The sequence below is a fragment of the Neopelma chrysocephalum genome, unplaced genomic scaffold (genome assembly GCF_003984885.1).
Source record: "Neopelma chrysocephalum unplaced genomic scaffold, ASM398488v2 Primary Assembly neopelma1_182, whole genome shotgun sequence".
NCBI classification, from domain to species: Eukaryota; Metazoa; Chordata; class Aves; order Passeriformes; family Pipridae; genus Neopelma; species Neopelma chrysocephalum.
Genome location: NW_020897844.1, coordinates 976,150 through 1,041,720, shown reverse-complemented (window position 1 = coordinate 1,041,720; position 65,571 = coordinate 976,150). Strand labels below are relative to the sequence as shown.

At 45.6% G+C, this 65,571-nt stretch overlaps 1 protein-coding gene and 1 long non-coding RNA gene across 9 annotated transcripts in view; both read right to left on the bottom strand.

Moving 5' to 3' along the window:
* The window catches only part of TANC2 (tetratricopeptide repeat, ankyrin repeat and coiled-coil containing 2), a 235,990-nt gene extending 221,006 nt beyond the window's left edge, over positions 1-14,984 (bottom strand). For 5 of the 6 annotated variants that reach the window (XM_027702319.1, XM_027702321.1, XM_027702323.1 and 2 more), the window contains exon 1: positions 14,870-14,984. The gene's annotated coding sequence lies outside the window, so the exon portion shown is untranslated. Of the gene's footprint in view, positions 1-14,076; positions 14,247-14,869 lie in introns of those variants that run through there. The other variant, XM_027702320.1, reaches the window with a different exon arrangement.
* A 4,634-nt stretch (positions 14,985-19,618) lies between these two features.
* Positions 19,619-27,149, bottom strand: LOC113976786. 3 transcript variants are annotated; one of them, XR_003537166.1, is made up of 5 exons: positions 26,996-27,149; positions 24,354-24,447; positions 22,332-22,373; positions 20,103-20,320; positions 19,619-19,810 (listed from the first exon to the last, which is right to left on the bottom strand). It is a non-coding gene; the product is annotated as an uncharacterized LOC113976786 (long non-coding RNA). The 3 variants fall into 3 exon arrangements; XR_003537167.1 differs by lacking the exons at positions 19,619-19,810; positions 20,103-20,320 and adding exons at positions 21,593-21,852; positions 21,911-22,045; XR_003537165.1 differs by lacking the exon at positions 19,619-19,810 and having other exon boundaries at positions 20,035-20,320.
* Positions 27,150-65,571: the final 38,422 nt, after the last annotated feature.

Here is a 65,571-nt window from a genome sequence, read left to right as displayed (position 1 = left end):
CCAACACACAAGTACAGATTTCACCCAACACACAAGTACAGATTTCATCCAACACACAACTACAGATTTCACCCAACACACAACTCCTTTCCTTCCAGCTCAGCTCAGTCCCAGCAGCACAGTAACACACCCACTGCCCCCCACACACACAGTGCCGACACAAATTCTGGGGAAAATAACCCCAAATAATATTTAAAATTCCCGTCCTCGCGTTTCTTTGCACGTTAAAATAATTATCTTGAACGTTTTTAATCCGAGCTGCCGTGGAAAGGTGACGTGGATGCACTCAAGGAGAAGAAGCAGCTGCACATTCATCCATCATTGGACAAGTCACCCCCAGTGCAGGGATCTGTTCTGTTCAGAACGTGTTGACTGGCATTTGGAGCACAGGTATAAGTGTGTCAAAATCCTGTTTGACTTTTAAATCACTCAACCAAGTCAGTCTTAATCCTCAGATAAGCTTTTGTTCTCTCTAACCTCCCCACTAGGAGACCGGGAGCCTTTATCACACAAGCTTTTCAAAACACATTATTATTAAAGTTCCCCACTTTTCAGTTACTCTTCCCACCAGCCTATCTGCATACTTATTTACATGCAATTATCTATTCAGGAAGCACATTTACAAATTCAGAAACATCTTGTTGCTGTTCTCCCTCTCAATTTCATCGTCGCTAATTGACTTCTCCGGCAATAATTTATTTTCTCATCTTCCTTCACCCTCAGGATGCACGAGACACTTCTGAGAAACACAAACCCTGGTATTTAGGGACCTGCAACTCACAGCAAGGGAGAAGAAAATATGTGTTGACCCCTCTCATATAGATGCAGGGTCATCGTGACAAACATTTCATGATGGAAGGGGATCCAGGGATGCTGGAAAAAGGGGGAGATCACCATCCTAAAAAAAGGATTTTTCAGCTTACTGAGAGACACAGAGAAGAAGTCAGAGCTCCCAGAAAACAGACCCCTCTGGAAAGGTGACGTGGTTTGAAGTTGGTTTCTTGCCAAGTCTCCAAACCTCACCACATGACTTCCCCACCCCCAAAACCAAGGGAGAAGAGAAAAAAAACCCAAGAGAACCGAAACGAGAGAGAGGCAGCTAAAGCAATATATATAAATATATTTACACTTATATTACATTTATTTGTGTAATAATTGTAACATAATTCCCTTCCCCCCATATTGAGTCTTGTGTTGTGTCTGGAAAACCCCTCTCACACTGGAGTGAGTTGTGGGAGGGGGGCTTGGACTTGGAAATCGGATTTTTGGGAGTCTCAAACCACCACAAAAGGGGATGCCAATTTTTTCTGGGAGAGCTCCCAGGGCGAAGGACAAGCAGCACAGGTTTGCTCAGCCCAAAGATCTTTTGAGGGTGACACCACAAATACCAAACCCACCACTCGGGGCCTCCCAGTCCTGCCCACCAGCCCAGACTGGTGCTCCTCTGGAAGAAAAAAATCACTTCTCATACACTTACTTAATTGTCACATCTATTTAATTATCTGGAGACTGGGTAGAAACGTTTTTCCCCGGCTGCTTTTGCCTCGTTTTAATGATTTAAAAGGTCACAGGAAGCTTTTTGCACGGTGATAGAAGAGAAGAGTGGGGAGGAGTGTCTGTGTGTGATCATTTACTGAAATCCTTCCCACTGCTAACGAGCAGAAGGATGAAAATCCCCCAAGCACGGAGAGCTGGGAGACTTCATGGGAAAGGTTTGATTTTAGGAGACCCCAGCACGTGTAAGGAGGGAAATGAGTGGTGTTTGTGCAGCAGGTCCCACCCAAGGCTCTGCTGCACCAGCGGCACCTGAGGGAGCAGAGATCAATTCCTGGCCCTGCTCCTCCAATTCAACAGAGATAAAACAACGGCAGGATGAGAAGGGGGAGGGAGGAGGAAGAGGAAGAGCACAAATAAAGGAAGGAAAACCAACCTGACGTTCCTCTAATGAGTATTATGCAAAAAGCAAAGCTCCCCATCTGATAACTACACCGGGAAACACAACCTTGGGAGGGAAACAACACACGCTCCAAAAAAACATCAGGTTCTCTCTCGAGCTTTCTCACAATATTTCCACACTATTTCACATTTTTGCCCATAGGATTTCTACGTGTTATTTAGCAAAACCCTTTTATTTGGGAAATAAAACCCATTTCCCAAAGGAAAACTCGGAATTCACAGAGGGATACAAATAACACAACGTGAAACCTGGAGAAGGCTCTCCTTTATCTAAAAAGCAGCCAGCTGTAAATATTGCAGCTTTCCATCAAATTAGGCACAGCAAACATGTGAGCGAAGTGATTAATATTTAAAGTGGTTTCTTATTTGGAAGAAGATAACGAAATTCAATTTTATGAAGTATTTGTACTTTCAATAATCATTTCCTATTGGTGTTTCATCAAAAAAAGAAAAATAAAATAAAATCAGATCAACTCCCATTATTCAAGCACTTCAGACACAACAACTCGACACCAGGACTGGAAACTCAGGCTTTTCCAAGAGGGAGCAAGGACACACAGTGCTTTCTGCTGGGCTCTTTTTTAGTTATATTTAATGAGGTGTTACAGAGCATCTTAAAAATACAAAAAAAAAAAGCCTCCTACATAACAATTATGTAGTTCCTTTGAATTATCCAAAATAATTCCAGGCTGACACTGAACTTTCCTTCCTACACAGGCCCTCCAGAACACTTGAAAACGATGCTATTTGCCTTCATGTACACAGACTAAATCAAACAAAGAGCTATTTCTGCCCCAGCACCACCAAGCTGTGTCCAAGATTATTTTATACATAATATTATACATGTTACTAGGGGCTTAAGTTTTTGAACTCTTCCGAGGTTGGTTTAGTCACATCTATGATCCACTGAAGTGATGGAGCCACACTGAGTTAGAAAAGGTTCCAGAATTTATTCTGTTTGTTGTTGTTCATGAAATGGGGGATGTTATTTTTGATTACTTTAGTCAATGCTTAATTAGTGCTAAGTTATAGCATTTTTATTTATGAAAGCACCCAAATAAACTGGTGCAAACCAGCTCCATTAGTAAGAAAAAAAGACAATGGAGACAAGTGAACAAATTTCAGCTCAGTTTTCCACGTTCTGGTGGTGGCACAGAATAAAAACAAATGAAACCATTTGGAAGTTCAGCCCAGGTTTGGGAAATCCCACAACCAAAACCAGCCTTGACAGTCAGGAAACAAGTGATTTTTTTACAGCCATGGCTTTGTTAGCTACAATTTCAAGGAGATTTGGGGTTTGTTTCCTATAGAGAACTGAACAGTCTCTACATAGGACCATGGATGTGGAACCAAAATGAATGTTTTCTCTGAGAAAGATGTCTGGGAGGTAAAAAAAAGTGAGAATCTTTATACAACACATTATGCATTGCACCTATAAAGTTCTAAAATAGGACAACATATCAAAAATAGTACTTGATCTAAATTAATTGCAAAAATCACATGCTCTTCCTGATGATGAATTATAAAGGATAGAGGACACTTATCATCAAAATGAAAATATATGCAGTTTTTTGAGGCATTCTGCTCTGTTCCAACTAACAGCCACTATTTCTGCTCCTAAACCACGGTGCCAGAGGCTCAAGTGGAGTCTGTTCTCCCCCAAACCAACCTGCTCCATCTCACCCTTAATCACATCCTGCAGTTCACACCACAACCGCTCACACGGCATCACTTCTTACACGGAACATTAATATTTATTCAAATTTTCTTGCGAAACTTATCTAGAAATCAGGCAGTCAACAACTTGTCACGCTTTATGCTGGTTTTTTTTTTCTTCCTGACTATCCACAAAGAGCCTGAGCTCGGAATATGGAATAGCAGGCCTGCTGCCAGCAGACTTCCTGCGCTCCCAGCTCGGAGCATATGGATAAGCTCTTAATACAATACAGAAAAGACGCTTCTTGAATGCGAGCAGGCAGCACTGGCTTCACACACAAGTTCAGCACAAGTGTCTAGACTGTGAGCAAACTGCCCCCAGATATAAATCCAGGGATTTGCAGCACAGCCGGGCGACAAGGAGAGGTTTAAGCCGCCCGAATTCCACGAGTGCAGATTCCAGGCAGCGCTGGCGGGCATGGGATGCAGGAACACAGGTGGCACATGTGACATGTGAGAAGGGTAAAGCCCTACATACTGTACCCGGAGCTAAATGGGTGATCAACACCACCACAAGATTACTCTGCACACTTTATTACTCTTGAACCGAGGAAAACCAGCCCAGGGCACACACGTGGAAAACATGGTACTGAAAGACTCATCCCTTGGAAGGTTTGGACAGTTGCTGAGCTTCCTGCTAAAGATGAACAGCTAAATAAGCTTATGTCATATGATCTAATCTGCCTTTAAAGATGGTTTTATCCAAGGAGAGGTTTTTCTTATGATTTTTTTATGTTGATTTGCAGCACTGCTTGTGCTGGGGTCAAAAAAACCTTGACTACACAAAAAGACACGAGTTGTGCTTTCACCCCACGACACCTAAAAACACCAGTTGAGGTGATAGCCAGCCTGATCTGCTTTTCCAACTGCAAAACTGCCTGGCTGTGAGCACAAAAGCACTGCAGGAGTTTGAAGTTAATCATAATTGCTTTCTTAATGCAGAATTTTAATTGTTACCAAGAAACATTAGGGAACACGCAGGACAAACAGTTACATCAGATACCTCAAAATTATATCATGGATTTGGTTTACCCAAGTGCTTAAATTTCTCACGAAAACTATCTGACTTAGGTGACTATTCCAAAACAGTGCCTTCATACCTGTCTGACTTAAACTGTATTTCTAAACAGAAATAGTTTGGTAAACAGATTAAACCACCACATTCAGGCACTTATTTAATAATATTTGTTAACTCACTTTAAAAATTTGCACATGTTCCCATCAATTCCAACACTGATCTCCGTTCCCAAAGATCCCAACTCCAGCAGCACAACATGGAAAACTGGCTCAGTAAAAGGACTGTGGATGCATTCAGGAGGCTTGGACAGAGTCTGTATTGACCAGATTTGGTCCAGTGGCTTCTGGACATTTACAAGAGGCAGAAGCAGTGAAAGAAAAAAAAAAAAAAGTCCACGAAGAACTCTGAGTCTGAAGCAAAGCTCAGATATTTTATGAGGATTCCTGCAGCTACAGCTGTGCTGGGGGTGGGAAGATCCTGGCAAAGGCCCCGTGCAAAGACAATGTACACGAGAGCAGCTACATCATCTACCCAGACAACCTGATAAAGGCCAACAAAAGCCTTCTTTGAAAACTTATCTGTGTCTGGGCAGGAATTTTCTCCACACTGATACATAGTGTTGTCTGCAGCAAGAACCCGGGTCTGACCAAAGTCACAAATTCACAATTCCCCTCTTGGTCTCCCCTGCTCTGTGTGCATGCAAAGAACGCTTTTTAATTGTCATTTCAGATGTTTCACAGCACTTTGTGTCGCTCCTGTTTTTCTGCATTTGTTCTGCTGCCTGTTTTTATTCAGAATAAACTCTGAGATATCAGCTTGTTCATATTCTAAGCTTCCCATTTTTCAAGATCCGTTCGAATCCAGTCCTTCCTTCCCATCCCTGCAACCCCTCGGAAGCCGATGCCATCCACAGGTTTCACCAGCACACTCAATTCCTCCATCCAGGTTACTAAGCAACCTGTTAAGCAGCTCTGCATCCACTGAACAGCACTTCTGAACGTTCCACAGCCAACTCCTCACACAAAAATACCACGGGCCACCACGGCAAAAGGGAACAGGGAATTTTTCACCTCATTACAACGTTTTTCTCCTCGTTTTACAGCAGCAGCTTGTTCAAGCCTGGTTAGCAGTGCCAAAGATGTAGAACTGAGATCTTTCAGTTCCCATTGGGCAAAGCCTAAACCAAATCAACAGAGCACTCCATTATACAGCCTTTTAAAATCATTCCTCAGTTCCATGGACTAACTGAGTCGAGGTTTACGTAATCCCAAAAAAAGTCACCTTTTTTTAGAGCCCGGGAGCTGGTCTAGCAGCATCACAGCCCATACTCCCCTGACTTACTCCCCTCACACTTTCTCTCAAATGCCAGCGACCAAAACCCTCAGCAGAGCCCCCCCATGACTGAAAATACTTCTCAAGTTGGCAAAAATAAACCTTTGCATCTCCTTTGCCTTTGGAAACGTAACACTGATTTAGAACGACACCATTTGGCCTGTGATCACAACTTGTAACTGGCAAGAACTCCCACTGTTATTACTTTTTGGGATAACTGCTACCCACATAGTGCCAGATGGTCCCTTCCACCTCTGCTGAGGAGGTGGAGCAGCTCTGCCTGCTGTCAGCATTGCAGCTTCTTGGGATTTTAAATCAAGATATAGATGATATTACCGGTCTGAAGAGAAAGAGGGGAGAGGCACACGTAGCTCCATGACAGCTTAAAGCCTTCAAAGAACAATATTCCCTTTTTCCACGGTGCCTGTTACACTAAATCCTCACTCCTGAAGGCAAAGCACCAAGGGATGGCTTGGTAGGAACCAAAGGTTGCTGGAAATGGAAAGCTGTTCTCAAAGATTTCGATCAAACACGAATGTTCTGACTGTGAAGCTGAGTTTATCACACGAAAAACTGCGTGGAGCAGCAGGAGACTGAGTCAGGGTCCTCTAATCAAATCTTACACTGAAAATGAAATAGGAAAATTACGTGAATAAGAGGGAAAAAAATCCCCGTTAAACAAGCAAACTGGAGATTTGTCCCTTCATAAAATATTAATTATCTATTAAACTATTAAACTAGGATTACTCAGAACTGCAAAAGCTGCTAGGAAAGATAAACAGCATTAGACCCCAACTTAAGTAACTACAGAAAATAAGAGATTAAGCAACACACAGCTACACTTACAGAAGACCTGCCCGAACCCAGATCATTCTGCTAATGCCCTTAAAAATAAAATCACGTGAAGAACACCATGGGCTGCACACTGGGGTAAGACAACAAAACAAAACCTGCAGGCAAGCATTGATTTGGATCATTCAGATCACAACATCCACGTGCATTTGCACCCCTCCCCAGGCTCAGTTTAACAACTCTCATAAAAGTCACACACACACACTTTTGGCTCTCTTCTTCAAGCATCACAGATTTCTATAATCTATCCTCACACTATTTTACTTCGGTTTTTCTTCTCTCAGAACCCCTCCATGTTCTATCCCATGAAATCTCTGAAGGACGGAAAGTTGTTTATCTGTTTGCCCACTTAATCTGCCCTTTGCTGGAGACTTTCCCGGGCAGCACTTGCAGGAGCAGCCTCGTTAAGCCCATCCCAATTATCTGCTCAGCCACCCACCCCCCTCCTGCTCCCAGACCTGCACCAGGCACTGAGCAGAGCCACGGAACCAGGAATGTGGGAACTCCCAAGGAGCCTGGAGAAGCAGGAGTGGCACAGGGGGCTTAGGCCTGAAAGGACATCACTTTTTAGAGCAATTCCAAGTCCCACTCTGGCATCCCCCAGTCCTGGTGAACTCCCAGCTGCTGTTTCTCAGCATTAAAAACGTGGAACTCGTTTCTACAAAAGCACTTTGTACCTTTATCTTCTTGTTCCTGAGCCTCTTCACATCGTTATCTGGAACATTAAGGGCACCCTACTATCAAAAAGAGTTTCTAGACAGAGAATAATCCCACGGGAGAGAATGGGAGATAAGGCAAAAAGGGAAAATCAACTCTGATTAAAGATGTAAATAGAGGGACCACAGGAATACACACACTTCATTGTTCAGGACACTCTGGCTGCATATTTCTTATATTTCCTCGTTAAAAATGCCAAATTTATGAGAACCAACCCCAGAAGAGCAAATGGCAGCAGCCCATTTTTACTGATGGAAAAAAGGCATCACCAGAATCTGCTGCCCCAGCCTGGTGGGACCAAAACTGGGAACTCCAGTGAACTGCTCAGCTCCACCAGGGAGTCACTGCAGGGCAGGAACACCAGGAATAACCAGAGGAAAATGGGATTATTCTTTCCACCTTCCACCCAGACATCTGGTTCAGCACAGCTGAGAGACCAGGAGCTTCCAGAGGGAATCACCAGCCGGGTGATGCCACAGACAGGTAAAACTTCCTCAAAGAGCAACAAAAGCTAAGCCTTGTTTTGTTTTGTGTTGCTTCCCTAAAATAATAAACAAAATACACCAGTTTCCCTTTAACAACTGCAGAAAGATTCTAAATCCTCCAACATCTGTACTTCTACACACAGGAACAGGACCCAACTCACACTTCAGTGCCTTCTCCCAGTTTTCCTTGTATTTTTTCTTTACTTCATTGGAAATAACGTTTCATAAACTGAGACAGAAGCAGCCACTGGCATCAGAGCAATCAATACAACATTGATATTATTACTAATATTTAAGCCCACTGTTAAAAACACTGACCACAGGATTCAGCTCAATCAGCTCCACACTCCACAATTCAAGGGTGGAAAATTCACCTGCACTGATGGAAATTCAGATTATCAACAAGGTGACTGGCAGGGCCAAGATCATAATTGTTTCCAGCTTAAGGATATTAAAGCACTTCCAAGAGCATCAGTTAAAGCTTTGAGGCACCACCACCATAAATATTCAAACTCTCATTCTGAAAGATATTTTACGTCATCTTTAATTTTGGCATTTTTCATATGCACTGCTGGTTTCTCTGTTCATCAAGTTGCTCCTCCAAACTATGTAGGAAACACAAATTTTTAAGACAGACAGCTGAAAAAAGAACACATAAAACAGGAGGGAAACATTCCCACCCAGATCCGAGCCTCGCTCATTAAGGCATCTCAAAAATACAAATTGCAGTAGAGGTTTTTCCTCCTGACTGCTTTATAAAAGCATTTTGCTTAATAACCTGAATACAGAAAAATAGCAGCAATCTACCATAATATTATTGTACCTGCCCTGGAAATCATAGAGGCATGAAGGGAAAAAGGAAATAAACACCCAAAATATTTAAAAGCACATCAGTAACAAGGAGCTCCCCTACCATAAAACACAAATTAACCATCTCTTTTCTTATCCTTCCTAATTAATAACAAATTCCCAGTGTGACTTGTATTGCAAATAAGGATTCACCTACCCAAAATACTTCTTTCATTAATGAGATCATTAAAAATCTCAAATTTGAGATCACTACAATGCAACCATAATTAGCAATTAAAGCTGATGTAAGTAAAAATAAGACAATTAAATATTCACCAATAAAGTGAAGAACCTGGCAAAAAACAACACATTTACCCTATTCACTGTTACTTGGGAATTTTACCTCAACTCAAGCTATTGTGTATTTTAATCTTAAAAACATTCCCTATGGAATAGGGTGAAAGATGCAGCTCAACTACTGACTTTCAGTAGTGATATGATACAAGCTTCAGGGTTTAAGTATCATAGACTGAAAATCTATAATTTCACACTCAGCAAAGTGTCACTGAGCTCTGAAAACCAAGTGAGTTGTTCCAATGGCAAAAAAAACAACAAACCAGAACATATGGAAAACCGGATGTAAAGACAAATAACTCCTGGTGATGACCAGATCTCTGCTGTCTCCCGTGCAACTGACTCTACAAGAAATTGTTATATATTGACAGATTATAAAAAACTGCAGGAAAGAGCAGCAAGAAAGCTGGTCTCCATCCTTCCAGGCTCTGGGAAGGCCGGGATAAGGGCAGCCACACATTTGGTATTTGCACACCCTCCCAGCTCAGCGAGGAACAAATACAGCTTTGAGCCCGCCCGGCTTTGATCGGCACAACAGGGTCACAAACGCTCATCAGATGACTCCTCAGGAACTTCTGTGCAACGGGGCTCCGTGAATGGCACTGCTTGTGGTGCAAGAAAGGGTCATTCATCCACCCCGGGACCTCCACTCGGGACACACCACTCCGTCCTTCCTCATTAAGGACAAACTAACGAGCAACAAGTTGCTCCAAGACTCCGAAATGACGAGTACGAAAGATCTCTAACAACAAACCCCTCCCCAGCCAAACAGCCAAGCTGACAGCCAGCCCAGCCCTCGCCCTGCAGAGCTCCCAGTCTGCTCGGGAAGATGCTCCTTCAGTCACCAATATGTTCTTTTCATAAAGGACAAATAAATAACAAATACTGGGTGAGAGCTGAAATGTCAACACGCGTGATTCATCACTGCCTTCATCAGTGATGCCAGTTCAGGAGAGAACACCACTCTCCCAGATTACTTCCCTGCCATTAGCTCACCCAGCATCGTTCCTGAGAAGCACCAGGGCCCCGGATCCGGCGTGTGGAGACCTGTCTGTGCAGGAATAGTAACGTGAACTCACCGGGATCCGGCGTGTTCCTCAAGAATCTACATGTGCCTCTGTCAAATCAGCTCTTAAGGATTTCTACCTCAGGTTAAACTTGATATAACTCTGAATAACTCTCACCTTTGCAAAGCAGCGGGATCGGTGGAAGACGAAGGGGGGAAAAAAAACACTCAAATTTTAAATTAAAAAAAAAAAAAGCAACGTTTTTAGTAAATGAGCCCTTCACTCCGAGCAGGAAAAAGCTTATAAAATATTATAAAAATGACTGAGGAAGCAAAACTTAAGAGCAAGGTCTGCTTAATGCAGAACGCACACAAACCCAACCATTACACACATTTTATAAAAGCCATGAATAAGTAATGATTCCTTTGAAATCAAACAATGACGCAATGTGGCACAAACCCAAACTTGAGTCAAATAAGCACAAGGTACTTTTTATGTTTTATCATTACTAATTAATGTTCTCTTCCAGAGGTTTTTTTTCGAGATGGAGCTTCTCACGCCACAGCATAAATTCTGTTATTTGACAAATTTTGGAAAGATATGGAATAAGTGCTACCCAGGAAGAAATCCAGAGTGCTCAGGAAACTCAGATTATTCCAATATTTCTCCTCCTGAGGAGGTGAAACTCCACTGCCCCATTGCCACAGCACCCAGAACATAAAGAGTTTTTATTCTCAACCCAGTAAAGTAACTCCTGCTCTCCATCAGAATCCCACAGCCAATTCCATGCTAAATTCCTCTCCAGTGTTTCCAGTATCCTCATCATTAAACTAGATCCTTTCCTCCCAGACTGCTGAAGTAGAACCTCAAGGAACTCTCTCACATGGGACAATTCCAAGGCTGGGCTCTAAATTCTCAATTCCTCCCTTCCTGATCTAAGTACACAAAACCAGCGACTATCTCCTCTAATCAATGTAGAGTTTGTATTTAAATTAATTACTTTTTAAATGAATATAAACCAAACTATTACGTTTTAGCCCCAATACAATAACAGGGCTGGAATCATTCTAAGTGACACAACTAGAATTTGATTTTTCAGAGCTCATAAAACCCAGTAGGAAAATAAACCAGGGATGAATGATCCAGTTCACTGGATCAAATATTTGCAGGTGCAGTGAGCTCCAAATGCTAATTTACCTCCAGTGAGCACATTCTCCACCTTCAAGTTCAAAAAACGTGTCGTTCTGGGCTGGTTTGGACTGGGATGGAGTTAAGTTTCCTCACAGTAGCTCATATGGGGCCTTGTTTTGAATGAAGACATCAAGCACAAGAGTCAACCAAGCAGCAGGCTCAGCTCTGCTCCCACTGATGGTGTGGAAACCTCCCACAGCCCTCACTGGTAATGTCACCATGTCCTGTGTCACCACAGAGCTTCTGCACGTCCTACGGATGCTGAAAGAATTCCTACAGGTTGGCACATATTTATCACATTGGAAACAAAGAGCAAGACACCCCGAAATTACTGATGGGGCTGATCACAAGGGTTATAATCAGTGATGTAACAAAGGCTGGAAGACTGTATTTGTGTAGGACTAAACATAAATAAACCACGTCCACCGTGAGGTGCCATCCTAAGGCTTTGTGCAACACTCCAGACACGAGTTCCCAGCTGGCATCAACCACTCAGAGCTCAGGGCTGCCATGAAGGACAGACCAGCCGCTATTTCCCACCCCTGCATCCTCCTCCTGCCACCCTCACGTCCCCCAGGTCAAGTTCAGTTTATTGATCCGGCGAGAAATGAACTCCACAAAATAAAGAGTGGTCGTTCACCCAGCAGCTGCTCAAGGGTTTGACACAGGACCAGAGAGAGGAGCCCCAACACCGTGGGTGGGAGGACAGGGAGGAGAGGTCACTGATTCAGCACCAGTCCTTGCCATCAGCTCTGCCTCAGCAAGAAACGACCCTCAGAGCCATTTGCTCGCCCGGAATCATCTTGCCGCGTCTGCTCGAAAGGAAATTCGTCCTCAGAAGTCGAAAAGAATCAATGTGTATACGTGAAAAAGACAAGAAAGCGGGATTTTGTTTTTGTAAAAAAAACCTGAAAGCAAATTATTTTTTTAATGCAGCACCCATGTGGGGTTACAGGTGTTACCAGCCTCTCAGCTGATCACAAGCTCAACCACCTCTAGAAAAGGTAAACTGAGATAGAACACAAGAGCCATAATCCTTCTCTTTTTTTAATGAGAAAAACCATGCACAAAGCTGGGAGAGTCACAGGTTTCTTTTTTAATATACCAAGGGGTTGTTTTTAGAGTTTTCTGGCTGCCTTCTTATTGTTTTCCTTTTGCTACGTAATAAAAAGATATGATATGCTATCACAAATTTTAACAAGCATCCTGAAATTAAACAAAATATAAGATTATAAACTAACGAAGATATACTATAAATAACTTCATACATCCCAAAGCAGGCCTTGCATTAAATTGTTCTTCTGGAAACTTATATATAAACCCAAACCTGAAGAGCTCACACACTACATAATGCTGTGTGTGATCCACACTTGGGCCTTACATAGTTTGCATTTGTGGCCATTAATATTGATAAAGGAGAATTTGCAAGCAGGAAGTTAGGGATGCTTGTCTGTAATGTATTAAAAAATTCATCTTTTAAAAATTCCCTGCACATACCAGGCACACTCATGGATTTCTCAACATCAACACATATATCACTGGTTTCCAAAGGTTTAATTGAAGGTAAATGTAGAATATGTGACCTGAAATGTTAAGAGGTAACTTAGTACCTTAGAAGACATATTTTTGGTCAGAATACGTATTTCAGTTAAAAACAACCCAGAAGCTCACACAGGATCATGGGAAAACCAATGGAAAAGACAGAGAGAAGAGACCAAGACAGGAATTGGCACAATGCAATCAATACTGATAAGGAGTTTATTTTCTAAAATGATATTACTCAGCCAATTACACTGAATATGTAACCAGTAATTCACACTGTAATTACCAGTCTACACTGCAGGCCAGTCTGCTCCAAGATTCTACGACCACAGCCAAGATCCAAACAGGACATGACCCTGCCACTCCTCTCCACTCCAAGGAAATCAGGGCAAATTTGGAGTACACAGAGACTTTTGCATTTATGATGCCCTCAGCACGAGTTACCACAAAAAAGAAGCCCAACTCTAAGTAGTTTATTTTCTTAGAAGACCCAGAGTCATAATGGCCACAGACCTCAAACTGTTTAAAATCTTCACTACTGCGTTTTTGTTCCACCTGATAGTTCCTTTGCAAAGCCAAAAAATGAGATTTTGACTACGGCAAGTTGCAATATATTGTATTTTCTCGATTCGACTGCAGGGCCATCACGCATTTCCTAGATAAACATTCCTCCACACCAACTACCCATGATCTAAGGTGTCTCTCCCCACCCATAAAAAGCCTCATGTGACCGCAGCCAGCAAATCCTCTTCAATACATTCTCACCGAAAGCCACCTATTACACCAGCTCCTTTTTCCTTTCCGATTCGCACCTCAGCAGTGGATGTTTCCAGGTTTGCTATTCACGTTTTGAGGACTAGATAAGAAAACCAGACAACACCCACCCTTGAGCCCTTGGCAGGAACCATTCCCGGCTCAGCCCGAGCTGTGCTGCAGGCAGGGTCTCCTGGCCATGTTGTTCTTCTCCATGGCACGTTCGCCGTATTCCTTCTCCTCCTCCCAATCCCAACACGAATTTGCCTTCGCTCCCGTGCCGTGGCTCCGCCGCACTCCCCAGCAGCGCTAATTAACCTTCATGATTTATTTAATTCCCTTTTTCCTCGCGCTATTTTTTCACCTGTGTAAAAACTCACGCCGACGCATCACCCCCTGAACCAGCTCGCCAACATCGCCCCCTGAACTTCCCGACACAAACAGGGGGACGAGGAGCTGCCTTTTCCTCGCGGAACGCCCCATCCGAGCTCCGTCTGCCTCATCATAATCATCATCTCGCATGGCTTTTTTGCATCTTAGCCCCCAACAGCCAACCCACGCGTGTAACAGAGAGGGATGCGGTGTGTCATTAGACTCCACACACGCCTTACTCACCCCTCGGGGGGGGGGAGGCTCGGGGGAGGGGGCCGAGCCCTCCCCGTGCCCGCAGAGCGGGGGGCGAGCGCGGGGTGTGTTCGCGCTCACGTGTGCGGTACCTGCGGCACCTCCCGGTAAACACGGGGCGAGGGCCGGCGGGGATGAGCCCGGCGGTTCCGCAGGGCGGGATGAACCCCCGGCCCCGCTCACCTCCGCGCCGCTCTCCCCTCCTAAACAAAACGGGCGGCTTCCCATTCAAAAGAGACGGAATTTGGGGGGGGGGGTGAGACTCGCAACCGACCGCGCCTTTCCCGGCGCTCGCCGCATCCCGAGCGGTGTCAGCGAGGCACCTCCAGCCCCGGGGGGGACCCCCCACCCCGCCCCAGCCCTTCCTCCGCCCGCGGGGGGGTCTCGCCGCGAACCCCCCCCGGCCCCCCGCGACACCGACACATCGCCGGGCGTCGCCCGCTCGCCGTGAATGTGTCCCCCCCGCAGCCCGCACCCACGGGGGGACACCCGCACGCTCCCGCTCACCCCCCCGGTGCCCCGCCGGTCCTTACCTGACGCGGGGGGGGGAAGCTCCCGGCGGCCCCTCACCGAGCGCGGCTGCTCGTCCGTCCCTCCCTCCCTCCCTGCTCTCCTCGCTCCTCTCACCGCATCGCCGGGAGCCGCCGCCGCCGGGGCGAGCGCGCGCCCGAAGGGGAGGGGACGGGCAGGAGAAGGGAAGGGAGGGGAGGGGAGGGGAGGGGGGCGGCCGGGCTCGCCCCTCCCCGGCGGCGCCGCCGCGGCGGCTCCTTCACCGCCCGCCCGCCGCAGCGCCCCCTCCGTCCGTCCGTCCCTCCGTCTGTCCGTCCCTCCGTCCGTGCCCGCCGCGGCCTCCCCGGGGAGCGCCCGCCGGCCACTCCCCCCCCCCTTCCCCGCAGCCCCGCTCCGCTTCCCTCGCTCGGTCGCTCCGAGCGCGCCGCCGCCTCTTCCGCGGGAGCGCGCGCGGAGGGCGGGGCGGGCGGGGAAGTGGGGGGGTGGAAGCGGCGCGCGCGCCCCCGCGGCTCCCTGCGCGCTCCCGCGGCTCCCAGCCCCCTCCCACCGCGGGCGCGCAGAGGGGGGGGCGTGGCCCAGCGCGTATTCATGAGGTGGGCGTGGTTATGCAAAGCGCGCGCGCGCCCCGCCCGGGCACGACCTGCGCGGGCTGGGGGGAGGAAAGGGCGGGCGCTCCCGGAGCCGCCCGTTCCCTTCCCATCCTTTCCTATCGCTTCCCATCCCATCCCTTCCCTCCCGTACCTGGCGCGGCCGCCGCGGTCACACCCGCGATCGGCCCCGGGCGGCAGCGGGGGAGCAGCGCCCGCACCCGGCGAGCGCGAGAAACTTGGGCGGGCCCCGGCGGGGATGGAGCGGGAGCGCGGCGGTGGCGGGCGGGGAGAGGCTGGACGGGCCCCAGTGAGAGGCTGGACGGGCCCCGGGGAGAGGCTGGACGGGCCCCGGCCGTGTGCGCTCGCAGCCCAGGAAGCCGATGGTAGCCTGGACTCGTCCCCAGCAGGGCCAGGGAGGTGGTTCTGCCCCGCTCAGGTGAGACCCCCCTGCAGAGCTGCCTCCAGCTCTGGGGTCCCCAGCACGGGAGGGACATGGAGCTGTTGGAGCGAGTCCAGAGGAGGCACCAAGATGGTCAGAGGGCTGGAGCAGCTCTGCTGGGAGGAAAGGATGCGAGAGTTGGGATTGTTCAGCTTGGAGGAGCTTCAGGGTGACCTAATTGTGGCCTTTCAGTATCTGAAAGGAGCCGACAAGAAAGATGGAGAGAGACTATTTACAGGGATCTGGAGTGGCATGACAAGGAGGAATGGCTTCACACTGACAAAGGGAAGGGTTAGAGGGAAAAAATTCTTCCCTGTGAAGGTGGGGCACTGGCACAGGTTGCCCAGGGAATTTGTGGCTGCCCCATCCCTGGAAGCATTCAAGGCCAGGCTGGACGGGGCTTGGAGCAACCTGGGCTAGTGGAAGGTGTCCCTGCCCATGGCAGAGGGGTTGAAACAAGATGATCTTCAAGGTCGCCTTCCAACCCAAACCATCCTGGGATTCTGTGAGCTGTGGGAAGGGTGCCCTGCAAAGGAGGAAGCAGGAGACACTTCCCGGGGGCAGCTCTGTGGGCCCTCAGGTGGCTCCGGGCTCTGTCAGCGCCTCTGGCAGGGCTGAGACACCTGAGCTGCTTCTGAGGGCTGAACCTGCCCCTGCGGGGACCTCTAGGCCAGGGCTGCCAAAGGGATGTTGGGGCACGGACACATCCCGAGGGGATGGAACGGGATGGCCCCGGTGCCCTTGTGCTGCTCCAGGCACCTCTGCTGTGACAACACCCCTCACTGCCTTCCGCTGCTTCTGCTTTAAAAAGGACACTTCTGGGAATAATACCTGGAAACCAAAACGTTTTACTCCTCCTCCCCTGTGAGAGATCAGACACAGCTGAAGACCCGGACAAAAGGAACACGCAGGAAATGCTGTATTACGTGTTAAAGCTAATATAAACATTTACTTAAATTACCTCAATAGCATAAGGTACACATTGAAACCAACAATCCAATCAGCATCTTGGCATTGCTTAATTGGCCCCATGAATGCTGACAGAAATTTGGTTCTCTCTTCAAACTAGAAATCAACGTTATTTTTGCTCAGCAAAGTATACGTGGTAAACAGAAATTTGTTTATTTATCTGGGCATTTCCCTTTAAGAAAACTAATATTTATGTCTTAGTCAAGAAAATAATCTTTTTAGTCCAGTACAAAATGTTCCCTTTAATTAAATTAAAGTATCTCCACTCCCATGGGATGGATGCCTCGTTAAACCTCCTGGGTGCAGATTGCTTGCCTCCATCTCACCCTGGAATGGTAAAGAGCTTTACATCACATCTGCCCACAGTGCCAAATTAATCACCAAATAAATTAAGCAACAGGGTAATCTTCAGTTGTGAGTCAAGAAAATGACTTGTACAAGAAATAAACTGCAACAGAGAGAAACCTACCTGGGAAGTGTTAACAAAAACAGCAGCACTGGGTTTGGGGGGGGTTGTGTATTTGTAGGAGAGTTGATGAACAAGATGCCAGGTTTCTGGAATTGATCTTGGATCAGAATGAGTGCAGATATATCCCCCCCATCATCTGTCAGTGCAGTCACTGGGTTTTGTCTTCCCAGGAGAGCAGCACCTCAGCAAACAGTGCAACCAGCACTGGAACAACAAATTACAGGGGGGAAATCTTCCAGGAATATTTCCCTCTTAATGTGTACCCTCCTGCCTCTCTCATTACTTCCAGCACAAATGCTTTCTGGAATTGCTTATCTTCTGCTGCCCTTTAGTCTTTTTAAACCACATGGACTGAGGGGATCTCATAGCCAGAATAATTCCCATTTTTCCTCCAGCAACTTATTAGCATAGCAAATCACTGACTGTTACAGCTCCAAGGAGGAATAATAGTTCCACCTACAAGAAAAATATTCTCAGAACTGATGTCAACTGCTTATATCTGTATCCATATCATTCCTAGGAAAACAGATTTCAAGGCACAGGTTAGTGAAAGGGAAGGAGGATCTGGTGCTTCCAGTACAGAGCTGAGAATCCCAGAATCATTGAGGTTGGAAAACACCTCCCAGAGCTTTCAAGCCCAACCTCTGCCCGATCCCCACCTTGTCCCCCAGCCCAGAGCACCGAGTGCCACGTCCAGTTGTTCCCTGGACACCTCCAGGGATGGGGACTCCACCACCTCCCTGGCCCATCCCAATGCCCGACAACCCTTTTTGTGAAGAAATTCCTCCTGATGTCCAACCTAAAAGAAGTCAAAGGGAATGAGATAATGGCAAAAGACCAGCTTCCACATGAGACGAGTGAAGCCAGAGTGTCAACCAAGTTATTGGTGTCCAACCTAAACCTTGTGTTGGTCACAGGTGAGAACTCCAGTGGAACCGTGCAGGGCCCATTTCCCACCCTGCCCTGTCTGGCTGTGGCCAAAAAGTGCACGAGTAGGGGTATAAAAAGGTTGCCCAAGTGTCCCCTGATAGTGTTTGGAGCTTTAGGACTTCCTGAGGCACATGGGACTCCCAGGTATGGATGCTTCCCACGCTGGCTCCATGTACCAGTGTAAGATGGTCAAGTCGCCCCTTGGGTTTCAAATCCTGAGGGCAGAGGACTGAGGAGAAATCATCCGTGTTCTCCACTGCTGACAGACACCCCTGGGCTTAGCAGGGAGCCAGACCCTGCTGGAACACAGGGAGTTTGCTCTGGGACACATGGAATGCTGAGCCCCTGGATCCAGCTGTTTGCACTTCCTTTGGAATACAGCAGCAGCCTGCCCACAGTGCTCTGAGCTGGAGTCAGTCCATGCCTGGGCACAGGCACAGCTACAGGTATTTCAGGAATATCAGCACCAATCACCTACAGCATTTAAAGCCTTTGAAGATTCACTGAGGTCTGAAGGTGTGAGGAGGGAATTTCGGGATCACCATTCCAACTTCGGACCAGAAATCCAATTCAAGTTCCTTTTCGGTCACATCCCACACCTTGTTAGATCTTCCCGTTACAACCCCTCCTTCAAACAGCTCTTTGGTGAACCTGGGAGCCAAAAACTTCCCATAAAACCTCAATCAGCTCTTTGTGTTTGTACTGCAAACTGCCACGGGGTTTGCACAACAGCAAAGGCAAAATTTGGCTGTAATAAACAAGATGTTGTCTTTTAAACAGCCAGAATCCCTCCAGGAAGCTATAAAAACACTCGGTCTCTTTAAATCATCTGTACCACCAGATCATCTCCCAGATCAGCTCTATTAAAGTGTGACCGTATAAAAAATAAATACTGCTTAGAATATTTGTTAGCTAAGAAATATTTGCCTGTGGAGAAAATATTCCAAGTGTAATCCCGTAAATGTGAGATACTAATTTTCTTCACACTTCAGCAGTCTGAGGGAACACAGGGCCTGCCATCCCCTCAGTAACTAATGAAAGGCAAGTTATTTGTGTAGCCTGGGGACTTACAAATAGATTGGATTTTTTTTTTTAAGAAGAAAAGGGAGATTTCTGTTTCTCTGGCTGTTTCATTTTAATTTTTGCAACTTTTGGCAAGAGCACCTTGAGCTGGGGATGACTGACTGTAGTTTGTCTAAAGCTAAATAAATGTGTGCTTTATGACCCTTCTCCAACCACCAGCATTGCATTTTAATGCCAGCATTACCCTTCATCTCAGCAACATCTGAAATTGGGGCTTGCTAACAGCTCCAGAGAAGGAAAAAGAGTGATGGGATGAGTATAAATAGCTTTATTTTCCTGTATACACCTGTCTTGGAGGGACCAGGCACCATGAAAGGAACTGCTTTTTGGGAAACTCAGAATTTATACCCAGGTTCTGGTTCTTTCAGTAGTAGGAGATGACAGAGACAAAACTTTTCGTGCTTGCAGAGCTGTGTCTCCTCAGAAATCCGTAGAACCAAACCCAAAACTCCCTGTGACCCTGAGAACGTGCGTGTTGAGGGCTCTGTAGAAACAGAGAGGCCACAGCACACTCAAACCCACCCCAAACAGTCCTCCCTGCACAGGAAACAGCTCCCAGCCATTCCCACTTCCCCCCACAGCAGGTGGGAGTGGAGGAAAAAGCCACAGTCTCAGACAGAGTTAAAAAGCTTTTGGCCAAGAGATGAACCATGAGCCAAGGTGTGTCAGAGCAGGACATTAGTGACCTCCTGGAGGGTTTAATTCTGTGGGATCAGAGGCCTCAGTGGAAGGACTTGTCCCATGTCCTCAAGAAATTTTCAGCAAAAACAAACGACCTTGTGAAATTGTTTTACACGGGGTGTTGGAGGTTGGTTTGGTAGCAGAAGGTGCTTTGCAGAAGGATGGTCACAACTCCTCTCTAGCCAGTGTTTCCTCCTGCTCTAAGACTTTTCAAACACTGCCTGATGCTTTCTCATGTTCCCTTTTCCAAAACAGGCAGTGGAGAGTCCTTAATCCACTGACCCAACACACACAAATCACTGCACAGTCGTGGCTGTTTAAAAGAAAACACCAGTTCTTACAAGAACATCATTGTATGTCAAACTCCAGTTGCAGTTTTGAAAGAGAGGACATTTATGCAGATCATAGCTTAGCAACAACACCAGTCTCACCACATGCTACCCTCTTTGAAGTTTAAAGCCTTTCCCTCTTGTCCTACAAGGGCATGGAGGGATAGGACAAGGGGAAATGGCTTCAAAATGAAAGGGGGTGGATTTGGATTAGATATTGGGAAGAAATCCTTCCCTGGGAGGGTGGGGAGGCCCTGGCCCAGGTTGCCCAGAGAAGCTGTGGCTGCCCCTGGATCCCTGGAAGTGTCCAAGGCCAGGTTGGACGGGGCTTGGAGCAACCTGGGCTAGTGGAAGGTGTCCCTGCCCATGGCAGGGGGTGGGACTGGATGAGCTTTATGTCCCTTCCAACCCAAACCATTCTATGATTTTCCTCTTGAGAGGCAATGCAGGAGCTTTTATGGCTGCATGTAACCCAGGTAACACTCTGACTGAAATACTGCACCTCTGGCACAGTGGGGTAACCCCATCAGAGGGTGAACAGCCCTCAGTTGTGAACATCTTTGTAATTAGACCTTCTGCTCTGCTCCTGTCACAGAATTAACATGCTCTTTGTAGAAAAAAAAAGACCAGAATTCATATATTCACTAGACCAGCTTGCGGTATTTCCCCTTTCAGTTGTGCCAGGACCAACTTAGCTCAGTCTGTCCGAGTTCAGCAATCACTGGGAAGCTGCAAACAGCCACCACACCAGCGGTCACTGGGGTAGGAAAAGCTTTACACCATGTTCTGCAGCTCTGGCACAGCTATTTATAGCCTCTGTGCAGTGGCTACTGTAAGGATTTGGGATTACATGTGATGTTTATAGTCCTGGATCAAGATAAAGATACACTGGGAGCAGCTGGAAACTGCATTTCCAGTTTGTCTGCGTCCAGTAATTAAAATTCCAGCACATTATCCTTTGTAATTTATGTTCCGGGGTTCTGGAAGGATACTATATATGGACTGTGCTTTGCTGTGATGGTCTCGAGGCACAGGCAGGACAAGCCTCACTGGCAGGACAACTGTTATAGCTGGAAAAATTAGAAAAGCTTTGCTGGTTGTTAGTTGTTGGGGGTTTTTTAACTTTTGCTGCTTCTGCAGAGTTCAGACAAATTTGCACCCAAAAAACTCCCCTCACTGCTCTTATTACTCCAATTACTGCTACTAATAAATCCTGTCCAGGCTGAAGCACCAGAAATAAAGATGTTTCTGTCATTTATTGTCAATCCCACCTCTCCTCTTGTTCCCCAAGAGAAGGAACATCTTTAGCCCAAAGACAACCACCTTCAGGTTGGTATAAGGTCAAGAGGAGAGAGGAGAAACTGTCGTGTTCTCTGTGGCTGCAGTGAGCAGGACAAGGGCTTAAACTGAATAGGGATGATTCCAATTGGAAATCAGGACTGATTTTCTAATTGCAGGAATAGTTAAGCATTGGAATAGCCTGTGTGTGATGACAGATGCCACCATCCATGGAGACCTGCAAGGACAGGGAGCATTTGGGTCAGAAGGGACTTTAAAGATCACTGGAAAATTACTCTAAACATTTCTCCCAGATAATCGTGAATATCTCATTAAAACATTTAACTCATAAAGCTGAGGGAAATCATGGATGTTCTTTTGCACATGCATTGGTTGGGCACTGAAACTCTTTGCAGCAGACAAAGAGGTACCTGTAAGGGAGAAAAGACATGAGGGAACAGCTGGAGCTGTGCCAGGGCAGGGTCAGGTTGGATCTCAGGGAAAGGTTCTTCCCCGAGAGGGTGGTTGGCACTGACCAGGCTCCCCAGGGCAGTGGGCACAGCCCCAAGGCTGCCAGAGCTCCAGGAGGGTTTGGATGATCCTCTCAGGAACAGGATGGGATTGTTGGGATGTCCTGTGCAGGGCCAGGAGTTGGGCTGGATGATCCTTGTGGATCCCTCCCAGCTCAGGATATTCTATGAAGATAAGATCACTCACCTCCACAACCAGACTCAGGAAATCCTCAGAAAAACACCAGTTCTAAAGCAATAATAAATAACGTAAAAGGCAACAAAATAAGTGAGGCTGCTTAGAGTAAACCCGCCAGAAGTTTGAGAAGTTGATTTAATGGGCTGTATTTTAAAGGGCACAGTTTAATCATAGTCATTTTTATGAAGGGAAAAAGCTTTGGTTCACTCCATTTGTTTCTGTCAAATCCACTGTACCTCTCCGTGGTGATGGAATAAATGGTATTTAGTGAAGCTGCTAAAGCAGCCCCGTGTATTGAATTAACCCCACACCGTGCTCAGGAACACGTCAGATCCTGCTCCAGCAGAGCACGTCCCTGAGCCACCTGAACAGCAAATCACTATAGATTTGGGTTTATTTCTTGCCTGCTCCAAAATCCAAAGTGCTCCATAAGAGCACTGGGCTGAGCAGTTGTGTTGTTACCTGAACAGCAGCGCTGATGAGGGGGAAAAGGCACAGCAGAGTGAGGTGACAGCACTGAAATGCTTCCTGCCTCTCTCTGGGTTTTAGTTTATGACACTGAACCTGCTGGACTGGGTCAGGGTTCTCCCCCCATCCTCAGGGAGGGAAAAGACACGACCTTTGGTGCTTGGTTTAGACAGAGCTGATGATCTCAGTGAACATCCAGGTCCACAGAGTTCTGAGATCCCTCAGCTCCCACAGACACGAGTGACAGTGACAGAAACCACCACCTTCTGCAGAATCTCAGCAGGAAAAGGGGAAGTACCCCCTGTCCAAAATCAGCTCCAAGTCAAACCACCATAAAACGGGAAGGGGATATCTCCATCCAGAGTTCAGACACAACAGCTCCTGAATTGGAAGTGGGAATATTTTAAAAGCATTATCCCTGTCTCCAGGAGGATCTTCCAGCTCTGATGTGCTATCCCAAGAGGGCATCACTATCATGAACCACAGCAAAGCTCCAAACCCTTTTTTCATGACATTCCTAAACTGTTTGCTCCACCCTGATTCATTTTAGGAAGCTGATAAGACAGCTGTGAAAATACACCATGGAAAGCACTCTCACATTACAAACCTGCTGGCAGAATTTGCACTATTTTTTTCCCTCCCAAGGGAATAAAGATCGTTGTTTATCCCACTTTTCAGGAGGGCTATGAACCAAAATGTAACCTTCTCCTAATTCCCACCACTGGCATTGCTCAGTAGGTGTGGACTGATAGAACATTTTGGCTCGTGAATCGGCGAAGCAGCTGCCTCTGAAACATGTGTGGGCTACACTGAAGAGTTTTTCTTATTATGAAAGGGGTGTGGGTCCTTCCTTTCATGAAAAGGCTCATCATTGTCACTGTTCTCTTCAGCATCTACTGTCACCACCACTGCACTTGTCATCTGACAGTTCCCTGTCACCAGGAGGTAGCTCTGGGTCTGCAGAGCTCGGGGTCTCACCCCACTGCAGCACTGGGAACACTTAAAGCCAGGGTTTTTTCCGGAATTGTGTATCCTAAAGGCAGGAAAACAACCAAGCTGCAGTTTGCTGGGCCTGTTAACACTGTTCTGTTTGTGCACCTTCCCCACAGCTCTGGTGCTGCACTGAAACACCCTCCCCATGCTCCTGGTGCTGCTGGCAGTGCCATCGTGCTGGGGGTGCCCGGGGTTCAGTGACAGATCCCTCTGCTGCAGACATTGGCACCCTGGGATGTGGCACAGGAATCCCAGAACCTCCTGAGTTGGAAGGGACCCACAAGGATCATCCAGTCCAACCCCTGGCCCTGCACAGGCCACCCCAACAATCCCACCCTGTTCCTGAGAGTGTTGTCCAAACGCTCCCTGAGCCCTGGCAGCCTTGGGGCTGTGCCCACTGCCCTGGGAATCTGAATCTTCAGGACAAGCGACACCATGGACATCCTGGAGCTGAATTTACAATGTGGAAAATGATGCTTTGATGCTAAAGCTCCTTTTGAAGCGTTTCTTCACTTCCACCCATCCCAGCTGGCTGTGAGCACTCACTATCCCAACCCTTGCCCCTCTCACCTCTATTCCTGCCCGGATACTTCACAGCAGCCCACGCTCCCGAGTCATTCCTTCCTCTTGGTGCAGATGTGATGCCTGCAGCCTGGCCCTGCAGCTGGGAAACAACGTTTGGAAACGGACTTACAACTTAACCAGGAACCCTGGAGAGCTACAGATTGTTTCTGCTGCCACCAGACTCCCTGCGTGCTTCTGGCAAAGGATCCAGGAATATCTCCCACTTATCTGCACTGAAACGCATCCTGGGATGGGCAGGATGGGAAGGGCTCTCTGTCACAGCACTAAGGCCCTTCCACTACTATTTTAGCCAGAAGCAGAGTGAGAGAAATGTTTGCCTGAAGTACATGTATCCCTCAGGATGCCAAAAAATATGGAATGTTGCTTTCTGAATCACAGAATCACAGAACATCCTGAATTGGAAGGGATCCACAAGGATCATCCAGTCCAACTCCTGGCCCTGCACAGGACACCCCAACAATCCCACCCTGTGCCTGAGAGCATTGTCCAAACGCTCCCTGAGCTCCCATCAAGGTCTGATCCCTGTGTCATCTTGCAGGGATCCTGAAAATTTGGGGAAGAGATGCACTAGGGGTGCTCCGCTGCTTTATCCCTAGGAAGGATTTCCATGTGTAAGTCTCTCTGGGAATGCTGCTGCTTTCCTCAGCGTCCCATCCCAGCTGCTTCTGAAGTCCACAGAGAGCTGTGAGGGAGTGGAAGCAGTGACAGTATGGCTCGTGCCTCTCAGGAGCCTTTCTGGAGGTTCCTTCCTTCCAAAGGAGTGATGTGCCAGACCAAACCACCCAGTACACAACCAGTGACTGCCTGGCACTCCAGAAGGAGTTGAAGCCTGAAGAATTCAGGCCACCCTTGGAGCCCTTCAGCTCATGCCTGGAGCTTTCTCATGCCGTTTTTCCATCATGAATATCTGTTGTGTAACAGCAGATGCTTTGCAGTTAATTTTTTTTTTTTTAAGGTAAGTCATATTTGAACGGAATCAAAAATAAGCAGGAGCTAAAATATCTGCAGTGCTGGGGCTGTGCCAAACACCCACAGATTCTGTACCCTGTACTCAAGCCTTGTCAAGTAGCTCAGCACATCTTTATTCTAATCATTTACTTTCATTTCATGCCTAACAGAGAATTGTCCTGATTACTCAAGCAAAGCACAGCAAGAAAAGCAGAGAAAACATTTGGTCAGCTTTGGGTTCCTGATGCTGCTGGTGGAGCTTGAGCTTCCACAGCCCCTTAGAGTGAAAGATTTTGGGGTGTGTGCAATGATCACGCAGCTCCTGACACTTCTTCCACTAAATCTTTTCACTCAGTGATCAGATAAGTCCAAGAAGAGAGGCAGCAAGAGCTGCTGAAGGTTACAGAATGACTTGAGCAGCTGAGAAAGGCCAGGGGGTTGTAACTCTTTGGGCAATGGAATTCCAGACAGGGCTTTGAGTCTTCAACCATTTACTGTCCCCACCCTGACCATGGACATCCTGGGGGGGACAGCTCTGCATCCCTGCACAGACTGTTTGGTTATGTGATAAAATCAGAGATTCATGGAATTTCTAAGGTTGGAAAAGACCTTTAAGCTCATCAAGTCCAACCATCAATTCAGCATCACCACCATACCATGTGCTCAAGTGCCACATTCACTTGTTTTTGAACACTTCCAGGGATGGTGGCTCCACCACTGCCCTGGGCAGTCCATTCAAATGTTTTACAACCCCTTCCATGAAAATATTTTCTCTAGTAACTAATCTAAACCTCCCCTGGCACAGCTTGATGCTGTTTCCTCTTGTTGTGTCAAAGGCAAAGGCGCTCAGCCTGCATTATGAATCTGAGCTTTATAGAACACTCATCTCACACACCCAGAGGAGCACAGAGGGAGATGGGCAGGCAGAGTCCCAGGGACCTAGTGAGGGGAACAGTGCCCCCAGCCCTGTCCTGCTCCCTGGCCACACCTGGAAAAGGAGCTGCAGCATCCTCGGCTGTTGGGTGAGGGGATTTGGAGACCCCACCACCAGCATCAGGTCCCTGCAGCCTTCTGCTCATGTTCCCAGGGGACCAGCATCACCATGGGAACATTCCTGAAGTCGTTAGAAAGAGTTCAAAAATCACTGTGCTAATGAGAATGGGCACAGAGTGTGAGGAGACTCTGTCTAATGAAATCAGGTCTTCAGGAAACTTAATCATTAACAGAAGCCTGCGTGTTGTGAAGAGCTGAAGGGACTACTTCATTCCTGTCATCCAAACTGAGGGATCCACCAGTACTCCCTGGGCCATTTTCAGCATGTAAAAACCAAACTGAACCAAAAACCCACATGGCTCCAGCACAATGCTGTGACCAAGGATGGTCACTGCACCTACAACGAGGGTTGCTAAAAGGGATGTTGAGAAGGCATTAAAAGTAAGTCCTCTGGCAGAACCAGGGGAAAAAAAAGATGGCAAAATAAAAAAAAAGGTGGCAAAACCCTCCTAAAAGCCCCCAAGCAATGACAACAGCACCCTCCAGCTCTCAGCACAGCCATAGCCCTGCTGTTGTAGCAGCAGGACCTGGTGCAGCTGAATCTCTTTATGCCCCTTGGAGCTTCCTAATAATCTCTCTGCTGCAGCAAACCACTCTAAACTAGTGAAAATATCAAAATGCAATACATTCCTCCACTGCCTTTAATGCACTGTGGCATCAGTTCTTGTGCCCAAAGCAGCAGCTGAAGGGGAGAGACTGAACTCGGGTTTGCTCCTCTCCTGACCAAGGGCACACAGAAAATGCTGCCCTGGAGGAGGCTCTGCAAGTGGAGCTGCTCTTTGTATCCGCTCCAGTTTGGAATTCAGAATGTTTCTATCCTCAGTCACCATGGCAGAAGGTCATAATACTTTTTCCAGCTCTCCTTCTGGAGCAAGGATCCCACTCAGCAGCAACAGCCCCTCGCAGGGAACACCAGTCAACTTCTTGCTGGGGTTCATAGCTTTTTTAAATTTGTGCTGTTGGATAATTCTTTCTGTTTAAAATTTTAGGAGCAAGTTGAAGGAGACAGACATTGATCTTTTTACAAGAAAGACTTTTAAGAAAGAATTAACCAGCTAGTGGAGGCAGTACATCCCCAAGGATGGCAGCAGCAGAGAGCAGAGGAGCCAACATTTTCAGAAGTGTTCTGTATTTACCTCTTCTCCTGATGTCAACACAGTGGGCAGAGTTTTTTCCCCAGGGCTAAGAATGAGTCTTGAGAATGCAGGTAGGAGACCAGGGGGGTCCAGAGCTCTGTAAGGATGAGCTAACACACACACACACTCCACAGGTTTATAAAAACTGACTGCATGCACAAAGTATATAAACAGTTTGCCTTGATTTTCAAGCCCATATGGCACCTGGACACTTCTCCCAGAGGTGTAGAAACACTCATGCAAGGGCATTCTGGGCTCTCAGATTTAGCAGGAAGCTTTCAAGTAGAGCCTGAATACTAAGAGTCACTGTAAAGGGCATGAGGAACAATAGCACAGAGGCAGCAAAGTTGGGCAAAGCATGAAACACAGTAAAAGTGAGTTTTAAGGACACAGAGATGGAAACAATCCAAGGGAACAATTCTTTCTCTACCAAGTAACCTCCTTGTATGCAAAATGAAAAGAATACATCTTTTCTTTGCCACTTGCAGAACAAAGACACTTGCCTTGACCAGGTAATGTGGGAAGAGAGAATAATCATAATTTTTTTCATCTGGAGCTCAAACAGACCAGAAACACCCCAAGAGGTTTGTCCCAGTCAGAGTCAGGAGAAAGGCAGTAAAACAACTAACCCAGCCTGTTTTTCCTATAGATTCACTTTCCTCACTCCCCAGGCTACAGAATCCTGGAATGGTTTGGGTTGTAATGCTCACTTTTACAAGGGATGGGGATCATTCCCATTCCTGCTCAGTGATATCCAGCATCCAGGTCTCTGGGAGAGGAAAGGAGAGCTGTCCTGGTTGTCCCCACGAGCACCCATAATTAGGATGCCCAGGGAATGCTGACTGCACCAAAACAAAGAACTCCAGGATAACGTGCCCGGCTCAAAGGTGGAGTTTGGAACCAAGGGAAAGGCGAGAGCAAGGCAAAGTCAAACAGGAAATTTATAAACTCCTGGTGTCAGGGAAATCCTGAGGATTCCTGTGCTGCTGAGGACAGGCCCGGCCACCAACAAAGGTCACCCTGAGCTGGTCAAGGTGAGCCCTTATATCCAAAGAGCTGGAATTAGAACCCCACTGTAACACTAATGCCCTGCTGTGGGCAGTGCCTGAAGCTCCTCTCTCCCACCTCTTGGGCTGTCCTACCCCCAGCAGCCACTTCCACATGTTCTAATATCCAGTTAATGATTGACTCGTTAAGTGTTCCTGAGGCCACGTTGTTAATAAACCCTCAAAGGAGTGCGACCTGGGAGGCAAAAGTAACCTTGGAGTCCAACTTTTGGAGCAATAACTTCAGGGGTTGTGTCCTGAAAAAGGTTTGGGTGCAGTAGATGAAAGGTTAAATCAAAGGTGAGAACAATTAACTTGGGGGGGAAAAAAATCACCGAATGAAATCGTTCAAGAGCTTAAAGGTAAGGTGGTCCTGAAAGGAAGAAGCCTGAAATAGTGCTTAAGAATTCAGATTTGAGCAGGAACTAGAATATTCCTGCAGGGAATAGGCTGTGATTTCAGTGTGTTCTGGTAGAATGTTGTGTCTGCTGCACATGGGTAATAAATAGAGGCTCCCGGTAGCTTGGTGGGATGATTTGATCAAGGCTGGATTTATTAGAATAGGAAAAGTATGCAAATGTAAAGAACACCTCAGATTCTGAGAAATTCAGTGATTTGCTGAGGCAGCAGGACAATTGTCCTTTGCTGGAGAACACCAGGGAGACCCTGGCAGGAGGCACAGGGAGCCCAGGTTGGGTTAGTGGGAGAGAGGAGCTTTTCCAAGGGGCACACAGGGCCAGTTTTTGCTGGAGTTTGAAATATTTTTTTCAATTATTACTCTTTTTGAGCATAGGACGATCATTCTCACACCTTGGGGAATATCTGACCTGGTGGCTGGCTCCCAGAGTTTCTGGGGAGCCACAGAGCAGAGTAAAACAGCTGGGCCCAAACCAACACAGAAAAGAACCGACCCAGGAAATTCAGGATTTAAAAACTTTTTTTTTTTTGTACAGCAAAAAGTTACACTTCAAAGTTTTTTAATGTCATCTTCCAAAACCCATTCCTGATGCAGGCCTTGAGCACTCCAGTTATCATCCCTTACCTTATTCCTGCCTGGAAATGGCTTTTGGGGCCCTCCAGAGTGTCCGATTCAGTCAGGGGGAGTGGTTTTTGAACGACTTCCAGGAGAGCCATTAAAGTTCCTTCTTGGCTGCCTCCAAAACCTGCTGCAAGTTTCAGCTCTTGAGACCTGTATGTGTGAACAGAAGAGGAGCCAGTTAAAGAGGAAAACATTCCTCAGATGTGCTTTGCAGCACAACAGCAGCAAAGCACTGAGGACACAGAAATCGTTAATTCTCGGCATCCATTTGATGTGCAGCCATGGAAATAATATTTAAGACACTCAAGAAGCTTTAGGAAAAAAAATGAAGAAAAAAAATAGCACCGGGAAAACCGTTTCCAAACTGCAATATTTGAGAATGATCTCATATAAAATAAAAAAAAAAAGATTAAGTGCAGCAAAACGTGTAACTGGAAATAAGAGAAAGAGTGAAATGCCTTAAGAGGTAGCAGTTGAGGAATATAAGAACAGGTTTTGCCAAGAATTATTCACATACATCTGCACAACCCCCATCCATCTATTTTTACTTTTTTTGTGGGCCAATAAAGAGCTGTGTATTGTCAGTCCTAAAAATAAGACTGTAAGCTTTAAAAACCATTTGTATCATGGTACAGAAAACAATGATTTTGTTCAAACTACCCTTTTCTCAGCCATGTTAGACTGAGGGCACAGTGTAAACCTTTTTTTTCCTCACCTTCATGAGGAACAAGAAAAAACACAGCAGTTAAAGGGTTGGATGGTCATAATCAAAGGCCACCTTCACCCAAGCTTCCTGGATTTGCATCCTAAAACTCTTCTCTTAGTTAGTGCAGGGATCTTAGTTCTACCCTGCACTACACAGGTGCTTCAAGAGGTCACCCTGGGTGCTTCCATGGTCCCCATTGGCCTCAAAATCTCCAGGTGGAATCCTGGCTCTGTTCAAATAAATGGCAAAACTCCCTTGCCTTCAAAGCCACTTCCCACTGCAAATCCCAGAGTCACCTGAAGAAATGTCCATCTGCTTAATTGTTTGCCCTCATTGTTGGTTTCTGCCAGTGTTACCTTCTCTGAATACCTAATGGGGGATTTGCTCTAGTTAATTAGTTAATTAGCTTTCAGAGCCTCTCCTGGAGATCAGGTAGGGGTACCTGAATGGTTCCATCCTACAGACAGGCTTAATAATGGCTTAGGAAAATAAATGTTCATTTCTTTCCTGACAAGCTTCAAAAATGAGGGATATTTCTCCAAAGTAAGTTCTCAAACACACATTTACAACTGGCCAGAGGTGATTTTCCCTGGGGGAGGGACAGGTCTTACCTGACAAAGGCAGCCCCACGTGGCCGTGTGGGCCGTGTTTGAACTGTCCTGCATCCCCACTGCCTCTTTGATATTCCCTTTCAATACAGGACAAATCCATAACCTGACAGATGTTGATAGTACACTCCCAAACCTCCCTATTTACAGGCTGGAGTGTTCCTGGTGTTGACAGAGCCCTTCTCCAGTGGCTGCCACCAGCCCAGTCGTTTATTCAGCCGACACTGTTCAAACACAGGTTGTTTATTCAGTTGCCATTGACATTTCCTACAGTTTGTTTAATCCACAGCAGGGACCCTGACAGGTGAGAGGGGGCACATTAACCCCTGGGAGAGCTCCCCCAGCCCTTCCCACTTGCTTCTAACACAAGGGATAATTTTAGCAGCATTCCCTTTTATTTTCCTCTCCGCTCAGACCACAGATTCCAAACCTTCTGGGGACGCCTGGAGAGCTCACTTGCCATTAACAGCTGCAGAGCTGCTCCAGCCTTGGGGAACAGCACAGGGAAGACATGGAGCTGCTGGAGAGAGTCCAGAGGAGGCACCAAGATGGTCAGAGGGATGGAGCAGGAAAGGCTGAGAGAGTTGGGATTGTTCAGCCTGGGGAAGAGAAGCTTTGGGGTGACCTGATTGTGGCCTTCCAGGAGCTGAAGAAGAAAGACTGTTTACAATGAGTGACAGCAAAAGGGTTCAAACTGACAGAGTAGGTTTAGATTAGTAATTGGGAAGGAATTCTTCCCTGTGAGGGTGGGGAGGCCCTGGCACAGGTTGCCCAGAGAAACTGTGGCTGCCCCTGCATCCCTAAAAGTGTCTAAGGCCAGGTTGGACAGGGCTTGGAGCAACCTGGGCTAGTGGAAGGTGTCCCTGCCCGTGGCAGGGGGTGGCACTGGATGGGCTTTAAGGTCCATTCCAACACAAACCATCCTGATTCCATGATACCATAAGCCATACATTGACCTCATCATCAGCAACAAGAATAAAAACCCTGGATTCTGGCTCCGAGTGCTGAGCACTGTCGGGACGGTGCTGAGGGCAGGAGCTGCCAGTCCCAGGGACATTTTGCCTTTAAGCCAACAGTTCCATTCACATGCAGTAAAGATTCTCCCCTTTTCCCTCGCTTCCCACTGGCTTTCCAGATGCTGCTTTGCTGCGTGTTCACCACGGGTCTGTTCAGTGCTGTAAAAAAGCCAAAGGTTTTCCCATCACCCCTGAGCCACGTCTGCCACGGCAGCACTGGGAACGTCCCCGCTCCACGCTGGGCTGTGACAGCCCAGGGTAAACACACCACTGCAGGCACACAGGTTACAGGAATAATGAACAGGGAACAGCTGGAGACACGAGTCCAGTGCAGCATTCCCTCTGCTTCACACAGAGAGTTATTCCTGCACGGGAAAATTCCTGCAGCAGGAACATGGATGTGGCTGGTGCACACTTGGCCCTGTGTCAACAACAACCTGACAGGTGATGGAAACGAAAACAAGACCCCTGGCAAAGACAGCTCAGGCCTAAATGATGAGTGAAATCAAACAGGAGGCTCAAACCCCTCATTTCCTAAGCTTAAACCGTGCAATCCTGACACCATTTTCACAGGTTTAATGTCATTTTCTGCAGTCTTTTGATTTGTTCTTTAGAGGAATAAACGACAAACTCTCCCCCCCTGCTCCATCCCCAATAGGAGAATTTGAAGGTGTCAGAAAATCTTGACAAAATATTATTATTATTATTATTATTATTATTATTAAGAAAATAAGATTTAGATTAATTTCAAATTTTTTAGAGAAGAATCCAATTAGTTTATTTTTATTTAATTTCAACTGTACTTGGAAAAACATTGCTTCCAAACACGTCTTCAGGCTTTTGCAGAGCAAGCTTTCCCTGCTGACATACACACACTTCCCTACTATTTTCCAAATATTTCCCGTTGGAAGACAGTACAAATATGTGGGAAAGGCTGTCAAGTTTTGGAACGCTTTCCAAATGAAAAATAACTTTCGGTTTTGAAAGCAACACCAGGTGTTAAATGTTTGATGTGTTCATTTTTAAAGTGACAGCGTGACCCGGGGGGTGTTTTTAGGCTATTTTGGTACAAAATGTCAGGTTCCTGCTCTGAAGAAGCTCCAGGGCTCTTCAAGACCAACAACCACGTTTCTAGAAAGGGAAAAGAGGAGATTGTTTGAAAGAGGGAATGTCAATACCTTCCACTCCCAGCTGGACCATGGAGTTGGAGAACCCCAGTCTCAGCAACACGGATATGGGGTGTGTTGCTCCGGGGGAGGCTCAGGTTGGACAGCAGGAGGAATTTCTTCCTGGAAAGGGTGGTCAGGCATTGGAAACCCAGGCAGGAATTGGGTCAGGCATCCCCAAACCCAGGGAGGTTTGGAGTCCCCATTCCTGGAGGTGTCCAAGGCAGGCCTGGCCGTGGCACTCAGTGCTCTGGGCTGGGGGACAAGGTGGGGATGGGGCACAGGGTGGGCTCGATGATCCTGGAGGTCTTTTCCAACCTCAGTGATTCTGTGATTATCTTAAAGCTCTGTGCTAAAAGACATAATCATTTTAGAGTAGCTGATGCTTTTTTCCCCTTTATCAAGCATCCAGTGCAGATCTGTGTGATTACATGATGAATTATGCAGTAATAATATGACCCTGCCATAAAAATGGAAACACAGTGGGCAGTCTGTAAACTCCAAGTTTTCCTAAAAAACAACCTGTAAATATCTGCAGGGGAAGCAGCATCCTTGGAAAACAATGAGTCATAGAGCTTTTTTTTTTATTTTCCCTGACATCCTGAGCACAACAAGGAGCTAACATGGGGAGTAGCTGCTAGCATGTTTGTCTTACACCGACTGCTTCATGTCTGAGAAGAAAAGGAATCCTTTAACAAATGGCAGATAAATATTTGTCCTGCTTCTTTTCTCTTTTTTTTTATTTTTCCCTTGGATGAAACACTCTCATTTCCAGTCACTTATTCTCTGTGTGTGTGTCCTGGCTTTTGATATTGTGTTTCTCTTGCTCAAGAATCACCAGACCAACGTTTTGCCATGAAGAGAATCTCATATAACCTGGAATGTGCTTGGATGATCACAGGGGGAGGGACCAGCACATAGAGAGGGCACAGATTGTAAATATAATTTAGTCAAAGGTGGTGTGAGCAGGAGGGATTCTCCCAGTAACCCAGACTGGGGACCACAGTGACCTACAGGTGGATCCTTTTCATGGCATCATATACAGAATAAATTAGGGGCAGGTTTTCCACAGCAATTATCACCTGGCACAGCTGTGACTCTCCTGAACAAATACTCCAAAGTAAACTCTTGGATTCCTGATTCACCAGATGTGTGGTGTATTTTCTGAAATCAGATTCTGGCTCTGCAGTGGGAATGGAGGGACAGGAATGACAAGGAAGCAGCACTGCAGGTGTGCACAGACAAACACGAGGCCTCATCCCACACTGAGCACTGTGGGAGCAATATAGGATGTACAATGAGCATTAACTCATTGGATAAAGAAGGAAAATTCTACAATAAATAAAGGACAACCTGCTTTATACAGGCAGGACACCTTTCCACACCCTCATTTCAGCTTTGTGTCTTCATAGAATATCCTGAGCTGGAAGGGACCCCCAAGGATCATCAAGTGCAGCTCCTGGCTCTGCCCAGGACACCCCAACAATCCCACCCTGTGCCTGAGCAAAAAGGGGCTCAAGGCAGGGAATTGAGTATTAAAAGCTTCATTTGGGGAAGGAGCTGAAGGCAGCTCAAGAGTTTAAAACACAAGAGCTGTAACAGGTGAGTTTAGTGCCCTCACATCCTCCAGCACACAGGGAAGGGACAGCCTGGGGGACATATGCCAGCACAGCTCTTCAGGTGCTGATCTTAATCTTTCTCTTCTCTTTCCTACCTGGGGCTGATATTCCTTTCCTAGATAGAATCACAGATTGATTCAGGTTGGAAAAAATCTTTAAGATCATCCAGTCCAACCATCAACCCAGCACCACCACCATGTTCACCACTAAACCACATCCTCAAGTGCCACAGCCACACATTTTTTTAACACTTCCACTGTAAATGATATGTGATATTTAGGCCTGAAATGCTGTACATGTGCAGCTATAATTTTCTCACAAATGTATGGATGATCTATTTCTAATACTACAGCAATTTTTATATATATATATATATAATATATATATAATAAATAATATACTAAAGCATATTCATACCTCATCACATTGGTGTTGAATCTCTAGCCTCACTGTCATCAAATATTTGAAATACAAGTAATAAATTGAATGCAGACTTTAATTCATAGAATCCCAAAATGGGTTTGGGTTGGAAGGGACATTAAAGCCCACCCAGTGCCACCCCCTGCCATGGGCAGGGACACCTTCCACCAGCCCAGGTTGCTCCAAGCCCCATCCAACCTGGCCTTGGACACCTCCAGGGCTGGGGCACAGCTTTTCTGGGCACGAATTCATTGCCACTCTACCCTTTATAATCTACAGATAAACTATTCAGGCAGAATCCCTCCAGAAGTATAAAGCAGAGCAGATTTTAAATTGGATTGACAGCGCTGGTCATTCACAGGCAGCCAGAATCCACTCATGGACACACAGACTGTGGATAAATGGGAAATTGTTACCTTGAGAGCTGTCAGTCCCTCACCAACATTTACTGCAGAAGATTAAAAGAACCAGTTAGAGCTGACAACAGGATTGAAGCTGCACGAGGACAGAGGTTTGGAACCTGCTCTGCCTCAGTGAGGCTGCAACACCTGATTAAAATAATACTGGTCAGTTACTGGGAGGGTAATAAAAATCTGTTCTCTCCAAACAACAAAGATCAGCTCCACAATCTGTTTGCCAAGTAGGTGGGATACGAAATGACTTCCCCCTGACAATGAGCATTCTGGGGGGACAGAAAGGGCGCAGCACAACAGAACAGGAAATTTGAAATAAGGGCACATGGGGCATTTTGAAGTGTCACCATTTGTTGGCGCTGACGTATGTGACTAATCACAATCCCTTTAGGGTTGATGTGAAGTTTGTCATTTTTGCAAGGATTGAGTAATGTTAAATATCACTGTGGGCAGGTGTGATTGTTATTTAAAAGATAATTGATACAAGGTAAGAAGGGCCATGTCTCCAGTAGGTGAAACAAGCTGGTACTGCCCCTTTCAGGGCAGCAGAGTGAAGCCAAATTAAATTATAGAATCACCATGAGCAAGGAATCCTTTAACAAATGGCAGATAAATATTTGTCCTGCTTCTTTTCTTTTTTTTTTTATTTTTCCCTTGGATGAAACACTCTCATTTCCAGTCACTCATTCCCTGTGTGTGTCCAGGCTTTTGATGTTGTGTTTCTCTCGCTCAAAAATCACTAAACCAACATTTTGCCATGAAGAGAATCCCATATAACCTGGAATGCCTTTGGAATGTGTTTGCAAGTTAAAAATCATTTTGTTCCAACTCCCTGCCATGGACAGGGACACCTTCCACTAGACCAGGTTGCTCAAATCATCCAGGAAACTTCTTGCTGTACCCAAACAAATTCTCACATTTAAAAAATCCCCCACACCCAACAAAAGCTGTGCAGCCAAAGATAATGTTTGCATCTGCCTCGAGAAGCACGTGCACAAATTAATCTCAGGCTTTGGGATATATAAATTCCACAGCCAAAGTTAGGGGCTTGCCCTTGAGTTAAGAAGATCCATGAAATGGATCATCAGAGTCTTTCTGATTTCCTACACTTTAATTCCCATCCTCCCCATGAGCAGGTCGTTATCCACAGCCCTCTAAATACAGGGAAGATAAAACAGAAGGAACCAGTATCAGAACAGGAATTGGGAGAAACTTCCCAAGAGCATCTCAACACCTGTGTTTTGGGAGGCTTGTCCTGGAACACGACACTGGATCAGCTGCAGACCTGGGAAGTGAAGGATGCAGCTCTTTCCACCCGGGCAGATGGTTTGCCTTTAATTACTCCTCAGCATCACGTGTTGAATCCAACATTTTTTATTTATTTTTGGTAAATAAATGGACTGTTGTCCTCGCCTTCCTATGAACGTTCCCACACTGAACATTCACGTGAGGGAAAGCAGAGGGAGGGAAGGGGGGCGAAAATCCCCACAAAACAGGGATTTTTCTGTAGTACTCCACAGCAATTATTTCACACCGAAAAGACCAAAGTTGACAGGATGAACATATGATCAAAATCCTGGGTAATATTAAAAAGCCCTGGCTGCATTTCCTAGTTACAGGAGCATAGGAGCAGGTTGCTTGGTAACAGCTCCAGCCACGATCCGCTCGGAAATCAGCCATAAAAGCAACTCCCATGCCATTGCAGCGTTGCTACAGCAACGGGCACAAGTGATGGATCCCAAGTTAGAGACACACCTTAAGCAAGAATATGTTTCCTCTCATTTTTAACCACTTTCCAGCCCATAAATACGTGGCGTCTGCCATCCCCAACAGCTCCCAGCAAGGCTGGCTCCTCCCGGGGGGTTTGTCGGGCATCCGCAGCGCCGGAGGATTTGCACGTGTAAGGAAAGCAATTAGCAAGGGGGGGAAAGGAATAAAACGTGATGTCTGCAGCCCTGGATTGCAGCAGTTCATCAAACCCCGAGGGGCAGGCACGGCAGCCGGGTCTCTGCACCCACAGGGTGTTGAGGAGCAGAGGGGGGTCTCTCTCTGGGGTTTGAGCTGCACTGAGGCTGAAGCAGGGACTGTGTGCCAGTGGGGCTGGGCCTTTGGAAAACTCGGGGTTCAGCAGGGGTGCTGCAGGCCCAGCTGTGCCAGATGGAGGGGGGATCTTCTGCCTGCACGTGTTCACCCTGTTGGACACCCACAGCAGAGCTGCTGCCACCTCAGCCCCCAGACAGAGCCCACAGGGCCGGAGGTGCAGCCTGACAGCGCTGGTCAAGCAGGGGTGACCTTCAGTCAGGGGGGGACAAATCACACCTTTGGGTGACTGACCATGAACTTGCTCTCCAGGACACGGGATAAACAGCTCAGAGGGAGATGCTCGTGTATGAGACACCCACTTGTGATCCCAGAGATCCCACCCTGCTGCTGTGTCAGTGCCCCGCTGGGCACGGCTGGAACGCAGCTGGACAGAATCCCAGGATGGTTTGGGTTGGAAGGGACCCTAAAGATCATCCAGTTCCACCCCCTGCCCTGGGCAGGGACACCTTCCACCAGCCCAGGTTGCTACAAGCCCCATCCAAGATGGCCTTGAACCTTTCCAGGGATCCAGGGGCAGCCACAGCTTCTCTGGGCAACCTGTGCCAGGGCCTCCCCACCCTCACAGCCAACAATTCCTTCCCAATATCCCATCTATGCCTGCCCTCTGGCAGTGGGAAGCCATTCCCCCTTGTCCTGTCCCTCCAGGCCCTTGTCCAAGTCCCTCTCCAGCTCTCCTGGAGCCCCTTTAGGCCCTGGAAGGGGCTCTCAGGTCTCCCTGGATTCTTCTCTTCTCCAGGTGAACCCCCTCAGCTCTCCCAGCCTGGCTCCAGAGCAGAGGGGCTCCAGCCTTCTGATCATATAAACTAACTTAAAAAGCTGTCATGTCCTAAAAATACAGTCTGATAGGTGGAAGACTTTACTTCAACCACCTGGAAGAGTAAGTTTATTGACCCCTAGAAGTAAGTTTTCGCCCTGAAGCACAAATCAGGTGGGTTTGCAGCGTGTCAGCCTTAACCCAAAGTGCAATTCCTTCACTTCCAGCAGCTGCCACCCACCACCTCGTCTTCCCACAGAGATCCTGCCACTAACCCAGACACACACCTCGACAGGGAACTTCACTTTTCAAAGTCAATCAGTGCCACTGGGTAACAATGTCAAGTCCGTGTTTGTCTCGCTGACGGCCCCAGATCCTCAGGCAAGTACCAAGTGCAAAGGATGAGCACAGACAGGGAGCTCCTCTGTCTGAGCTGCCACACGCCAGGGACCGACAGCTGAGAACCAAGGGGGTTAACAAAAGCTGAGTTCTTTTTTTTTTTCTCCTGAAAAACATCTAAAACGGCCCCACGAACCAAAATTATAAAATAATTATACTCCGCCTCGAGCTGAACACAAAAAGGTTATTCACTACAAAGCCCTAGCAACCATCTTAGCCTTAAAGGAAAAGAAAGCAGACTGCCAAAGCAGTAATGAAATGACACACAACTGCTAATTTCATGTCTGTTTTTCAGAGGTCTGTAATAATAACCAGTAATTCCTTACAAAGCATCCATTCTTGTTCCCTAATTCCCACCTAGGGATATTAAAAGACTTAACCATTCCCTGGCTGTGTCTTTTAGGAAGGTAATGACCACTTAAGTAGAAATATGCATATCTCTTCTAAGGGAAAAAAAATCAGATGGATAAGGCCCTATAAAAGTGCTCAGGTGAGTCCAAAGGGCTGAGCAGGACCAGCAATGACACCTGGACGGGCAGATTCATTTCTTGTGTGGCAGTTTGGTGGCCTCAGCACAGTGCTCTGGAGCAGAAGGTCACCTTGCAGAGCATTGACAGTCTGAGCAGAAAAGAATGAGACCTGCCCTACCCCTGCACAGGTTTAGGCTGCAATTAGCTGAAAATATACAATTTCATCATCACCATTTGTGTGTCTTCCAGGAGGACACGTATTTATTACCGAGTAAACAGAGATGTGAAAATAACAGCAAAGGCAGCAGGATTAAGAACAGCTCCTCTAATTTGCTGCAGCGCGACGTTACCGCAGAATCGAAAAGAATTCCGTTCCAGAAGCAGGAATCTCTGTGCAGCTCCTGTGATCAGCCACTCGGGAGAAGGAGCTGCCTCCAAACATCGATCCTGCTGCCTGACTCAGGGCTGACATTGCCAGGTCTGCTGGTCTCCCCCGGCTGCTCCGATGTACGTGGGAATAAAGCGGGATACGAAGATACCGGTGGCGTCAAACCCACCCCCCAGACGTGTTCACAGATGGTCCCCACTCGACACCAACAGATGCAGGCACACAAACATCGTGAGATTTAACGGGGGAATCTTCGGTGAGCAGCCACTCCACAGGAATTTATCCAACACTCGTCCAATTCCCTCGGCATCCAGCACAGTCTGCTGCAGTTTTTGGGTACAAACGCTGCCTCCTTAGGACAAGGAGGCTCCTGGTTTGAGCTGGGGAAGCCTCAGGGGGCTCAGGCAGGGTGGTGGCTGCACAGGCTCAGCCCCTGGTTGAATTCCTGGGGCTCCAGGACTGAGCTCCAGGTTCTGTTTCCACAGGACAGGTACAAGCCCTTCATCATCAGGATGCAACGATCCAACCCTCTGCCTGGGCAGTGACTCTGGTCAGCCCCTGGTGCTGAACAAAACATCATCCCTCCCTCATCTTCCAACCCCAACCATTCCCTGAATCCATGAGTTTGGTCCCCAGTGCCAGTTTCAGCCCAATGTTCCCTAGGAATTCCAAAATATAACCTACAGCACACCACCACAAACACCCTCTATCACTCTATGCTGCCTAATAAGCAATTCAATGAGCATTATATTTTTATTTACATCTGAAAGAGCTGCAGTAAAATATTCTGGGCAGGCTATGCATAAATACATGAAATTGCTCCTACTTCACTAATGAACTATTGTGTGTAATAAAATTAATCTCATTCCACCCATGATAGATCTGGTTTAATTTTTGAAGCAGGGAAATTTAGACACATGTAATTTGTGGAAGGAGAGAGCCAAAATTCAAGAGATTCACTTTAAACCAATCAGGCAGTTGTTTTATTTATATAGCACCCTTCAGAAAAATTATCTGAAGGCACTTTACAATGCAAAAAATAACTCTACTTGGCAAACTTCCAGGAGGGCTGATGCTGACCGTGCCTTCAGACGCTGCTTGGATCCAAATGGGTTCCTTAAGTCAGGCTTTTCCTACCCAAATTTGCTTTATATCCTGTAGTTACAACTCCAGTCACTCCACACAGGTATTTTTTTGGGGAGCTCAGGCACACAGCTTGCCTGCTGGCCAACTCCAGCTGGTCTGTGGACCTTCCTCACCCAGCTTTTGGGACAACACTCCTCCCTGCCGTGATCCAGGCAGGGCTCTCCGTTATTTATTCCTGCATTTGAGGAAGAGATGGGAGGAGACAGGAAGCTGCCTGAGCCCTTTCTGCATTCTGCATGCTCTGGTGCAACCCAGGGCTGTGTGTGCCGTGACAGATGAGCTGCAGAACCGAAGCTCTCGTGAAGCTTTATGTAAAATACTCCCACAACAGCCTCGAAAGCAAAGCCGAGCTCCCGGAAACGCGGCAGAGCTCTGAAGCAGAGCCTCAGGAAACAGCCCTCCACTGACTTGTGCCAGCAAGCCCTGCACGTTTTCATTATTTATAGAGAGCTGGAGCTGAGCACAGCAGTGTGCAGGAGGTAAAATGCACTGTACAAACAAGAGGCAGCTCCAAAAACGCACCAGAGGAGCTCACAAATCAACACCGAACACACACGGGACACGGGGCAGCACCTGGAGTTGGGAAGTGCCTGGGAATAGGGTCAGTCTTTGGAAGAATTCTCAGAAAAAAAATGGGTCTTGGTGAACTCTGCTCCAAGCACATGGAATGGCTCAGAACAAAGGGAAAAAGCACAAAGCAACAGGGAGAAGGGAGGGAGAGAGAGAAGGATCGTGAGCTGTGCGGGACTTGGGAAGCCAAAGGAGCTGTGGAGACACTTTGGGAGACAACACTCAACAGCACCTCGATGAAACGGATCATGGAATGGAACATGGAATGGTGTGGATCAAGAATCCAAACCTGGATTCAGCAGCACAACATATTTTAAACAAAGAGAAGAGAACCCTGGCATGGTTGGTCGATGTTTTGCTTTTAATTTCAAATTAGAAAGAGACCCAGGAGTGAATCTGGAGTTTAAAGCTGTGCCATCCCATGGCACTTCAAAATAAACCCAGTAGCATTGGCATTTTAATTTATGCATCGTCATCCAGGATTAGTTTCAAACGTTTGTATTTTCCACGTGGCTTTGTCTCCTCTCTGAAGGAGCTGCTGGGATTAAGCTCAAGGTAAAATTCAGCCTCAGCTGTCATAATCTTCAGTACAAGAACATCTCCCAGGCATTACAATGAGATGGAGAGGCAGATCTTCAACAGGTACAATGCAACAAGTACATTTATTCTGCAAAGATCGATGCCAAGGTTTTTTTTCCCTAAGTATTTGTCCACGTTCTGGATAAAACCTTGTGTGCACCACAGACAGACTGATTGGCAGAGGCCTCCCCTGCAAAAGCATTTAATTGAGTACCTTCACTGGTGCCCCTCCCCCAGGGTGGGATACACAATTGATGACTGGACCCAAAATCCTCTCCGTGAGGAGCGATACCCCTACAATCATTAAGACCTTGACTGCAGCATTATCTTTGCTGCCTGAAGACATTAACCTGCTCTTATCTCCACTCTGCATAAAATCCTTTGTTAAACCCTGATCTCCCAGTAGTTTCTGTGCTGAGCACGCAGAGCTCCTGGCTCTGGGTGAGGAAAACACACTCCAGCACTAACTGTGTTCAGAAGGTCAAAGACACAGAATTGAGGTTTCTGTGTGTACAGCACTTGTGTTTATACAACAAGGTGTGTATTTAAAGGTGAAAAGCAGGATCTGCTGAGTAGTTTAACTCTCCAGTTCCTTGCTGGCACCACTGTGTCAGGTATCCAGCAGCACTAAAGGCTCCACGGTATTTTTCCACTCATCCCGTGCTATGAAAATATGTGATCCAGTGGGGGGAAAAAAAAGATTGGCAATTGTTGGCATTGACCCAAAAGGCATCACAGGACAGACCCTGAGTAGCAGACAGTGAAGCCAGGCCAGGATCAGGACCTGCAGCATTCCAAGAGAGGCCCTGGCACAGGTTGCCCAGAGAAGCTGTGGCTGCCCCACCCCTGGAAGTGTCCAAGGCCAGGCTGGACAGGGATTGGAGCAACCTGGGATAGAGGGAAGTGTCCCTGCCCGTGGCAGGGGGTGGGACTGGATGATTTTTAAGGTCTCTTCCAACCCAAACTACTCTGTGATTCTGTGATCCATGAGGAGCAACAGCTCCTGTCTTCTGGCTTTTGTCAAATTCCAACAACAGGGACTCTGCTTTTCCCAAAAAATCCAGACACCACCCATGAATTGACCAGTACCACTTCCCCTCTCTGAAAGATGATGTCTCCAAGTTCCTGTGAAGTTTCTCCCAACACATTTAATATCTAATTTGGAAAGGAAAAAAAAACCTCAGAGCCCTTTTTTTCCCCTCCAGGAAATTCTCCCAATCCCTTTAGTACAACATGCACTCCATGGAATTGTTAGTGCTGCCTCTACTTCTTGGGAACAGAAGTAATGAAGTGCAAAGCTAGAAGGGGTGAGGAAAATGAGGAACCAATCCTCCTTCCTTCTGCAGGGGGGTTACTCTTGATATTTTTGAGGGAATGTTGCTCAGCAAGCTGGGAATGTGCCACACCAGGGGAAGGGAGAACTTGCTCTGTGCTCTCACCTCTGAGTTATCAGATTGCCAAAACATGCATCCATTTGTCAAATGGAATTTAAAACTCACTCTAGAGATTCAGGATTCCCCTTTCTCTTCCCAAATGAGGTGGCTGGGACAGGAGAGGAGGTGACACAGCACAGAACAGCTGGGGACAGAAAAGCCTGTCCATGCCAAGGTCTCCTTCTCTTGAAGCAACAGGCTGTGCCCAGTGGAAGCTGAGGGATTTTCCTGCCCTTGATAGTTTTCCCACTGTTTTTTGTTTGGGTTGATTTTGGGTTGGTTTAAGGCATGTTGTTCAACAGAGTTCTTTCCATTCTTTTCTGGGAAGAACATCCTACTTTGGGGAAGTTTCATCCAATGGCCACTAAAAGAAGGGAAAGCACAGGAATGGAAAACAAGAGGCTCAATCACCTCAGCAACACTGGCGCGTTTTTTTATGAATACAGAATAAATAGACTCTTGAGAGGATTTTTCTCAAAAAAAGCACATTTTGTGCATATTTACATATGTGCACTGTGTACCTGTAAGACTCAAGCCTGTAACAGCCTCCCTGCTTGTGAAAACATTACATATAAAATGTTTAGTGGGCTTGGAAACATTTTGGGAATTACTTTCAGAGGCCTGTAAGCAAGACACAGAAAATGAACTCAGTATCCACAGGGGTTTTAACATTTCTGTTTGCCTCTCCTTATAACCTTCCTGAAAACACTTACCTCAGGCAGGGGGGAAAAAATCCAGAAAAATATATTGCACTGGGGTCAGAAGGATGTAGCACATCTTTGTGCTCTTAATGAAGTGAGTGCAGAGTTTATAATTGAGCAAAACTAGAACATGATTGACTCAGCCCATGTCACAAACTGACACAACCACTGAATATCATGTTTATTGTTTTTAAAGTATATTTTCTCCACTCGCTGACTGATGCTCCATTAAAATTCTTGAGGCCATACCAAAAGGAAATTCTGCCAAAAGCTGCCCATTAACAAGCAATTAATATACAAGCTTTAAAGTACAAGGTTGCTCATGCCATCCCACAGAAAATATTCTTTGCCTGCTATTTCTCACTGGAGACATTTTCTGACAGAACGTTCTCTCTCTGCCAGGGATTTCAGAAAGTAGTCTGTAATTCTCAAGAAGAATAAAGTCTACACTTGCTCGTTCTCAAAATACTTGATTAAACTTTAATCTTAAAGGCTGTTTTCTGGCCCAGTTAACAACTGATGTAGTAACAGAAATGACACCATTAGCTCTGCAGCATCTGCCAGCTCTCAGACCAGGGGAACGAGGCCATTTAAATATATATCCTGAAAATGTAACTTGCAACAGGAGGATTTGGGGGTGGGGGAGAAACACCACTTCGGGTTTGCATCATCAGCATTTGTGATGTGGTCTCACTATACCCACCAGGCAATAAAGTCCTGCCTCACACAGCAACACCTCTTTGCATTGATGATTCTCAACACGGGGAACTGCAGAGATGAAAACAGCCTTTGCAGAAGTTCTGCTTCACATCCGACCCCTGCGAGGGCAAGGGAGGGGGGAAGAGGCAGAAGTGGTTCTGCATTTCAGCCCCCAGCCATAATAGCTGCTTACAAGGACTGACCATAGCTGTTTATTCTTTCACCAGGACAGGCTGAAGGTCTGAACTGGATCCCCCTCTGCTCAAGGTTCACACCAGCACAGGCTGACCCACGCTGGTCCCACCCTTACCCAGCCATGAACCTGCACAGCACGGCCAAGAACAAAGGCCAGAGCAGAAAACCCCATCAAAAGGGCACAAACACAACTCCACATTCCTCAGAGGACAGAGAGGACTGTTGTGGTTTCTAAGTAAAATATAGCTTATAACCAACAGCCCCAAATTGTGTGTTTTGCCTGGTGCACAATAGTTTGGGGCCGGCAGCAATTACTGGCCCATGTCTCAGAGCCCAGCAGTGCTGGAGCTCCTCCAGCTGCTCCATCCACACCTGCCAAGGGTCACTCGTGGAAATGGAAGCCTGGAAGTTTTCTGGCTTTAATTGGCAAAACCCCAAAGGCCTCATTGCCCCAATCCTGCAACCCCAGAGCTCTTATCAAGCTTTGTGTCCAGTGACCTTTATCGTGTCAGGGGACAAATAAAGGCTCTTTGTGACAACCTGAGTTCCTGGGCTGAGCTGCTGCACACACACCTTGCCCACTGCCCTGTTTACAGTGATAGAGCTCCTACAGCACAGAGACATTTTCTCACTCCTCTGCCTTTCTTGCTCCTGGCAACAACCAGTCACAGGTTTCCTGAGCCCGTGTTGCATTAAGACCATTGTATTATTCAGCAGTAACTGATGGACCCACCCTCTGTTCATGTGGAGAATCCCTTCCTCAACCTATTTATTCCTTTATCCTCCACGGGGCCACTTCCATCTTCTAATTACATGGCATTTCATTAGTTTATTCATCAAAATGAACAGAAACTCTTGGGATAAAATTCAGTGGATCAAACATTGATTCATTTTAATTACCTTGAGATATACATGAATTAAATATATTGCTTCCAATTCTAAACACTATGCCTTGTCTTCTAATGAATTGTTTTGAAAGTAGCTTACTTTCATTCCTCCTATTCTGAATTTTAAGTGTAGTATGATTAAAGTACCAAGGTGTAGTTTTGTTCTAGCCAGCAGGATCTGATTTTAAAAACAGCCTGCAGTGAAGTGCTACTGTTCAACTTTTTGTTTATCTCCAGCTTTTCTGAACTCATTTGTATTTGCACTTCAGTTCACACGAGAGAATCCAGCTTTAGAACACAATAAACAAGTTGTGATCCTCTAAGAAAATATCCATTCCCAGATGGTGGAAAAAAAGAAATGAAACCAGATCTTCATGTGAAGATCCAGCTCTTAAAAGATTCCCCCCAAGGCAATGGGGAGGCCTGTGCAAAGCATGAACATAAATATCATGATATTCTGGTTTTCCCAAATGCCACCGTTCTTGGCTTCATTCGAGTCCCTGCCGTGGCCACGCTGTAATTCTGAGCAAAGTAACAGACTGTTCCACTTCAGAAACAATCTGAATTCAAATGTGGCTCTTCAGTGAGTCAGGTGAGGCTTGTTGCTGTTGTGGAAGACCTTATATCACTTTGATAACAGACCCTACAATCCAAACTTGTACCTGTGTGTGCAGCACTGCCGGCTCTCAGCTCAGGCCACCCCTGCAATCGAGGTCATGAACCTCATACCCATTAGCCTGATGTGACATTTTAAATACATGTCATTCCAAAGGGCCCGACAGGGCTAAGACCTTCCCATTTTCATAGCCCTGAGCTGGATTTTGCAGTGTTTATTCCTAAAATAAAACGGCACAAAGCAGAAGCCCGGGCTTTGAAAAACCATTTGACGCCGCCGGCTCGGGGGCACGCTGGAGATATTTTGCCACACAAGAATTCTAAAAGCATCTCAGGGAAAGCAAAGCTTCCTCTCAGGGCACGTTCCTGATTACATGCACCGCAGGACAGCGATTTTATAATGGTATCTCTGACTTGTGTGTGTTGAACACTGGACATTCTCTTTATGATGCTAAACTCTGATGCATCACACACACACACACGGACGAGAAGGAGAAAGACATAATGCAGAGCACAGCCTGACATGGAAATCCAGAGATTCATGGGTGGGATAGAGCAAATGAAACAGCAACCTCAGTGGTGCCGCTTATCTAAAGAAAAAGCAACTTTAAATCATGTGGGTAACACCAGTTGGTTCTCATCTGGCAGTTCTTTGCCTTTGTCATTCGCCCGGCACAACTCCTCGAGCGAGACAGGCAGCAGGGAAAACTCACTCCTGAAATAAAACAGGCACAGAGGGGAAGGCAAGGGCAAAGAAGAGGGAAAAAAACCAGCTAAAGATTCAATTTGAGAAAAAGGCAAAGGGCTAAATGGTCAATTCTATATTCGTGATGGTATCGAGTCTGTAATGAACTAAACTGATAATAAAATCAGCCTAATTTCAGTGGGGAAAGAGAGCAGGGCCCTTATTTGGCACTGAAATGTGTAGGAAGTGTAGCTGGTGTGCACGGGCTGAGCAGATGTTGCTCCCAGATCCCTCCTCTTTGTGCACTGTAGATTATGGGCCAGATTTACAGCAGTATTTGGGGACTTAAGCACATTAGTGGGTGTCACGTGGGATTGGCAGGAATGCCAGCCAAGGATACACCTCTTATTTAGGTTACATTACCACAGCCCTTGGAGGATCTCCTGAGCTTGTGTCTTTAACTCCTCCAGGGCAGTGGGATCTATATTTTATGAATCCACACACAGGGTTGGCACCACACCCAGGATGAGGAGGACAGTTCATGTAGGAAACAGCCACAGCTGCAGTGACACAAGGAGGGCATTTCTGTTACTCTGACACCTCACTCTCCTGGGCAATATTCCCTCTCTGCCTAATTAATATTTTTAAACGTTTTAAGATTATTTTTTCCCTGCTGCAACAAGAGATTGCATGAAGAGCGAAGAAGAAACCATTATTAGAAGTCTTATGAGCCGACCTCAACAAACAAGAAAATTCCAAATTACAAGATACCACTGAGCTCTGAGAAACCTGACAATATTAAGAACAGTGGAGGTGACCTAAAGGCAAAGGAAAGGCTTTAAATATAACAGTTCTTTGCTGGTGTCTGTGCTGCCCTTTTGTTCTTTTGCCCTTGTTAGCAGGACAAAACCAAGCAGTGTCAGTGTGTGCCAGAGGGGTCACAGAGCAATGTCTGTGCCACGACATGTAATGGGTCACTGTTTATTAATATCAAGATATTAATAAAACTCCTTTTTCTACAGCTAAATAAGACCCCCTGAGTTTAGGAAGGTGTGTAGTTCTGTGCCTGCTCATCACTCACAGGCCTGATGCTGCACTGTGCTTGCTCTGAAAGATGAGCAAGTCAGAATGCAAACAAACAAAAGATATGTCTGGAACACGCCTTCCTTTAGAAGTAAAACCACAGCAGCTCTGTGGGTTGTCTGCTGGAAGTGTTCTTTAAAAACAAACAGAAAAAAATCCCAGACCTGCTCGCTCCAAAGTGGGAATGGAAACCTCACATTCCCAGAAACCTCACCTGGTGGGTAACCAGAGCAAACGTGCATGGGGAGAATAATCTCCCCCAGCAACATGCTGAGATGTGCCCGAGGCCTTGCCCCCAGATCCAGAGAATCAGTTAGTTTGGAAAAGACCTCTGAGATCATCGAGCCCACTCTGTGCCCCATCCCCACCTTGTCCCCCAGCCCAGAGCACTGAGTGCCATGGCCAGGCCTTCCTGGGACACCTCCAGGGATGGGGACTCCAAACCTCTCTGGGCAGCCCCTGCCAGTGCCTGACCACCCTTTCCAGGGAGAAATTCCTCCTGCTGTCCAACCTGACCCTCCCCTGGCACAGCTTGAGCCCATTTCCTCTTGTTCCCTGGGAGCAGAGCCCGACCTGTCCAGGCTCCCCCCTCCTGTCAGGGACTTGCAGAGAGCCAGAAGATCCCCCTGAGCCTCCGTTTCTCCAGGCTGAACAACTCCACAGTTCTTCATAGGACTCACCCTCTAGACCCTTCACCAGCTTCCCAAACCTGCACCAGAGCAGCTCCACAGCAGCCACTGGCCTTTCCCTCCCTGGACCCTGTGGACACCCTGGGCTGCAGCTGGGGGGCTCAACCTTGGTCACCTCCAGCTCCCCAGGGAAAGAAAAAGGGCTGGGAGCACCCACAGGGTCAGGGGTGGGCACGGTGCCTCCTCCTGCTGCCTCTCCTTCCTCTGGGCCAGCTCCTGGTGCTGGGTCCAACCCAACCCTCGCCAAGCTCCACCTGCCTCCCATGGGCACCCAGGGGACCCCAGGGGACCCCATCCCTGGGCTGTGGTAACAGATGGCCACGTTAAACACTGTGATTGACACAGAGGAACCTCTGCAGGAACTTGGCAGCAGGGCAGGTGATGGTGTTCTCAGCTACGTCAAGGGAGAACAAAAGTGTCTTTGTTCCCAGTGTGTGCACAGCAAGACCATGCATTTCACTCCTAGGCCTCCATTTAATCCATGCACAGACAGTCATTAAACCACCACAGAACAGTTTGGGTTGGAAGGGACATTAAACACCATCCAGTGCCACCCATGGGCAGGGACACTTTCCACTAGCCCAGGTTGCTCCAAGCCCTGTCCAACCTGGCCTTGGACACTTCCAGGGATCCAGGGGCAGCCACAGCTTCTCTGGGCAACCTGGGCCAGGGCCTCACCTCCCTCACAGCCAAAAATTCCTTCCCAATCTCCCATCTATCCCTGCCCTCTGGGAGTGGGAAGCCATTCCCCTTGTCCTGTCCCTCCATCCCTTGTCCCAAGTCCCTCTCCAGCTCTCCTGGAGCCCCTTTAGGCCCTGCAAGGGGCTCTCAGGTCTCCCTGGAGCCTTCTCTTCTCCAGGTGAACCCCCCCAGCTCTCTCACCCTTAAGCCACCAGGCTTATGCACTTCAGCCTTTCAGAAAATTTGCACCAGGCACGAACCAGAAAACAGAAGAGCCAGCAATGAACCCAATACCCATCAGAGGGAACCCCCTGATGGGTCCAAAGCACTTCCCAGGCCCCTGAGGAAAAAAAATAAAGCTTCTCTACAATAATCTGCTTCAAGAAAAATAATCAGGTAATCAGTTTGACCTTAATCATACGAAGTGGGGAGATTAGCCTCACATCCAAAAAGATGAGTTAGTCTGGTGTTTCCTAGGCTGCATCAGCCCACCCTGGGCCACCCCCTTCCTTTTTAGCCTCTCTCTGGTGGTAAAAAAAGGCAACAAATAGTCCTAAGAATAAATGTAAGTGATCACGTCCTGAAGGGTCGTGGCCAGGGTCAGTCCTGCTCCATTCCATGGCTGAACAGAGATACCCTGAAACGTGAGACTGGAGCTGTTTTGAGACAAAGCTGGGAGTGTTATTAGCCTGGTGAGGGCAGCAGGTGGCAATTTCATTTAATTCCCGACATCCATGAATTAAAGGAATGAACAAGGGGGGGGGAAATAGATTCACGCCATCTAAGATCAGAACGAGCTGTGAAAACCACCCCGAGCAATCAATCAATTCATAGAGGACCAGGAGCTGGGTGAAATCGGATCTTTTAAGTGGATAACTGGCTGTGAACATCTCAGGTGAGCTCATCTCTGAGCTGCTCCACGGCTCTGTCACCCCCATCTCCCTCATCACCAGCTAATTGTGTGAGTGTGGTTGTTTCAAACTCCCTGCAGGCAGAAAATCTTGTTTTTCTCCTGTCAGTGTTGTCAAAGCCACTGTCAGGTGCTCCTTAAAGGTGTGTGTAGATACACACAGTGATCAAGTCACCTCTTAGCCTTCTTTTCAATTAGGCTGAATAAGTTAATCTCCTTAAACCTCACATCATTAAGGCTTGTTTTCCAGGACCTGGATTATTTTTGTGGCCCTTCTTTGAACTCTCTTCAGCGTTTCCACATCCTTTAAGAAAAGGGATGAAAAGCAGATACAACCTCTTCTCCCTCCTCTCGCCAGAAGCAAAAGAGAAACTTCTTGATATTAATTTTTGGGTATCCAAGGACCATCTTAACCTTTTTATTTTCCCTTTCCTTCTCCTTTTGAGGCAGCAGTGTATTAGAGAGAGGATTTTAATTTCTTCCAGGACAGTGTTTTCACTCAGCTTCACATGCAGTAGGCAGAGTAGAAACTCTTTCTTTATTATTTCACCATCATTTGAGGGAGATAAAATGACCCCTTGATCTGAGTTCTTCCCTCCAGTACTTTCCTGTGAGGAGTTTTGTTGATACCACTATGTACAACACTGATAGGCATCTGATTTGTAGGAGATAATACAATTAATAAATAAGGAAAAGAACATTGAGACAAAGTGTTATTTAGGGCCCCAGGCAACGAACAGCCCAACCTCATTTCTGCCTTGCTGATGGAAATACATTCATGCACAGTGCTGTGAGCACGGTATTGTCTCTGTAATTATGATATTAGAATAGAAATTTGCATCTATTTTTATTACTCCAGATTATCAAATCCTAAATACAGACTTAATCCCGTGACACACTTGATTTCAGTTTGTGAACAAGACCAGAATCGAGTTATCACAGAATCAACGACGCTTTGATGCCTTTAATGTGCTTTGCAGGACGTGGCCTAAACATGGGGGAGTTCTTGAATTCCAGGTAGTGCTGAGCATCAGCTTCCCAAGGAGATGAAATGGGAAAGGTTGGCATTTTCCAGGCTGTGCTGCCCCTGCAGAGGGACCAGCACACAGCCTGGCCTCAGCAGGCTCTCAGGGATGCAACCGGGCTGCACTTGGCCCTTGGGGAATGACTTCAGCAGGTTGACTCAGGCTATCTGATCTGGGAAATATTCCCAGGTGCTGGCATGTCACAGCTTTTAAAATATGAAATCACTGAAGATATCTATGTAAACAAGGTGTTTTAAGGAGAGAATCAGAGCTTCTGTCTCCAGGGTCTCTTTTTCTCTCTCCTTAAACAACCATTCCCCTGCTTGTTTAACTTCTTTTGCCCTCTGAAAATAAATAGCTTTATTTTCTATAACAGTCCCTGATAATATCATATTTTACAATTAATATAATACAATATTTTTGGATACCAGCATATCCAAACTGACTCTTCATCTCTTTTATTTGCGCAGGCTACAGCAAGGTTCATTCCTTACATTTCTTTTACAGATGCTGAATTCTTTAGGCAACAAAAGAATCAACTCAAGATGCTTGCTAAGAGTTGGTTATCAGCTTTCCTGATTCCTTGTTCATTTGTGATATCAGTTTCTGAAATGCATTCTCAGAACATGTATTTTGTATGTAAGAAACTTAGATTTTGACATTTCCTTAGATATCTTTGATTCTTTCTGAAAAATGTTGTCATGGCACTTTGTTAAAGGCTGCACTGTGCTCCATAGCCTGAGTTTTGCTCTTAGCACTTCTGATTTATCTCCCTGGTTTCCCTGAGAATGCAGCTCCCATTATCTCCTCTGGTGCATGGAACACAGCTATTTTTACAGCCCAGTTGGAATATTCTCTCCAGAAATCTGCATACAGCTCCCTGGCTCAGCTGCTCTACCTTTCTCTCACATTTACCCTTCCTTTGTTTCCAGTTTGGTTGAACACAGGTGATCAAGCATTTGGATGTGTTCAAAATAAGATGGTTTAGTGGGCAGCAAATAAATCTGCAGGTGTGCAGAGAGCTCCTGAGCACTCAGGGATGGATTCTGCCTCCAAAATGCAGCTCCAAACAGAAGGTAAGGTAGAGCTGCACTAAGGTCACCAAATTTCTCAATCAGAAAGTTGCTTTGGCATCAGTGACTTTAAAATGCCCCCAGTAAATCAAGCATATTAACCAATCCTATGATTTGAACAGATGATGTAAATGATATATAAAATAAATGATATATATAATGATATATAAAATGATAAATATCATGATATAAAACCACAATGCCTAACTACTTCCACACATTTCAACCAACCACATGGAAAATGTCCATTTTCCTCTCTTCCCTCTCCCCTACAGGCAGGAGCTTGGTTTTGTTCTGCACATTCTGAGTCATCCAGTTCCTGTACTTCCCTTGTAATGTCCCTCTCAGGCGTGTTAGGACAAGGTTTAGCCCTCAGTAACAGCTGGCACAGAGCACATTCTCCTTTTATGATTAGAATTAAGCCAAACTACAGAGATCATGGTGTTGGTTTAACTTGGTTAAACCAATCTTTGTGTCCGGTCTGGAATGATGAACAGCAGGATGTGTTTGACATTCTAAGGAGAAACAGAGTGAAAATGAGTAAAGGTGAAGATGATGACTATCCCCTAAAGCTGGAATGCTGGGACCTGAGCAAGTTTAGCCCCAGGGAGCTCAGTCCATCCCCAATGCTCTGTGTGGCTCTGCACTCCCAGCCTGCTCCCTGTGTCCTGCTGATGAGGCTGAGGGGACATCTGCTCACACACTAATCCCAAAATGTTTCCATTTATGATTTTAGCAAAGACTTGATGGCTCATCAGGGTCTACAGATTGCTCAGAAAAGCCCATGAATTCTGCCCATAGTGTATTTTGGATTCTGACAATGTCTTACATTACTGGAATCAGACTCCTCATTTCCTGTCTGTGGAACTAACACTCTGTTAGACCTTGATGCCTCTAATTACTTGATAACGAACAGACCAAATTTATTTGAGGGAGTGGGCAGTTTTGCAACCTCAAATCTTTAATTTGCCACCAATGGCAAGACAGCCTTCCTTTAAATAGAATCCATTCTAATGGCACAAATGTTCTTGGCTTCAGCCAACTGCTGGGGGGTAGGGAGCACAGGAAAGACAGAAGTTCATCAGCAGTGCTCCATATGTGAGGGAAATGCCACACAAGATGGATTCAGAGTCCCAGGCAGGCCAGAAAGTGATGGACAAAACCACTGCAGTGCGTGTTAAGAGTTATTTCCACTTCAATATATTAAATCTGAGAGTATTCTTTAAAATTCTCCAAGGTTGAAGCAACCTGGGCTAGTGGAAGGTGTCCCATCCAGAGGAACTGGATGATCTTTAAGGCCCCTTCCAACCCAAACCATTCCATGATTCTAAGATGGCTGTTTCTAAACTGTATCACTTTTATTTCACTATATTTGTAAAAAAGCAACACAAAGTCCCACAGCGGCCTCTCCATCGGCATCTTTGCTCTGTACAGGACTGCATTTATTTTCTGCAGGGCTTAATAATATTTCAATATTTAATATTCGTGTGTTAAATGGATCCTCAAAGTCCTTTGTGCTCCCTGCACCACCACAAGCAGAATTCCTGCTCCCAGCCTTAAAATATTATTTACGACTGAGTAACACTCACAAGCCTCTGGAAGGATTAGGCCCCTGTAGCCCACTTGCTGTTTAAATACAGTAAAAAAAGGCTCTGACTCCCCCTAATTGCTCACTAAGCATCGACAGCTATTCAGGGGAGCATCTGGAGCCTCTTCTGCTTCATGCATCATCAAAATAATTCTCAGCTCAAGTCTGAATGCTAGTCTTTATTACTGGTAATTATGTAAGAGGCAGAGAGATCACATTGCGAATTTTAGAGCCAAGCTGAAATTGGTGAAGAGATGGCAGTTAAATCATCTGTTGATCTGCAGATTGGGCTGCTTTGATATGGAGTCACCAGAAGTAAATTTAGAAATCTGCATTTGTGCAGCCCCGTTCCTCTGGCTTGTGATGTTCTTATAGATTGTTAAATGAACTAAAATGGGAAAACTAAGGCAGCGAAGGAAACATCCAGAAAGAAACATCCAGAAAGAAACATCCAGAAAGAAACATCCAGAAAGAAGGGCAGAATGTGGTGTTGTCACACTGAAAGAAGTGTATCTGTTTGCAGCTGTTATCTTACTGTCAATAATTTAAAAGCCTAAAGGGCAGGAGGGAAAACTGAGCAGCTTTTGGGAGGACCAGCACATTATACAGTGTCTCCAGGACGTAAATTAAGAGTTTCCTTGGCAGGCAAATCCACTCATTCAAGCAGGTGCAAACTATAATATTTATGGGTGAGATTGTGAATCTGTTGCTTGTATTTCTGAGAAGGTGAACAGAGCTATTGCCACCCATTTCATTGTAGTTGTGCACTCTGCAAACAAATGGGGCTTGCAACCTGGGCCTGACAGCACAATTTCAGGCAGAAACGGGTTTGTAGGTAAATAAATGTTACAGAAATCAGCATGTTTTGAAGACTTTTGAACGAATTTTAGTTTTTCCATTAACTTCAGCAAAAAAATCTTGGTTCTGACCGAGCTAAACTACTAATAAATGCCACAAAGGCAAACTTTGGAGCATAGATTCAAATAAAGGGCCAGTGAGAGAAACTTAGAGTTTCTATTATTCACTTGTTTTGGGGGCAGTGCTGAGTCCCAGCCAAGATCCAAAAACTAGATGAAAAAAAAGCATCATACAAATATATGTCCACAAGACCCAAACTACAAAAAAAATCGTTTCCTAATTGGGCAATATTTCTTCCCTTCCTGATTTTTTAGTGGTTTTTAACTTCTACAATAGTTTTCCAAGGAATTGCACCCTGACTTTACTCTCAACTCAAGGCTCAGCTCTGGTTTCAGAGCCACAGCAATACACAGAGGGCAGGTTTGTACAGGGTGAAAATTCCCAGTGGGCTCAGTGTCAAACAGGGGGTTTGGCTGCTCCACATTCCCAGCCTGTGTTATCTCAGCTGCTCAGGGAGCTCCTGGAGGAGGTTGAACAGGCAGAAGGTGACTTTACCCCCATCCCAGTGCTTCAGATCCCAGAATAACTCTGTTCTATAGACCACACACTCTGCCCCTGCTCCCTTTCCCCCCTTTATGCCAAGTATCTGTGGGGGATGGAGCTGCTCTGTGACATGATATTATGCAGAGATTCCTTTTTTCCTTGGGATAATGCTGAAGCAGGTGGATCTAACAGCTCTGGTTGTCCCACTTCAGCAAATTAACACTGACAGCATTAAAATAGGAACCCCAACCCCCAAGGAGCTGCACAGTCCCTCTGATCACCAAGCTCTGGGCAGTGGCACAGCAGGAGCCCTGGCACTTGGGGGCATTTCTGCCCAAAAATAATCAGAACACAAATACAGGCAGTTTTTACTGTCCAGGATGAGTTTTCCTCACAAGCAAGGGGAACAGAAACTCCAGGGAAAGCGTTGGTCTTGTGGATTTTTATCTCTAGGGTTTAGCAGTGAGAACCTTTAATAGGATCACAGAATGATTTGAGTGGGAAGGGACCTGAAAGATCATCCAGTTCCACCCATGGGCAGGGACACCTCCCACTAGCCCAGGTTGCTCCAAATTTATCCAACCTGGCTTTGGACACTTCCAGGGATCCAGGGGCAGCCACAGCTTCTCTGGGCACCCTGTGCCAGGGCCTCCCCACCCTCCCAGGGAAGAATTCCTTCCCAATATCCCATCTATCCCTGCCCTCTGGCAGCAGGAAGCCATTCCCCTTGTCCTGCCACTCCTGCTCTTATAAATCTCTCTCCATCTCTCCTGTAGGTTCCCTTGAGGTCCTGGGAGGCCACAATTAGGTCACCCCTAAACCTTCTCTTCCACAGTGAGCTCCAATAAACCACTGCAGTGTTTGTTGTTTGTGTTTACCAAGTTTATTGCATCACCAGCTCAGGTAATTATTCTCATCAGTGGTGAGTTTAGTCATTCATAGTGGATTAACCTTTTTATCACGTGATGCACCCCATAAACAAATTCAGATTATAAACACTCAGACGTGAGATCGTATCACCCACGTGCACAACACAGGAGAAATGACTCTTGGCACATCTGAGACAACAGAAGCAGAACAGAGAATGGGCTCTAAGTAAATAAAAACACCACACAAGGCAAAACCAGAGTGGGGAACCCCAAAATTCTGTCTTTGCTGCAGGCAGTTGTGACACACTGTGGGCATCAAACAGACCAGACATCAGACAGGTGACTCAACTTTGGTCATAAAAAAAAAGGTGGTGCAAAAGATTCCATTTTAGAGCACCTAAGTTAAAAATCCAAAAGAAAAACAGTAAGAAATTAATGAAATTAATCTGAAGAAAGTGAACTGGGGTAACAGATATATTTTTCAGGTGCACCCACTGTGTTTTTCAGGATCCCAGCACGTGTGTTCCTGGCAAAGCTGGGCTTCCACAGCAGAGGGAGGGAAATCTAAAGCTCACAAAACCCCCTTATTGCTGATGAAGGCAAGGAACTATCATGTGTTATGTGTTAGAAAAGTACTGCTGGAATGACTGGATTGGCATCAGTAAATCCAAGTGATCCCAACAGTGATGGAGTATTATCAGTACTATGTGTAATGTCAATAATAATAATATCAATAATATGAATTCAATAATATATTATACAATATGATGTAATATATAATATTAATTAGTTAATATAATATTAATAATATCAATAATATCACAATAACATATAATACAATATGTTATAATGTAATATATAACATTAATTTCTTACTATAATATCAACAATAATATCAATAATATTACTCAATAATATATAATACAATATGTTATAATATAATATATAATATTAATTCATTAATATAATATTAATAATATCAATAATATGACTCAATAACATATAATACAATGTTATAATAAATAATATTAATTCGTTAATATAATATCAATAATAATATCAATAATATATAATACAATAATATTAATGACTCAATAATATATAATACAATATGATATAATATAATATATAATATTAATTCCTTAATATAATATCAATAATAACATCAATAATATGTATAGTATCAATACTATCAATGCATTAATAGCAATAGTGATGCCTGTATTATCCTTCTGTTGTTCTCTGTACATTTATTTTCTGTTATCTGTTCACCATCCCGTGGACCAGAAGTGCAGTTTATACCATGTGCATTGTGGGATGAGATCCCCCTGATCAGCAAAAGCACCTTGGTTATGTTTTGCTTGAACTTGTTCAGAGTTTAGGACACTGATAATTCAAATATTCTCCAGTTTGTGAGGTATTAATAAAGTTTCACTCATCACACCAACAGAAAGTGAATTATTTGGAGTGTTCTGCCCTATACAACTGCTCATCCACAAGCTGGGCCAAGGGTGGATTGACATTAAATCCCTCCCACTATAACCACAGATATTGGGGGTTGGAACTGGGTGATCTCTAAGGTCCCTTCCAACCCAAACCATTCTGGGAGGTTGTGGAAGGATTGGTTCCCTTATAAAACCACATTAACAAAAAAAACCCTTTTTCCTCCCCACAGAACAGTGCACACCAGGAACTTTGCTTGAGTTTTACAGGTGGCAAAGAGAAATTATTGTAACATATTGAGTTATGTTGATACTTCCCTTTCTTTAAGGGAAAAATATGATTTTTTTTTTGTCTTGAGTTTCACAGAAAACAAGTCAGGATGGAGGGAGCTACCACAATTCTTATTTATCCTTTGTGCAAGCTTTCTTAACCCCCTGCTTGCTATGTTTTGCAGGCTAGAAATTACAGAAAAAAAAAATGTCTTAGAGATTTGAAGTAAACCAGAGAAATCCTCTGTTATAGAAAAATCCACGTAAATCTTCTGTCAGTGCCATCACTGGGAGGAGACTATCAGAGTTAAAATGGATTAAACATGAAAACTCAGAGCTGCATCTCTCATCAGAGTGTGAGATTCCTCCAAACAGACACAGCTCATGGCAAAGGTTAATCTGTTTTCCAAAACATTGTTTGGTAGCTTCATTGAACTCTTGTCTTAATCTGAAGTACCCTTGAAAGTTTTGTGATAGACTTCACAAAAATGGTCAAAGTATATTAACACAAGGAGTTCTTTGGGAAATCACCATTTATTTATTGATTTACCAGCTGGCAACCCAGAGAATAAAAGCCAAGAAGGGCTGAATCTTCCAGCAAAGTTCCCAGGAGAGCTCAACAACACTGACCATGCCCAGCTGCATGTGAGCACTCAGGATAGTTACACTTCTTACTTGTGCCTAAACCCTCTCAAGAGCTTCAAATGTGACATAATCCCTTACCCACATGCCTGGGAAATGGAGTTTTGGGGAGGAAATTTCACTGAGGCAGAAGAAGAGGGAGGAAAACCTCAGTTCCAGTCTGCTGACACTGAGATCCCTGCAATCCTTTGCCAGCTTCCAACTACGACTGCAGGAACTTCCTCCTCATCAGGATTTGTTTACACTCCATGGAGAGTGAACACTGTAGGCAGGAAAACTGGAAAACTCCAGAACCCTCCTCTGGAGACAACGGTTTAGTGGTTGGTGTGTTCACATGGAGACAACTCCAGTTCTCCTACATCCTGAGTGAGCATCCTGCCAGGTACGTGGTTGTCTCAGGTTCATTTTTTAAATGGATTGACTTCCACTCAAAGACAAAATATATTAAAAAAAAACACCCTAAGAAAGGTGGCCTTATAAAATACAATTTACAGGAGTCATTAGAGGACAGAGGGTGCATTTGTGGGAGCTAAACTATGTGCTAAACTGTGTGCTAAACTACTTAGTGAAAAGGCGGAGTTGGGATGTTGCTTCCGTGCTTTCCCAAGGTTTTTATGGGACAGAGCGTGGCCATCATTCCCAGAGAGGGATAAAGGGTGTGATTTGCTGTTTGTGATGTGGAAATCTGTGTCTTCTACAGCGTGAAATTAAGCCTGTGGAGTAAACACCCTTCGTGTGGTTGAGTCTGTTCTCAAAACAGGTCACTCCATTCAGGTCAGAGTCATTCCCAAACGTGCACAGTACTGGAAAATGCAGATGATATTCCTTTGGTTGGCTGGATTCAGGCTGTCCTGTTCTCCAAAGCAAAGCAATCTTACCTGGACTTGGCACACACCAAACACAGGTGGATGTTCTGGCTGGGTGTGTGTGACCCTCCCTTTTCAGTGACCCGGCCCTTGCCATGATTGTATTTGGGTTTTAATGCATATTTCTGATGGTAATTTGCATTAAACTGCTCAACTCCCAACCCTGCTGCTATTTTGGTTGTTATACTGCCATCATCAGTGGAGTAGGTGAACAAAGTAACACACATTTATCATTTCTGACTCATGGGGTTTTTTCCCATCATACTTCCAGTGATAGAATTCCATACTAAGGCGGTTTGATTCCCTCCCTGCCCAAAAACTCTTGTGATATGGATTCATAGCAGAGAAGAACGAGTCCAAACAGAGCATGCAAATGTTGGTAAGGTCAGAAAAGGGTTCATGACTGGCCCTACTTCCCTGGAAGTTGCTTGTACCATTCCAGGCTGGTCTCTGGGTGACTCTGGGTTCCACCTCTGCAGCAGTGCAGCCTGACAGAAGCAGAGGTACAGAGTAAGAGTTGGAGTTGAGGACATGACACCCACGTTTTCTGCATTTTAAGGGAGGTTTTTTTCTGCCTCTGGCTCAGCTGATCATGTCAATGAATGCTGGTGAGCAGCTGGAGCCTGTCTTCCAGTGGAATTGCATCCTCAAGGAATCTGAGTGTTCTCTCCCACACTGCTCCACACTGAGTGGGGGCCATAGAGGTGCTTCAAAAGTACAAGGCCCAAATCTGAACAAAATTCTCCCACAAATGCACCCTCTGTCCTCTAATGACTCCTGTAAGTTGTATTTTATAAGGCCACCTTTCTTAGTGTGAGTTTTTTTTAATATATTTTGTCTTTGAGTGGAAGTCAATCCATTTATAAAACGAACCTGAGACAACCACATACCTGGAAGGATTTTCTTGCCACTGCTCAGTGCCTTTGTTGTGTTTAAATTCATTGGAGTGGGTCCCAGGTAAAGTGGTGTTACTGGTATTGTCTCAGGTGCAGGACAGACCAAGGCCACCTGTCCAGCTCAGGATATTGAGGAAAACTTCATCCACAGTGCAAATTCTTTGCTAAAGGCAAATAATCTGTTCCAACAGCTTGACTGGAAATAATTTTTAGCCCCGTGCATATGGCAGGCAAGGAAGGGATATAGAGAAATTTTGTTGGGTCTACATACAATCAATAGATTAATGATATTGAATCCATTAATATTCAAATGTTCTGATTTTACAACTTTTAATAAAATATAAAGTTCATGAAGTCCATGGGGGTTGGACTAGATGATCTTTTGGAGGTCCCTTCCAACCCAAACTGTTCTATAATGACATCCCATATTCTATAAAGCCTGGTTTGCATTCCTGAAGATAAAGTCTTGAATGAGCAGTAAATAATTATTTACACGTCATATTTTCGTAGAACAAGATTTCCAAGGAAGCACTGTAGTGAACTGAGCCTGGTTCTAGAGGAACAGGCAATCAAGCTCCCTTTGGTTGATTATCTGCCAGCTCCAGCCTTTTTTCCCTGCCAGGCTGTGTCAACATCCAGAGCTGGGTTTGCTCCGGGTTTCCCGGGAAAAGGGTGAGGAGCTGAACAACTCACAGTCGGTTTATGATCAGAACAGAGTGACAGACAGGGATCCAGAGGGATCCAGTGACAGGAGAGTTTCACAAGAGTCTTACCAGATAACTTAAAATATGTGGATGTTTTATGTCAACGTGCCAGGGGACTTCTGTGCCAACACATATATTTGCCTTGTACATATTTCCTGCATTATACCACCTGATAAGTCTTTTACATCATGCAGCTTTTCATGGAACAAAGATTACCCTCCAGATATTTCTATTTATCTGACTTTGAAACTATTTGGTGGGGATTCAGACTGTTTGCATTGTTTCATACTTATTTCCAGAAGAAACATGTCTGTTTGTTAAATAAGCTTTCTTCTGGTTGCTGAGCTCATTCAGTAGCCCTCAACAAATGGAGCAATCTCCTGGTTCCTTTCCCACCAAAGCTTCAGTATTTTTAATTTCCAATGTGTAGTATTTGTCTAGACATTTGTTCTGCTGTTCCAAAAGTGAAATGAGAATGTTTTATGCGTTGTTAACTGAATAAAAATATATCCATTTATACCTTCAAACCGCAGGACAGATGAATTCAGTCTTCCACTCATCCTCACATTTTCTTTCCTCTCTTTCTCCCTGGTACAGGTAAAAGATGTGCTTCCACTAGACCAGGTAGTCCATGTTTCTGTCTTAATTAGCTATCCTCTATCCCCCCTCCACTTAATTATCTTCCCTCTATCCCCCTCCACTTAATTAACTATCCCTTATCCCCCACCCCCTCCGTGCTATTACTACGTATTTGGGACCGTGAAAAGAGTAGTTTAATTTTCTTCTTTTTTTCCAGATAAACGATAATGGAGCTTCTTTGTGACTGATTTGTGAACAACAGCTCCCTCTAGTCCTTGTCCTGCTCTATTTGTTGCCAGCGGGGAGTCGAAACTAAAATAAATCTCCCCCAACGCAAAGATTGATCTTGGTGCCTCCCTTCTACATTCTGACACACAGTGTTTATGATTCTCATCCCGAATTGAGAGGCAAATGGAATTAAAACACTGGAACTAAGTATGTTAAAACAGGCTGTGAGATTAGAAGATTATGCACACTTTATGGTCTCAGCTTAAACAAACATTTAAAGTATCTGGGTAAAAGAAAGGCAATTACAATGCCCCTGAGAAAAGAGTCTAAATCATTTTAGAGCTGAATAATGTGGTTCTTCTTTTCTAATCTGAGGATACAGAACACAACTCTTTGTCTTTATTGCCTGAAGTTTATACCCCAAGCCAGCAACCGAGCACATGTGGCTGTTTGGAATTTTTCATCCCTGCTCTGCTCCTCGTTTGTGCCACACCTTGGGATAAATTCCCTGCCCCTCACTGCCCAGTCAGACCCAAAGCTGCATCATCCAGAGCTTGGAGGTACCATGAAACGCTTGGAAGGAGACCTCCAGCAACAGGGAACTTCCAGGTTGTGGAATCCCCATCCCTGGAAGTGTCCAAGGCCAGGCTTGGAGCAACCTGGGCTGGTGGAAGGTGTCCCTGCCCATGGCAGGGGGTGGAACTGGATCTTTGAGGTCCTTTCCAACCCAAACCATCCCATGGTTCTATTTAAACTTTCCTGGGATGTTCAAACAGGAGTGAAGCCATGGCAGGGCACACTAAAGACCTACTTGGGCACCAACACGTCTTAAACCAGAATTAATCCCACAGTTATCACTCCAGTTTGTGCAGAACCTACAAAAAGATGAGTTATGTGTTCTCAGCTCTTTTATTTGTCAGAGAGCAAGAGCTGTGGTTGAAAGCTGAAGTTACAAAAATAAAAATGTGAAGGGAATGTGCAAAGTTTTTATGCTAAGCAGTTAATCACTGAACAAGTTGTTAACATTGTGGTAAACGCTCCATCCTTCAGAATATTTACATAAGATATGACTAAATTAGGATGCTTAAGACCACAAAACCTGCATGTAACAACAAACAAAATACTTCCAAGCAAACCAAGACCAGGCAGCACAAATAATCAGAAATAAGGTTAGAAAGCAGTGAGGTTGGGAGCTCAGAGGTGGAAATACCCTTTACTTCAGAAAGGTTATTTTCCCCCTCAGAATAAAGCCCAGTTATATTCCAAGAATGAAGAGAAAAATAGAAATTTATCTGAATATTTTAAGTAAACTGGTCTTATCCGCCAACTAGCACTGATAAAGATGTAAATTCTGTAAAATTAAAAAAAATATTCTAATTTCATAACAGTAACCCTGTGCTAATCCTTTTCTCTGCAGTATTTTTTAATGTGAGATCTGCAAGATGTGTCATAACAACTCCTTTTTTTAAAAAAAAAAAAACAGACCAGGAACATTTCACTAATCCGAATGACAAAATATTTTCTACTTCTGATTGAAATGGTGCTACGCCAGGAACAAATAAAGCAACATCTTGGATGTACAGTTGTGGTAGAGCTTAACAAGTTAATCCTCATTAAAATATGCAAGTTACTACAGAAAATAATTATGATCAGGAAAGAGCTTGGCAGAATCAAACGAGAGAGAGCTGAAGAGACAGAACTCCGGGAAGAATTAACAATAATATTGATTTTCACTCTGAGATGTTTTCATATTTATCACCGTTTGACAGCGGCCCTACAGAAGATGTTTAAAACAGCCTTTTAACTGGATTGTTTGGCATTTATCTTCTTCCATGGAAGTTTTCCTTCTTTGTTTCTTTCTTTCTGCAGAAGGCTCTGCAATCTTTGTTTTGAGCCATGTAAAGGAGGATTACACGTGCACAGAATTTGCCAGACTCTGAGTAATGGATGTGTTGGTACTTGCTGCAGCTCTTTGACTCCATCTCTCTGTGTACATATAAATAAACCCCAAACCCCCCTCTTGCACGTTCTATTCCAACTCACTCTACTAAAGATCCCTGAAATGTGGGAAAGGAACATTTTGGTGCCATTAAAATTAAGACTATCAGTGTAGTTTCTGTATTTGAGTGGTATTTATGTTCCTCTGGCCCCACACAGATATATATCATAGGAAATTTATTTCTTTTTAAACCCTTGTTCAGGGAGTGAATGTAGATCTAAACTTTCAGCAGAGCCATGTATCAACTCTCTGAATCTGCAAGAGAAAAGAAGCTTTAGTTGTTCCTTGTGACATTTCATTAATATGAGTAAGATTATGGTGCTTATATTGCAAAATATAAGGGTGCTGCCCTTACACAAGCTTCTGAAAAGGGATTTTACTTTCAAATACTGCTTTTTTAGACCAACCTAAAGAAGTGCTGTGCTGGTGAAGCAGGTAAATGTAGTCAGACATAACCTGGGAAGTATTTACAGGACTCCACCAACAATGCCTTGTCTCCTCTTTCAGCCCTGTGCATCCAAAATTGTTAAACCACATCATGTAATCTGTGACTGCTGGAAAAAGTTGGATGTGCACGACATTTTTATGTCATATCCAGCTTTTTTTCCCTTTTGGATTAACATAACTTTTTAAATTTGAAGTTGAAAGACTCAAACAGTGGCTCTTCCCTTGGCACATCAGTCTCACCTTCATGCTTCCAGTGCAGCTACTCCAAGACTGGAGCTGTTTTATCTCCAGGAGCTTGTTATATTCTTCCCCTAAACTGTGTGAGCACTGATGTGATGTGCTAATTTGAAAACTTGCAGCCTTCAGCACTCAATATTATTTGTATTTGAGCACCCAGCAGCATAAAAGGTGCATAAAAAAACCGCTTTATCTCTTCACAAGGAGTTTGGGAAGAGCAGAATTAATTTCGGGGGGTTTATTGACAAATGGCTACATGGAAATGAAAAATGCTGAATTGATGACAAAGGTCAGGCCTGGCCTCTGGAACACAGAAGGCAGAATTGTTCAGTGGGAAAGGGAATATATGAAGTGTTTCATCACTGCCCCACCACGACTGGGTGTGAATGGCTCACATTGTAGTTCCCCCCGTGGCATTAACATGCAAAAGGTCACCAGTCCAAATCAGACTTGCCAGTTAACAGATCTAATAAACTGGGCTGGGAACAGTCACTTGTGGGGCTGCTCATGTCCTGTGGGTGCTTTCTTACGTTAGAGAAGCCCAGCTTTCACTTTTATTCATGGACCAGTGATATCACTCAGGCAAGTCATCTGTGAAATAAAGATTCTGGTTCCAGAAAGCCTTGGTTTGTACAGGGAAAAGTCCCATACTCCAAAAAAAGAACGTGGATAAAATGCAAACAAAAAAATGGGAAATACAGTATGTTATGTGGAAAAATCTGCTTTCAGATTTGAAGAGAAGAGAAGAGAAGAGAAGAGAAGAGAAGAGAAGAGAAGAGA